This window comes from Mus musculus, chromosome 17, assembly GCF_000001635.26.
Source record: "Mus musculus strain C57BL/6J chromosome 17, GRCm38.p6 C57BL/6J".
NCBI classification, from domain to species: domain Eukaryota; kingdom Metazoa; phylum Chordata; class Mammalia; order Rodentia; family Muridae; genus Mus; species Mus musculus.
This window is the reverse complement of record NC_000083.6, coordinates 45,868,576-45,930,142: the sequence shown is the minus strand read 5'-3', so window position 1 is coordinate 45,930,142 and position 61,567 is coordinate 45,868,576. Positions and strand designations below refer to the sequence as shown.

The window sequence follows — 61,567 nt, the reverse complement described above, 5'->3', positions numbered from 1 at the left end:
GAGGAGAAAATGGGCTGTACATGTCTGCCCTGGCACATATGTGTTCTCACATACATCACCCATTCACACACGCACAACCAATTTCTTAAGTACATGAAACTGGGGACAATGTCACTTCTGCTACCGCTGCAAGGAACCTGGACTCCTTGAAGAAAGCTGAGAGGCCCCAGAGGCAGTCTTTGAAGAGTGGCCATTTTGGTGGAACGCAGGAGGGATAAGGCCAGAACCTCCTCAGCCAGGCTCACTTAACAATAAGCCCAGGACTGAACGCAGCCAGTAAATCCTTTCCCACCTCAGCTCCTCAGCACTTAGAGACAGGCTCATAACTCAGCTTTAAACAGGCCTAGGACATGGCTACAGCTGCAGTACAGGCATGTGCTCAGAGAGGGCACACGGGACCACACGCTGCCTCCCACACAGGGTGGGCCAGGGCGAGGGAGTCCGTGGGACCAAGGAGAAAGGGGGCTGAGGCCTTTTCAGAGGAGCCCTGTGGTCTTGGGGGCCAGCAGAGGTCGTGTAGAGGGGTGGCTGGGATCATGGAATCTCAGGGCTCAGAGATCAGTAAGTTTCTACCATGCAACCAGGCCCTAAGCCATCCATAATAGGTCATTTTGGAAAGGGGGAGGAAAGGGGAGGCCTTGGTTAGGGTCTCAGATTTTACATATTGAATTTATTTGAGGCAGCCTGTTTCTGAATTCCCACGAGCCCTTTCCTCACATTTGAACTTTCTGCAGAACCCGAGGGCTAAGAAGAGGAGATGGAGAGAGGCTGCAGACACTCTCCCATTCCCCCCACCCACCCCCCAGCTACTCTGCTCAGGATGAGGGCGATGAGAGGGGTGGGTGGTAAGAGAGCTACCTTCCAAGTCAGGAAGGGCCAGCAGTGCTGTAGAGCAGGGCCCTGGGACTGGGGGAGGGGATGAGCAGAACTCTCTCAAATTGCCTCAGCAGAAGGTTGTTCTGGGAAGGAGGCAGTGACAACCCCCCCACCCCACCCCAGACGGGAGCTGTGTGGTGTGCCTGGCCACAGCCAGATGCCAGAGAGGACTCGACGCCCCAGAGAGGTGGCCAATACCACAGTTCAGACCATACTGGCCTCATGCCACACTGCCTGCCTCAGATCCTAGCCTCTCCAGCCACCAGCTGGGTGGCCATACTTCTTAATCTTTCTGAGGCTCTTGATATGAAGACTAACTAAATTAATAATTCAGCAACGGAAAAAACATAGTCCGAGATTGCCTGCTGCACAGAAATGAGCCCTTTCTAATAGGCTAGTCTGAGCAGGGACACAATGGGTCCCTGTGATGTCAGGGACAGATACGACCGACTGAAATATCTGTTCCCAAGTCAAGGGATACTTGCCTCTGAACTTGGTGGCACCTTTGCCTCTGGGCATTGTAAGACATTGATCTCTGGGCACGGTTCCTCCAAGGTGCAAAATAAAAGTCCCGGAGTCAAGGTTTCTGCAGGCATCCTTGAAGGGAGTAGCTGAGGGCACTTGTCGAGAGCTGAGCTGTGAACAAAGGACAAGAGCTGACATGCATAGAGCAGTGCTGGCAAGAGCAATGGCAGTCTCAACAGATGTAGGTATTCCTGAAGCCTGCCACTTCAGGAGAAGAGTTACCTGGCAGGAACCAGGGCCATTGGTGGAGGGACATACCCAATATCAAATCATGGCTTATCAAGGTTTGGCACTTTGATAAGTACTGTACCCTTTGTTCCTCCTGAGGCCTCCATTGGCTGAAGTCAACCAGAAAGGAGAGGCAGGGGGAGCTGCAGTTAGTGTGGCTCATGAGCGACCATCCCTAGAACAGGGAAGAGGGAATATGAGCCTGTGGGAACAGCATGAATGATGCCCCTCTGTCTCTGACTGGTTATCTGGACACTCTGGCTCCAGCCCACTTTGTCAGCTGCATATCTCTGGCTAGCTAACACACCCTGAGCACACAGTCTGCACCTGCTTGTGTGGTAACTTTAGGATGTTGCTCGTTGGCTTTAAAACCCCTTTCCCAGCTTCCCGTCTTGATGGATGCCTGCCCACCCCTGGGCCTTGGCTAAGGCAGAATCTACTCTCGGTTCCCTGCCTATCTCCAGTAGTCACCCAGTGGCCCAAGTGGTCCTGGCATCTCTAGCAGTCACCCAGCTGCCCACGTGGGCCTGGCTCGTCACTTGCTTTGAGGAGTCAGGACTACTTTTTCTCTTGTTTTCTTTTCTTCAAGACAGGGTTTCTCTGTGTAGCCCTGGCTGTCCTAGGACTCGCCCCGCAGACCAGGCTGGCCTCTAATTCACAGAGACTCACCTGCCTCCACCTCTCGAGTGCCGAGGTTAAAAGCACATCCCACCATTGCCCTGTTTCAGGACTATTTTTCAAAAGCACCTATCTCAGGGTGGCAAGATGACTTAGCAGGTAAAGGCACTTGCCACCAAGTCTGACAGCCTGAGTTTGATCCATGGGACCCACATGCTGGAGAGATAGCTGACACTTGAAAGCTCTCCCGTGTCTTCATGCATACACCATGGCGTGTACACCTCCACAAACAAACAAACAAACACATTTGAAAAGTGCCTGTTTCCATACCTCTAATCTCAGCGCTCAAGAGGGTGAGGCAGGAAGATTGCCACAAGTTTGAAGGCAGTCTGGGCTACAGTGTGAGACCATTCTAAAAACAAAGACATCATCAACAACACCCTCCCCTTAAAAAAAAAAAAAAAGCCAATAAGAAAACAACAAATAAAATAGCCTGAAACGAAAGTGAGTGTTTCCCAGGCCTGGTGGAGTCCCCCGCACATAGTAGGTACACATGTAAATGTTTCTGGAGTTTCCCCAAGATCACCCTCAGCCTGAGAGCCCTGCCCTGCCCTGTGTCCCTGTGCCTGATGCACGCTATGTAGGCCACATTTGTGTGAGAAGCAAGGCAGACAGAACAAATGAGGTCCAGAGAGCACAGGAGACAGTTCATCTTGCCACAGCAGGAAAGACCTCCTGAAGGTCTATCTGCGGAGCAAGTCCAGATGGAGTTCTGGAGGAGGAGAACAGAATGAGCAAAGGTCCAGAGGCAGGAAGTCTGATGGGAAATAGGGAGGGTTGGGAGCAGAGAGGAAGGGAGGAGGAAGCGCTCACGTGGGCCACCTGGACCTGGCATCGCGTGTGAGTGTGTGTGTGCTTTCATGTATGTGTGTGTGTTTGTATGTGTGTTCATGTATGCACCTGTTTGCGGGTGGAGTGTCTGTGTGTTCATGGGTGTCCATGTGTGTGTGTGTTTGTATGTGTGTGCCAATGTGTGCATTTGTGTATGTGTCTGTATGTGTGTTCATGTATGTGTGTCTGTGTTTGTGGGTGGGGTGCCTATGTGTTCATGGGTGTCCATGTGTGTGTGTTTGTATATGTGTGTTTATGTGTGCATTCGTGTATGTGTCTGTATGTGTGTTTATGTATGTGTGTCTGTGTTTGTGGGTGGGGCATCTGTGCGTGTTTGTCTATGTGTGTGTGCATGTACACATGTACCTGTATACTTGTGTGGTAACCAAAGGTTGTCTTGATATGTAGGCAATGACCTTGCACTTCTGATCCTCCTGCCTCCGCCTCTGGGTGCAGGGATTGCCGGCTTGTACTACCAGGTCAGGTTTACGCAGGGATGCTGGGGACCAAACCCAGAGTTCTGTACGTGCTGGGCAAGCACGGAGCTATAAGCCCAGGGAAGTCTTTCCCCTCCCTCCTCTTCTTCCACATCTATTGCAGCTCCATTTCCCCCAAGCCTCCTGCAGGGTCAATCCTCTGAGCCCTGTCTGCGCTAGGTTAGCTCCCCAGGGCACCCAGTCCCCTATTCTTTGTCCCTCTCTTTAGGCTTTTGGTGACTGTGAGCTTGAGCCAGGAGCTCCAGTTTGGACAGGAGTCTGTCTGCCCCCAGCTGGGGCCATCTGAGCCGCAGGGAGCCAGACAAGAAAAACCACTGGTCAGCAGAGCAGGGTGGCCCGCCACAGAGTGCCAGCCTGAGTGTCCGCCCTGTCTCTTCCTCCCCTGAGGGATGTCCCCAGTGGACTGGCTAGTGGCCCACGACTCCAAAGAGAACAAGCTTTCTGTACACTGTGGCTAAAGAAGGACGAGCCAGCTGTCCTGCCAGCTTTGTGTGGAGATGAGGGAGGTACCCTGCCAGCCAGCACCTCATAGGACGCAGGCTCCAGCCAGAGTGACCAAGGTCATTGACTGCTGGTCATTTTCCCCTTGGGCCCTTTATGGGAAGTGAGAGCTTCCAGTTCTGGGTGGGAAGGAGGGAGGGCTAGACCCCAAGGTAAGCTGAGGGATGAGGGCTCTGGGGAAAGCCCACACTGGTGGCATTTGATTACCTGGCCCAGAACTATGGACTCTGGGGAGACAAGATTCTCTTTGGCTTCTGGCTTGCTGTGGGGTAGAGGGAGCAATTCTGTCTTGGCTCCAGAAAGCTTAGGCAGCTCAGGGGAAATGAAGGCTAAGGCCATTCCTCACCCTTTACCCAAGGCTAGCACATCACAATGGGCCTCCTTCCAGTGTCTCCTCGCAGGCATGAGGGGCACAGTGCTTATAGAGAGGATGCTCAGCCCCGCTCCAGTGGTGTAGAAAAGGGCCTCTCCCCTGAGAGGCGCCAGCAGGGAGGAGAGGCCTAGGAGACTAAACTGGGTGGGGCAACTCCTCTTGAAGCAAGGGAAATCTAAGCAGAGGTTATGCGCACCACCCAGCACCCTCCACAAGTCAGGTTCACACAGGCAGGTCATTTCTGGATTTATTCCTCTCAGTAGGTTTGACCATTCGATAAACCCAATGAGTACCCAGCAGGCCTCTGGAGTGAAGGCAAGGCACACACACACACACACACACACACACACACACACACACACACACACAAGGAAGGAAGGAAGGAAGGAAGGAAGGAAGGAAGGAAGGAAGGAAGGAAGGAAGGAAGGAAGGAAGGAAGGAGATGATTCTCAACCTCATGGGTAGCAAAGTCTTGAAGTCTACAAGCAGCTTGTACCCAGGTTTCATGGTGCAGCCATACTGATGCTAGGCAGGATGCAACCAAAGCCACACAGCTGGCAGGTCTTCTTGGCGCCTCACCCCTCTGAGCCTCTGCTTTACCTTTAAGAGGGTACAATCAGAGCTGCGTGCCTTTTGTTCCCATGCCAGGACCTCACATGTACTCCGGGGCACAGGCAGGTGGCTCAGCAGGGACCAGGACACTTTAAGTTCAAGCCAACAAGCTGCCAAGCTCTCCTCTGAAGACATCAGCCCTCTCCACACTCACCCTCCATCCTGATTTGTTGGTTTTGTTTCGAGACAAGGTCTCAGATAGCCCAGGCTGCCCTCTAAGTCATTACATAACCAAGGATGACCTTGAACTCGCAGCTCCTGTGTTAGCATTTTATCTGTTAAACTACCGCTTCCATTCTTGCAGCTTGTCAAGCGCCCGCCTGTGATTGCCTGAGTCTGCTGGTGCCTAGCACAGAGCCTGATGGAGCAGGGCCCAACCAGTCACTTCTGGGAGCCCAGCTGGCATGTCTAAGGTGAACCTCACTCCTTGCTGAGAAGCGAGACGCAAAGCCTAAGTTCTCCAGGTTCTCTGTGCTAACCTGCAGACCCAGGACAGCACTGGGTGCAGCCGAGGAAGAGCCCAGCAGGCTGGGCATAGGGTGGGGGTGTGAAGTGGGCCTGGGCCCCAATCTTCAGTGATGTTATACAAACCTGGAGGAGATCGGAGGTGGAGGAACCCTGTGGCGGGGGCAATGGCTTTCTTACAATATTCTCTCAGCTAGTTATTAAATAGACACTGTGTGACAGGTGCCGTTCCAGGCTCTGGGTATACAGCCGAAATTCCTGCCCCCAGGGAGCTCACATCTGGAAGACAGTGATACACCAGGTTACTGGGGCTGGAGAGATGGTTCCACAGTTAAGGAGACTGATCCCTTTAGGTGAGGATCTAAGATCAGTTCCCGTCACCCAAGTCAGGCAACCTGGAACCCTGGGATGTGACGGCCTCTTCTGGCTTCTGAGAACACCCATGTGTGTACATGTGCACACTTACACAGGGGTCCTCAGGTACATATGGAAGTGAGGCCAGCCCAAGGTATACTAGATCCTGTTCCCACAAAGCCTAAAAAGGAAGCCAGCGTGACCATTCAGTGGACAAAGGTGTTTGCCACCAGACTTGAGTGTCAGCCTTTGCTTGACTCACATGGTGGATGGAGAGTGAAGACACCATGTGTCCTTTGACTCTGTGTGTACGCTGTATACACACACACACACACACACACACACACACACACACAAAATGTAAAAAAAGGTTTGTAATCCTAAGAAGAGGTTTGGTTTAAAGGGGAAAACACCAGGAGGTACAGTTGCTCTAGAGAAATTGACATGGGAGATCTGAGGATGCTTTCTCCTGGAAGAGCAGAGCAGGCTGCTCTGAAGAGGGAATCTTTGAGCAGGAGCCCAGGGAAAGCCAACCGTTTGTCTGCATAAGGAAAACCTTCCAGCCAGGAGCAGCAGCAGGTGCAAAGGCCCTGGGGCCTGTCTGTACTTTGTATGTGGAAGGATGAAAAACCAGTATGTCTAGAGCTGAGTGGGGGATGGGCAAACAGCGGGCCTGAGGACAGGAAGGTTGCAAGGGTCACGCGCTCTGCACTTGAAACTGGTTCCCTCTGACTTCAGCCTAGGCAAGGGGAGGGTGGGGCTGGGTGCCCAGGGAAAGCTGACCAGCTGGCTACGTGTTTGTGGCTTGAGCAGGACTGTAACAGATGAGAGCATTCAGGTTTCTGCTCTGCCTCAAGCTGGCTGTGAGACTCCATGTACGTTACGCAGTCTCTCTGCACCTCAGCTTTATCACCTGAAAAGCAGATTAATCGTCATACTTAGATAGTGTGTTGATGATAATATTCCAAGAGAGAGGAGTATGTTCCCAGGCCCACACTTACTGCTCCCTGAGGGACAGCCCTTGGTCATGACTAACCACTAGGAACTTCGGCACTGGGACATCATATTCAAGGGGGATAAACAGACCCCAGGAAAACTGAGACTTAAGAGGTGTGACCTAGGAAAGAGATTTTTTGACATATTAAAACACCCCCAATATCCATCTACTGTTCCCCCACTTTCCACTCACTGTGACCCTGGGCAGAAGAGCCCTTTGCCTTGCTGTTTATTTAAAAGCTTGTTTTTTGTTTTGTTTTGGTTTTGTTTTGTTTCATGTGTCCTGAAGTTTCAGCCTAGAAACCTGCCATGCCAGTTCAGTGACCAAGCTCCAACCCCATGAGCTTTTGGGTATATGTTTAAAGACTCATAACCGGTCTGGAGACAGCATGGAAGGTAGCCTGTGACCCTCGGGCTGGGATGAGTAACCCCAGGGAGGAGGTTCCCCAGGAAGAAACATCAGTGTCCAGGGCATCACTGGTGGTAGGAGCTGGGATCTGTAGGCTGATGCTGTTGGATGTGAATGGGCTATGGTAGACCTGGAGACACTGGTGGCTCTGGGGACAGCTGGGGATGTTTGTCTCCATTGGCGACCTCAGCTTAAAAGCCTGTTTAGCCAGAGAGATAGGAAAGCAGCCCCCCCCCCACTGTGCCCACTAATAACCTTATCACTTCTGTTTATCTATTATACACACCAGGCTGCTGGGTACAGGGCCTTGAGGTTTAAAACATTTCACGCATCAAGCTGGTGAGATGACTCAGAGGCTAAGAGCACCTGCAGCCCTTGCAGAGGACCTGGGTTCTGTCCCCAGCACTCTTGTCACACCAGCTCCAGGGGGGAGGGTCCCATGCCCTCCTTCGATCCCTGTGGATACTCGTGTGCCTTCTCACACAGCACACACAGACATCACATGCACCCATACAACCAAAATGAATTCTTTAAAATGCTGTCACCAGGAGAAAGTGCTGGAGAAAAAGACCAGAGAGGATGTGACCTTAAGGTCACACAAAGCCCCTAAGACCCTTGTTTCCCTGTCCAGTGTCTTGACCAGCAGGCGTTCTGACCACCTTTGAGGTGGCAGAGGCCAGCTTGTGCCTGTCACTGAAGTTCCCTCCCAAGAGCATCTGTTGCCGGGTGACCTCATGGAGACTAGAGGACCTTGCTCAGCTCAGGGCCACAGGCAGGTGCTACAGGTCAGGTGCCTCTCTAGGTGGCTTGGCCTGGCAGAGGTGCCTCAGCCTGTCACTCAGGGTCATCTCCCTGGATCAGGCTCCTCACCTTTGAAATAGGAAAGCATTGCCCTGCCAACCTAGCCCCATCATTCTGAGGCTGTGGCCCTGGTTTCTAGGATCCCCACCATGGAGAAGAAAGCAAGGCCACCGGGAGGCAGAAGCAGGGATGCAGTGTAGGGGGATCCTCAGAGAATTTGTACACATCCAGGCATGGGAAACAGGCTCTGTCCCCAGGGACCCGTGCTTGATGGCTTCAGTTGTGATTTCCCCAATCTAGTGGTCCTGAAGGTTCTGAGGGAGCCCCTGCACCACACAGTAAACGCTATAGAAGTTGGCCCAGGAGCTACATACCTGCCCCAGTCCTCAGTGCTAAGGGCTAGAATGGGAGACCGCTGATTCAGGGCATGGAGGCTGACCCAGCTACTCCATGCTTAGAGCCAACCTCTCCCTCTGCCCATCCCCCCACCCCCCACCCCCCCACCCCCCCCCGTGAGCGGCGCTGGACTAGGGTAAAGCAGTGTTCTCCATCTGTGAGTCTTGAGCCCTTTGGAGATTCAAACTACCCTCCCTGTCCTAGGGGTCAGGGTCGCATATCAGATATCCTATCTATCAGACATTTACATTATAATTTTTTATTTTTATTTTTTTATTTTTTTTTTTTTTGGTTTTTGAGACAGGGTTTCTCTGTAAAGCCTTGGCTGTCCTGGAACTCACTCTGTAGACCAGGCTGGCCTGGAACTCAGAAATCCACCTGCCTCTGGTTCCCAAGTGCTGGGATTAAAGGCGTGCGCCACCACTGCCAGGCTTACATTATAATTCTTAACAATATCGAAATAGCAGTTATGAAGTAACAACAAAAATAATTTTATGGTTAGGGTCACCACATAAGGAACTGTATTAAAGGGTTGAGGCATAAGGAAGGTTGAGAACCACTGGTCTAAGTACTGATTCTGGCATGCTCTCTCTCTCTCTCTCTCTCTTCCCCTCTTTCTCTCTCTCTTCCTCCTTCCTCTTCCTTCCTTCCTTCCTTCCTTCCTTCCTTCCTTCCTTCCTTCCTTCCTTCCTTTCTTCCTTTCTTCCTTCCTTCCTCCCTCCCTCCCTCCCTCCCTCCCTCCCTCCCTCCCTCCCTCCCTCCCTCCCTCCCCTCCCTCTCTCTCTTTCTTCTCCCTCCCTCCCTCCCTTCCTTCCCTTCTGTCTGTCTCTTATTTTCCTTTATGTGTCCTTTTCTGAGACGGAGTCTCTTGTCTACCAGGCAGGTCTCAAACTGGTTAAGTAGCTTCTATGAACTTTTGATCTTCCCTGCCTCAACTTCCAACTAGGCAGGATCGAAGGTGTGCAATGTTTATATAGTTATGGGCATAGAACCCAGGGCTTCCTTTATGCCTTGCACAAACTCCTTCAAATGAGCTAAATCCTAGTCCCTGGGTATCCCCTTTCTAAGTGCTGATTTCGTCACTGGATGTAGTCACAGGAGAATCCTGAAAGGCTGTGGACCTCAAGGCTGGGCATCCCATTCCACAATGTTGAGCACAGCCATTGTTCCTATGTAACAGGACTGACATCAGAGCTGGCTACCTGCTGACAGGTGTCTCCTATACTATGCCTGTCACATGCCTTGGGCAGCCTGGCCCTTCCTCCTCCTTCAGTTTTTGCTTCTGAGGGGATCAAGTGTCCCTTAGCAGTGCGGGTATATCATCTTCCTATCAGATCCCTCCTCCTGCTAAAACCTCAGGATGAGCAGCCTCTTTCCTGGGTTTGGGGAGTGTGTGGTGGGAGGGGAGGGAGGGATCTGGGGTGAATAGGCTGAAGGTCAGAACAGGGGCCAGTGGGGCCTGGGAAACTGTGAGGCCCACAACAGGTCAGGGGCTTCAGCTTCTGTTTGCTGACCCTGACCTGTGGACCCAGGGTAGCATCACCCTCCTTTCCTGGTCTTCTGTGGACTGGGCCTCCCCAACCTATGTGGCCTCGGCACCAGTCCTCTTGCCCAGTTCTTATCCCCATTCACCCCGCTGCAATGCCTGCCAAGTGGGGCCTCCATGTAAAAATAGCCCAGCTTGATTTTATTTTATTTTTGAGCTGGCTATCTACTATTTTTATCAAATGGTCCTAGCAAAGCAGGGCAGAAAAAAGGGGAAAAATCACACAGCTTTGTTTGCCAGGCTCAGTAGAAATAGCAACAGGGTGGGCTATTTTTAACAAGATGAATACCCCTGTATTCTGAGGTCTCCCCCCAGCCCCATACCAGCCTCCTTTGTCTCTCTGCCCGGACAGCAGATTTTAAAATAAGCCCACAGTGGCCAAACCACTAAGTGCCCCAAGACAGTGACTGAGACAGCCGAGCCAAAAAGGGCGGTCCGTGGGGCGGGGGTGGGGGGTGGGGGGGGAGGTAGGTAACATTTTTCCCCATTTCCCTTCCCCAAAGGAGTCACACTCCTATTTAGAAAACCATCCAGGTTGGGTTTTCCAGGCCTTTCCTGGTGGTTGTCCTCCCACGGGAACAGTAGAGGTTGTCCTGAGACATGCCGTGGTGGTTAGGCAGAGTCACCCCAGAGGCCTGGTGTGGCCTGTTGTGGCCCGTGGCACTTCCTGTGCCAGGCTGTGGGAGAGCAGGAAGACAGAATGAGCCTAAGAAGCTAGGACTAGGGGAGCAGAGGTGAAGAGGGGAGGCAGGGAGCGAGGGCTTTGAGGTGAAGACACTAAGGGGGGTGAGGGGCTCCCTTCAGCCGTGCTCAATGCTGAGAGAGCAGCAGAGAGCAGCGCTCAGGTCGCCTGAGTGTTGCTCTCTGCCTCAGTCACTGAGCACTCAAGGATCCTCAGAGTCACAGTTTATATAAGAAATAGTCTTTGGGCATGAAAAACCTTCGTCACCATAGAGAAGGCCCAGGGTGGGAGTTGGGGGTCTGGGGTGAGTGGATGTGTACCAAGTCCAGAAGTCAAAACAAGGAGGGCAGTCAGGCGCAATAGTTCCCACCCAGAATTTGTTGTGTCTCCCAGTGCATGTGAGACTGAGGCAGGAGGATTGTTTTCAGTTCCAAGCTAGGCCGAGCTATAGAGTAAGACCTTGTCTCAAAACATTAAAAAATAGGAGTGTGGGGGGGGAGTGTGGTTCTAGAGATGTGCTTCTGTCAGTGGTGTGCTTGCTTAGCACGCACAAAGCCCTGGGTTGAATCCTTATCTGAGTAAATGGGGGAGGGGAAAATGCACTTCTGGGACCCTTGAGCTTAGTGTGGGGTGGAAGGGGGAGGGTCAGAAGTTCAAGGTCATCCTTGGTAGCAGCTAATCCAAGGTCACCTTGGGCTACAGGAAACTCCATCTCCAGGACGATGATGGGGGGTGGGTGGGGGGAGAATAGTCCCTGACTCCATTTCTAATATCTCTTAGACATGAAGGGCCTGGCATTCCTAACGTGTATTTGCAGGTTAAACCCTTCATTTTTGGCCCTGGGGTGGTGGCACACACCTTTGATCCCAGCACTCTGGAGGCAGAGCCAGGTGTGTCAGAGACCAGACCACCACTACCACCAACACCACCACTACCACCAACACCAACACCAACACCAGCACCAGCACCAGCACCAGTACCAGCACCAGCACCAGCACCAGCACCAGCACCAACAACAGCATTACTTTTGACAGGTTTTCTTCGGCATCAGCAATGGAAAGACAATAGATACAAAAGCTAACATTAGCTGGGCACTTACAGGAAGGAGTACCAAATGAAACATTTTATATCACATGTATAACATCAGTGTGGCAGGGCCCTCCCTCCTCTGCTGGGATTTACAAGGTAGCTTTTCCTTAGTGGGAGTTCAAACCACAGGGCAGAGACACCTGTGGTGCTTCAAGATTCACCTCCATGGCCTTCCCAGGCAGGTCCTGGGAGTTGCGGAGGTCCTAGCAACTCACAGGAAGGTTCCTTGCTTGTCCGGGGAAGGGATAATATCACTGGTTCTGTTCTTAAGAGGCTGGCACTGGAAATGAGGGTAGACAACACTGAATAAATGGGAGAAGAGGCAAAAAGAATGGGGAATGAGAAAGAAAATTGAGCAATGTGGGGGGTGGGGGCAGGGGTTGAGAAAAGTGGAGCCTCAGAGGCTCAGGCACCATTGGGAAGAAAATCAATGAGGGCCAGAGAGGAAAGGGCAGAGGACCGGACCACAGATTCTCTGACCCTGGGGCCTCTGGATCCAGGCATTCTCTGGGGGAAGGGCTGTTACCCTGAGTGAAGATGGGGTACCTTGAATGGTTTATTCAGTATGGTGCTGGGCCCAGGACTCCTCACTTTGCTAGCTACCCTGACAGCTGGGGACATAGCGATGGGCATCTAGATTGACTACATCATCTCCAGCTTGGAGGAAATGGGCATTGGGTGTCCTCAGCCTTATTTGGCTTCCTTCTTGGGGTTTGTAAACAGAAGTGAGGCCATTTCAGCTCCACCTTGCTTGATTCTTACCCCTACAGAGGCTCTAAAAAGGGGAAAGCAGGGGCTTACTTGGTCTCCTTCGGGCTGCAGCTCCTGGCTTGTATCCAAACTGGCTGTCTGCATGCCACCCCTGCCCCAGAGGACTGATAGAGTCAGCAGGCCTCTGTCTGGCCTGGTCATGACTTAGCCCCAAGTTGCCACCCGATCTGAAAAGCTTTGCTTCTCTCAAAGGGGCTTGTGACAAAGGCTAGTTTGACATCTTCCACCAGACGTGGAGAGCTGGAGTCTGTCTGCATAGGAGAAAGCCCTTCTGGATGGATGGGAAAGGCCTAGAGGAAGTCTCCCTGACTCTGCCTGGGAGGCAGGGCTGGCTTTGCAGCAGTCTCAACTAAGGGTTTTAAAGGAGTCCGTGGGCAGAGTCTGAGCTGACAGGATCTGCAAAGAAAAATCTGTGGACCAGAGTATCTGGCTAAGTCCGGGCAGGCGCTGGTGTGGGGGTTGTGGTGCATCAGAGCTGGCTCACATAGGACCTTTGGCTCTTCCATTGAAAACTTAAAATACAACTAGCCTTTACCAGACACACCCTTCTCTGGGGTCCCAGTGGCCAAGATGGTCCCCAGGCCTCCCTTCATACAGCCCTGTCCCAGGCTAAATGGTACATTTATTTCTGAAAGCCAAGGTTTCTGGCCTACATGTCTAGGGTGTTTCTGACATCTGGTATGGCCTGGGGCAGAAGTCTTCATGCTAGCTGTGGTTCTGGGTTTGATTAGAATTTTGTTTGTTCAGAAGTTATTGGGAACAGTGTTTTTTTTTTTGGGTCGGCTCAATTTGATGTGCATATGCATGTGTGTCTGGGTGTTTTCTTTACTCGAAATCTGGTTGTGTGGAGCCTAATGGTTTGTAGCCCCACCTTTAGGACTGAAGTCATTTGTGTGTGTTTATTCAGTAGACTTTTTATAAGCTTGAAAACAAAGGCCAAGTATCCAGGGGCCCGAGGCAGACTGTTCTTGCCAGGGCCCCTGGTATCCAGTCTACTTGACTTTGAAGATAGGACAAGGCTAGAAATCTCCTCTGGGGCTAACTTCAGCCGGATGGAGTGGAGAGGCTAAAGGAGCCTGGTTTGGTGTGGCTGGCCATCTAAATGATGTCAGGAACAGACTGCTCCTCCTCTCCCCCTGCTCTTCCCCCCTCCCCCTTTACCTCAATCTGTTAGCATCTCACTGAGCTTCTGGGATGTTTAAAAAAAATGGATAGCCTAAGCTACTTCATACAACATTTCCCATGTTAAGTAGACTCATTAACCCAACACAATTTCTTCCTCACTGCTTGACCAAATTACCAGGCATGGTTAGCTTAAAGGAGCAACACTTTTGGCTCACGGTGTTCCATCATGGCGGGGAGGGCACAGTGGGACAGAACAGTTTACAACATGGTGAGAGGAAACAGAATGGGGTGGGAGGTGGGAGAAGGAGGGATGGGGCTGGCACTCGGCTGCTTTTCTTTTTTCCTCCTTAATTCCTTTCGGGCCCCAGATAATAGGATGGTGCTCCACACACTCAGAGTGGATCTTCTTTCTCTATTAACCCTCTGAAAACGCCTTTCTACACACGTTCTCTCTCCATCAGTCCAGTCACAGTAGGAGACATGACCTAGGGTCCATGAAGAGGAGTAAGGGTAGTGACATCTCTCCTGGGAAGGATTACTGGGCAAAGCACCTGCCAAAGAGGAATCCCCCTTGTCTCCATATCAGTCACTGAGGCCCCTGGCTAAATAAAGGCAGGGCTCGCTCTGGCGGGAAGTGAGGCCCTTGCCAGTGAGTCGAATATCCTTTCACAAGAGATGTGAATGTTCTCTCTAGAGTCGCATGTGTCTGAAACTTCATCCCCAGAGTAGCCATGTTGGGAGGCAGGGCCTGGCTGGGAGGTGGGGCCAGGTGGAAGAGGTTCATCTCTTCTCATATCTGTTCTCTTAAACAGATTCCTCTTGTTGTCTTGGGCACGAACCTGTTATACAAGTGCACTTGGAGCCAGGCGGTGGTGGCGCACGCCTTTGATCCCAGCACTTGGGAGGCAGAGGCAGACGGATTTCTGAGTTCGAGGCCAGCCTGGTCTACAAAGTGAGTTCCAGGACAGCCAGAGCTACACAGAGAAACCCTGTCTCAAAAAACTGAAAAAAAAGTGCACTTGGCCCCATCTTGTGCTCTCTCTCCTCTCTCTCTCTCTCTCTCTCTCTCTCTCTCTCTCTCTCTCTCTCCCTCTCCCTCTCCCTCTCCCTCTCCCTCTCCCTCTCCCTCTCCCTCTCCCTCTCCCTCCCCCCCCTCTCTCTCTCTCCCTCCCTCTTTCTCCCAACCCCATACCCTCACCCCCTCTTGCCCTACTGCCTTCCACTGTGGGATGACACCATAGGAAGACCTTCACCGGATATTATCGCCACGCCCTTAGACTTTCCAGCTTCCAGAGTCGTGATCCAACACATTTCTGCTTTGTTTTGCTCTGCTGAGGCACAATTGTGTGCAGCTCAGGCCGGTCTCAGACTCCTTCTGTTGTTGAAGGTGACCTTGGTCTTGCTTCTACCTCCCATGGACTGAGACATAAAGGCATGTACCACGCACGCAGTTCCAAAGTCTGCTCTTTATGAACACTTTGTCACGGCAGCACAGATGGACTATGGACTGTGTCCATCGTCTGAGAAACAGTGGGAAGAGCCACCACCTGAACCTGGGGGTGGACAGCAGCCCCAGCCAGGTCCCTACATTTGCCCCAGGCCCCTCTGCCCTAATGTCATCCCCAGAACCACTCAGCAATCTGCTTTCCTTTACTTATTTAAGTTGTGTTATGTGCACAGAGGTGTGTGTGCATATGTGTATGCATGTGTGCACGTGTACATGTGCACATTCCTGTGCATTTCCTTTATTAAGTGTAAACCCTGCCAGGGCAGTGACTTCACAAGAAGTTCTTGGCTGGGTCAGACCCTAGAGCAGTGTGTCACACATGTGCTGAATAGTAGTAGTACAATACTAAGAAAAACACCAAAGCCACTACCTATCACACACATTAGCCTAGGACATGACTGGCGAGATCCCACCAGCCCTGGGCTCTACCATCTGTGCATTCTGGCCTTTTCTCTCAGCCCATTGGAGCACAGCCCTACCTCTCTTCCTGTGTCCCCATTCAGTTCTAGGTGGCTCTGAGAAGACTCCTCCAGCATGGTGCAACCTTCATTTCTGGAACATTCTTCAATGGCCTGCCTTTACTTCTGCTTGATGCTGGAGTCTGGAGTCTTGACACTCTCTTTCTCTCCTGTTTGGCCTGTGTTTTAAGATCAGGGAAGCTGAGCCAACTCTAGACTCCGTGCCTCCTGGATCTCTCTGAATACTCAGGTATTCAAAATACTGTATTGGGCATTTTCCATGTGCCAGGCAGAGGGAATGGGGACAGAACATGATTTCTAGCTCTCTGTGTCACTAGAAGGCTGGACAAGGGACAACTAACTGAAGCTCAAGGGGCTTGAGGTGCCCTGCAAGGCTCAGACCTTCTGTTCTCCCAGCCCTTTCCTTGAGCAAAGAATTTATTGGTCCAGGGGCAGAGAGTTAGCCCAAGAAGGGAGCAAACCTGGCATTTGGTGATGTAATGCCTGCCAGGCTCATCTTCCTCCAGGCCAGTTCTGAGAAAGGCTTTTCCCTGCCAGCTAAACTACCTGGTACCTAGACTACCAGGCCATTTCAATGCCTCCCTGGCCCTCCTCCAGGAATACTTGAGGGTCATGATAGCGAATTCTTCCCACCCATGTCCTCCCAGGACATCGTGGAAACCCTTTACTAGCGCTCTCCGCATCCATGCCCCCAGCTGTCACTGAGTCTTGTCTTTCCAAGAACTGAGAGACAGTAGGTGGTTAGCCAGGTTTGGCCACTGGTGATATATCCTGGAAGGAGAAGGCCAGCAAAACTGTGCTCATAAATGCCCCGGGGATAGTCACCATGAACAGACAAACCCATAAATTGAGTTTGGGGAGGTCCACATGGAAAGAGATGGCATCTAAGCCCGGTAAGATCTCAGGAAGTAACAGCTGATCACAAGCTTCCTCTCTGGGCCTTAGAATCCTAGGAAAGCCTTGGAATAAGGAGGTAGAGTGCTGTTTTTGAGTCCCTCTGTGACCTCTTTCAATGTCTCTGGGGATCCCCCCACACCTCCATGTCCTACCAGACTCCCTGAAGAACCAAGGGTGCTCAGGAACAGAGATATCACTTTTGAGGTGCCAAACTGGCTGTCAGCAGATAATCCCTGGTGGGGCTCTGGGGCTCCTTGCCGCCCAGGGTTCTATCCTGAGGGAGGAACAGCTCCAAGTTCTACATGGTCTCCAAAGCCTGAGCCTTCCACACTTGAGATGTTACTGTCTTTTCCTTGGATCTTAGGCCTCCCTCAAATTTAAGACAACCACAAGGGCAGGACTTGGGGTGATTGGTACATCATAGACCCAGGAAAGGGTGACATGCTTAGCAGCCAGGTCTGGCAAATCTTCTTACTTCTTTTCCTCTTCTTCTTCTTCTTCTTCTTCCTCTTCTTCTTCTTCTTCTTCTTCTTCTTCTTCTTCTTCTTCTTCTTCTTCTTCTTCTTCTTCTTCTTCTTCTTTCTCTTCTTCTTCTCCTCTCTTCTTCTCCTCCTCCTCCTCCTCCTCCTCCTCCTCCTCCTCCTTCTTCCTCCTCCCCTTCCTCCTCCTCTTCTTTTTTTCTTCCTGTGTAATCTCAGTTTCATTACTTTATCTTCCCAAGCCTTGACTTTCCCCTCTGTAAAATGGACAGGGCTACAGGCTTAGCTCATCAAACTGTGGTAAAGTTCACTGATATAATCCATGTAATGTACCCAGTCCAGTATGGGGCGCCTAATATGTGTTCAGTATACACCACCTGTTTTTTCCTGTCTACTCTGGTGTTCTTGTGTTGTGAAGGCTTCTGGATTGGGGCCAGGTGAGATTTCTCTGCAGATGACCTGAGGTGGGAGTACAGGAAGAGAAGGGGGCCCTCAAGTGCCTCCAGGCCCCTGGGGGTTGTGGCTGGTCTGGAAAGCCCCAAGTCACCACACTGTTTGGATTGGGTTTCTATTCCCAACACCAGTGAGAGGCCTGCTATTTATGGGTGCCCCATCCCACCCCCTGGACAGCCAGACAGCGCGTGGGCTGAGGACCACATTGCTGGCAGCCTGCTGCCCCTATACCACCCAGTGCTGTGACCAGGGCACACTTCACACATCAGTTACCCCGTGGGCTGGACTGTGGCTTTCCCAGCTCTCCTGGCTTCCCTGGGGAGGGATAGACACAGAGGGGACAGAAGGGACTGCCCCCTTCACCCTGACCTATGGCTTTCAGTAGAATATCTTTAAGGAGTGGCAGGTTCTTGGGAGGTGGGGGGCGTGCAGGAATGACACATACCACCCCTTTCCACTTTCACGTTGTGTGGTGTCTGCTGTGGTTAGAGTTCTGGAGTCAGACTGATGGCGTCCAAGTCCTACTTCAACCACTCATTAGGTGTGACTTTGGGCAGACACCCAAACCCTGTGTTGCCTCAGTTTCCAAAACTCTAAGATGGAGTTTGTGCTGCGAACTGCTTCATTGTCTCACCGTGAGGCCTAACGAATTGGTGAAGAGCTGGGTCCACTGGACTCACTGGGGCCTCTGTCCTTGGCATCCACATATGCTCCCACAATCTGCTAAGACAGGGTGCTAACCCAATCGTGCAAAGGGAGGAACTGACCCTGAGAGAAGGAGAGTGACCTTTTCAAGGTGACACAGCAGGGGATGGAAGGGCAGGGCCTCCCAGGCCCAGCTTCTGTCTGGTGCTGACCTTGTTGGAGCCTTCTCCTCACCTTAGCTCCTTACCACGTGATAAGGCAAGGCACGCTGACAGGTGTCCGTGTGGCAGGGGATGGGCTGAGCCCACACTCTGGGCCACCTGCCCCTGCCAGTGATTCGAGTCAACCTGCTGAGGACAGGGGCTATTTTAGTACTCAGTGTTTGCCTAGTGGCTGGGGATATTTGTGAAGGGTCAGGGCGGTGGTATGCCTTGGCTTCCAACTGGAAACTGCTCTTGGACATGTGGCTGCTTGGCCGATCGTGGAAGGCTCTGGCGAGCCCTTCACCTTCCTTACAAAGTGTGGCGGCTGCTGCTTCCCGGCTGCCCTCTGGCCAAGCCCACAGCTTCTGTTCCTGCCTCCCCACTGCCAACGTGGTGACAGCCTTCCCAGGTTTGGTGAGATGAGCAAACTGGGCAGAGTGTGGTTTCCTGGCCCTGGCCTGGCATCGTCCCTCTTGTGGCTAACCATCTGTGGCCTTCTGCTCTCCGTTAGAGCACTACACCAGTAAGCTAAGGTCAGGGTCCTCTCTATCGGACCTCTTTACTTGGACCTATGCTCTGTCCCAGGACCTGGGCCTGTGTGGCCTGGTCTGGATAAGGGTGTACAGACAGGCCTGGGAAACTGGGTGCCAGGTAAGGGTTTGGACATCTTCTTGTCTCCAGTCTGAGCTGGCCTACCTGCCTGATGCTGCTCAAGGAGTGGAGCTGAGATGTCCTTACATGAAGGCTGGCACGTACTCTGGTGGGAAAACACTGGAGACTGACCAAATACCAGACAGGCAAGCATGAGGCTGTGAACGAGTCTTTTGGTTGGAGAAACCATGGAGAGGCGGCCTTGTGTTGGCAGACAGGAGAACCGTGGCTTTACGGCCGTGATGGGACTTTGGCATTAGTCTTATCTGTATCCTGCACCTCAGCATTCCTACCTGTACAGAGGAAGGGAAGATGGAGTAGGTTACAGGACAGAACACTTAGATGAACAACTAGCTTCATGCTTCCCTCCTGTCAGGTACCTCAAGAGCAACAACACGCGTGTGTGGACGAAAGCTTCTTGTACCGATATCAGACACTACCTCTACTCCTCTTAAGTATCTTTTCTGAACCAAGTTAAACAGTCATTGACCGCCCCCCTCCCCCCGCCCAGACCCTTAAGCAGCTTAAGTGTGGCCACATGGGTGGTTCCCAACATGGCCTTAGGGACACCAAGTGTTGGAGGTGACTAGGCCTTAGAACCATGCCCCCACCTCTACTGGGAAGAAAGCCATGTCCTTGGAACAGGCTGGTGAGGCAGGTGCCCAGGAGGGTGTGGCTACTGAGCTCAGGTCTATAAATAAGGGACCTGGGAGAAAAGACTTTAATTTGCACATTACCTATTGGTGTTTACTTTGCTATTTCCAATATGGTCATTTAATTCTGCAGGGGGCCTGGCTGGCGGCAGCAGGCCTGGGAAGAGGGGGAAGGGGGGGGGGGGGGACCTGGGTCATGTGGTTACCTGACCACACCAGGAATGACTCCTCTGTCCCTGTGAAACTCTGACAGAGATGTCCCAGGGATAGCCACAGTATAGGGGAGCCAGGTATGAGCTCGATGCCTAGAGACCAACTAGATCATCTGAGATCTTGCCATGCCGAAGCCACCAATCCTCTCTGTCCATCAGGCCTTCTCTGATAGCAGTGCTAGAGTCTTTCCACTCTGGTACCCAGCTCCACCCCTCCCCTGTCTTCTAGGGGGGAGATGTCTTCACTGCTGAGATGTCTTCCTCCTTCTACCAGCTAAGAGCATCTTTGGTTCCTCTATAGCCATACAGCAAACTACCTGGCCACTTGTGGGACACAAGGAGGTATTCCCTTTAAGTTGTTATACTTTTGTGGTATCTGAACTCCACGAGGTGGCTGTGTCTCCCCCAGGCTAGGGCTTCCTGGGGACAGGCATGTCTTTCAGAGCAAGGCCCGCTGTGGTGAGTAGAGGTCTTTAGGGTGCACACTGTTTGGCTAGAGGACCGCAGTAGCTCCAGCTCTCCTGCTGTATCTTCTCCTGCTTGTATCTCCACTGTATCCCTTCTCTTGACTCTCTTCTCCATAGAGACATAGATGGGATTTGTCCCATCTGTCCTGGACCAAACCTATTACAGCCACCACCAGTTCATGTCATCTGTCCTCACCGGTGATCGAGAATGGCTGGTGAGAACATGAGTTATCCCAAAACCTGTTCTGGAACTCTACTCGTGGTTTTGATTGGTTTGTTTGTTTTAATTAATTAATAAAAAGTATATATATATATATATCCAAAATAACATTTTGCAACTGCATTGGAATAAGGACAAATATATCTATACTTTATATAAAAACACTTATTTGACTTGACCAATCAGCTTTTCCTTCTGACTCCAAAATAAGTTGAAATGTTTCATGGGCCTCTGAGAGTGTTGTGAGCCAGTGCTATGCCTGTCAGACCTGGTAGACTACCTGCTGGTCAGGGTCTTGCTGGATGTGGGCGGAGTAGGTCATGGTGGGCCAGGCATCCTCTCACTTTCGTAAGTGTGACCAAGTCCCTATAAATCATCTCAGGCCAGAATTCTTACTCCACTGTCCCTGCCCTGGCCACAGCTACAGTAAGGACTGTCACCGCCTCTCCTTTGTCCTGTGCTTCTGTTGTGCTGGGAACATAGGCAGGACTATATGAGCCTATGCTCACAGCCATCCTCCAAGGCTTTAGGAGAGACAGTTTCCCAGAAGAGGAGGCTCAGAGGGGGGAAAGCATCAATCGCTTATGACACTTTGCCATGTAGTGACAGGGCAGAGCAGGATCTAACTCCTTTCAATCCACGGTGGTGAAAGATATGTTGGGGGGGGTTGAAGTGGGTAGGGGTAGGGGTCAGGGAGTCTGGGGACCAACAGCAGTGATTGGTCATGCCCTGAGGGGGGCGGGGGGAGGACTGGCATAGAAAACGCATCTTGGAAGCAACCCACTGCCTGCCAGGCTCCCCTCAGGCTCTCAGCCCCAGGCTGTGTCACAGACTTCACAGTCAGCCGAAGTCTAGGGGCTGCAGGTAGAGGTACCCCAAGACTTCCTTACTTCGGGTCTTCTAGCTCTTGGTCTTTGTCCCAGATGAAGCTGGGTACCCCTTCCGGCCTGAGGGTTGTGAGACCCAAAAGGGTAGGACCGAACCTAGAAAGGAAACATTATCTGAGGAGAACCAGAAGCCTGGCCGTGTGGTGGGAAGACTCAGGTGTGTTAGCAGGCCTCTTCCCAAAGCCTTGGGCAGGCAGCAAGCTCAGAAAAGCCCTCTGCCGCTGTGTGGTCCGTTTCCACAGCACTCAAATGTCCCTCTTCTTTCTGCTCCCTCATTCTCTTTGTGTTTCCAGTCCTTTCAACATTTTATGTACAGAGGCTGGTATGGTGGTACACGCCTTTAATTCCAGCACTCAGGAGGCAGAGGCAAGGGATCTTTGTGAGTTCGAAGCCAAGCCTGGTCTACACAGTGAGTTCCAGGACAGCCAGGGCTCTGGTACACAGAGAAACCCTGTCTCGAAAAACAAAAGCAATCTGCTGTCATGCCTCATCAACCTCCTCATTGTCTCTCTGCTTCTCTCCAGCCTCTGGCTGTTTTTGTTTCCCTCGTGGTCAGCCATGTCTCCCTGTCTGTCTGTCCCCTATCTGCCTGCCTTTCTCCTGGTGTCCGACCTTTCCTCTGCCTCAAGTACTATCTGTTTCCCTGCCATTCTCTCTCTGAGTCTTTGTCTTTTTCCTCTTATTATTCTGAGACATGACGGTGTCTTAACCCAGCGGGGACAACACGTTCCACAGACAAATTACTTAACCAAAGTGAAGAGGAACGTGCTTCAAGCAGGGCTTCAAGCTCCTGTGTCTTGCCCTGTAATGTGCACTCACGTGGTGGTAGGGGATGCTGGGGGGGGGGGGGATCGTGGGAGGCGTGGCAGGAGGCCAACCAGTGCGCATGCGCGTCCTGGTGGGAGGGGCTCCAGGCTGGCTGCAGAGGGCAAGCGTGGAAGTGCTTTGTGCCCACCTGCTCAGGTGGCTTTCAGGAGCATGTCTTTCTTCCCAAGCTACAGCCAACCCTTTGATCCCCTGGGACATGAAAGCAGCCATCTGTATTGGCCATTCCTATAGGTAGAGGAGCGTGGAGGGACAGGGAGAGAAGCTGAAGGTTGGCCAGCATCTACAGCTTGTACGAACAGTGTGGCCTCCTAAAGTCCATCCTTTATCCCGCAGGGAACGGCCCTGGACGTAAGCCCTTCCACTGAGCTTGTAGGTTGGGGCAGTACTACCACTTTGTGTGGGCAGTAGCCATAACTGACTGACTAGCTGACTGTTCTCAAGATCAAATGGGGAGGAAGTGTTGTAATGCAGAAGCCTGCAACGGGGCTTGTTAGAACAGAAGGTCGCTGTGAACAAGCAGAGACACCCGAGTCCACGTGGCTTTGTAAGTCTTCAACCTCGCGCTCCCTGCCCCCCCCCCCCAACCCCTTCCCCACCTCGGGGAGTACACCTGCTGTCCTCATAACAGGCCTTTCGTGCCTTTCTGTGATCTAATTTTCAACTCGCTTTGGCAGACTTCAGAACCTTGGTCTTCTCCAAGCCTAGAGATGCAGAAGAGATGGTGATCTACTTGACCGTCTCATGAGCAAAGAGACTGAGTTTCAGGGAAGCCGAGGTCAGTCAGTTAAGTGGGCCTAGAAAGGGCAATGAGTGGTTCATTTTGCAGATGGGGAAGTAGAGGCAGGCAGCAAATGAAGGCAGGACCTGAGCTTCTACTCTAAGCTGTTTCTTCTAACCCACAGCACAGGATAACTTTCTCTGCTTACACACTGTATAAATGTAGTTTTAGAGCCACCTGCCTTTCACGGGGGACTCAGAGAGGCCTGGGGGGCAGCTCTGGGGAGCTGAGCCTGTATTAGTTGTCACAGTGCTTCATCTGGCAACCATGGCTTCAGAGTTTATTTGGCCCACAGTTGACAGTGTGGCCTGTCACAGCAGGGACAGCACGGCAGCAGGAGCTTGAGAACTCTGGTCACCTCGCACACACACGTTCAGGAAACAGAAACAAATACTGGCCCTCACCCCATTTTCTTTTTTCTTTAGTCTAGGACCCCAACCCCCAGGGTGGTACCTGCCGTCCATGTTCATGGATCTTCCTACCTCAGTGAACCCCATCAAAAACCCCCGTACTGACAACACCCAGTGGCTTGTCTCCTGGGTGATTTTAGATCCTGGTTAAGATGGCAATCAGTGTGAACTGTCACAGAGCTCAGGTTACAGGGAAGCCCAGGAAACAGCTCTGGCTGTCCTAGAGTTGCTTTATAGACAAGGTTGACCTTGAACTCACAGAGATAAGCCTGCTTCTGCCTCCCAAATGCTGGGATTAAAGGTGTGTGACACCACACCCAGCCTCCCTCATGCATTTTTTTAAAAAGAGATTTTTAAAGTTGTGTGTGTGTGTGTGTGTGTGTGTGTGTGTGTGTGTATGAGTGTGCTCACACACTGGCACGTATGTGCGTACATGCACATTTGTCTTTCTGTGGATATGTGCTTTTGAGCACAGATGTAGGAGAAGACCAAAGGCATCAGCTTCCTTGGGGCTGGAGGTCCAGACAGTCACAGCCCCCATGTGAGTGTTGGGAGCTGGCTTCTGGTCCTCGGCAAGGGCAACAGTGCCCTTAACCACTGAAAGATCAGTGTAGTCCTCCTGCACCTTTGTGCCAGGTCAAGTGGACAGCTGTGCCTCTGGCTTCCAGAAGTGGGAACAACAAGAGAAGACACTCTCCTGGGAGTTCCCTGGACCCACCCTCCTCCCCGAGGGGAGTGAGTAGTTCTTAGCATCACATGGGGAGCAACACCATCTCACAGTGCACTCTCCTTCCATGGTCTCTCTGCTGCTCCCGAGCCTGCCTAGCTCTGACTCACAGCTCTCTGAGTCCTTGATCCGGGCCTACCATTCCCATGGCCCCGGGGACTTCCAGGATTAGTGTCCCTGCCTGGGATCTGTGTTTTGTCTATCAAATATGCTGCCTTTATTTAGTGCTGATCCGTTTGCCCATTTTACTAATGAGGAGCTGTCCGTGGCCGAGATAATGTGTGTTTCCAAGCACTTTTGAGAAAGTGCCAGCTAAGGGCAGAGATCTGACACTTGAGTCGGAGGCTGTGACTCAACATGGGACCAGGTGAGATCTGCAGAAGCATGTTTGTAGTATTGGGAAGAGCTGGGTGGGACGCCCTTAACATTGCAGGCTCATCAGGGCTAGGAACCCATGCTGGAGGTGCCCAGAGAAACCACATGATACAAGTATGCCAGACACATATGTCTGCCTGCATGCATGGATACATGCACACACTTAATATTTGTGTTCCAGAAGACTGGACAGGCGAGGGAGATGAGAGTCACTGGTTGAACATCTTAACTGGTTCTGGGGTTGTGGCCTCCCAACCCAGGCCTTTGCTCTGAGAGTTGGGAGCTTATAACCCTCAGATAATTCTGGTTGAGTTTAAGGGTTGAACTCTTAGGTCCAAGGAAGGCCATGCCTGACATGTGTTACAAGCAGGTGATTTGCAGTGACCAAAGTAGTTGGGGGCTGCTGTTGCTTAAGCATCCACGCCAAACTCATGTTGAAATTTAGTCCCCACAGGGAGGCATTTAGAGGTGAGGCTGGAGGCACAGGAGAGGTAGTGGGCCTGGGTTTAGGGCCTTAGCACCCACGTAAAAAGCTGTGTGTGGCTGTATGTTCCTATAATCCCAGCATGGAGGGGAACAGAGACAGGAGGAGACCTGGAGCTTGCAGCCAGCCAGTCTAGCTAATCAGAGAACTCCAAGTTCAGTGAGAGACCTTGACTCAATACTATAAAGTATAGAGTGATTGGGGAAGACACTTGATATGAACTTCTGGTCTCCACATGCACATACGCTCACGTGCATGTATGTGCATGCACATGTGCATGTGTGAGTACACACACACACACACACACACACACACACACACACACACACACGAGGTAGAGCAGGCTGGGCTTTAAGAGGTTACTGGCCAGAGGGTGCATTCAGGGACTTCCATGCAGGGTAACTTCACACAGTCAGAGTAGCAGGGAGCGACAGGCTTCAGGCAGCCTCGAGCCTAGTACATTTTGCCTTCAACTCACTTGTAGGATTTATTTTTGCTAGCATATTTACTTAAATCTGGCTTCAGCTAGTGTTAAAATTAGCAAGCATTCCTTAAGAAGGTGCCCCAGCAGATGGGAGACACTTAGAAGCGAGCCTGGAACTGGAGGAAGTTTGCCTGAGAGGCAGCACCAGTCACAGATTATCCCTAATGGGTGTCCCCATGGAGTCTGAGAACCCAGAGTCTCTCTGGCAGGTTCCAAGGAAGGTGGCAGGGCTGATGTAATAGATAAAGATGAGGAAAGCTTCCAGGATCCAGTTCATTGATTCAGAAAGACGGTGGGGGCGGGGGCTGGCTGGGTGGTAGAGCTCTCGCTGCTCAGTTGAGAGATCTCTTTCTTATTCAGTGTGCAAGAAGGCCTGGGTTGGATCCTCAGCGCTAAGCAAACTGGGTGTGGGAACACGAGTCTTTAATCCCAGCACTGGAGATAGACGTAAGACAATCAGAGGTTCAGAGTATTGAGAAAAAGAAAAAAAGAAAAGAAGAAGAAGAAAAAAAAAACAGGCAAAAACTCACAAGAGCTGGTCTTGGCCAGCTCCTTGGTTTTATAGACAAATTGCAGCTCGGAGCAGAAGGTGACTTGTCCCAATCCCACAGCCAACAAACCACAGACCAAGAGCTGAGTGTACATTGCACGATTTCCAGTCCTTGGTCCCCTTCTGCCTCTGTGCTTATGAGAGCGGGCATCCCTTGGGACTCTTCCCGCTATGAGTGAGAGGCATCGGCTGAGAAGGCAGGGATAAACGGGCCTGGAGAGGGTGGGGTTGAGTGGACACGGGATTCTTTGGCCCTCTGCTTCCTAGCAGGCTTCTTCTAGCTGGTCTCAGTATATTTATCTGTAAAATGGAGAGCTTGGCTCTCGTGGGCTGGCCAAGGCAAGACATATCAGACCAGAGCATTCTTTCTTGGCCACTGAGACCTCAGAGATGGGGTAGAGCCAGGGTCAGGCAGTGGAAAGCCGTGGCTCCAAGACCGGGAGGCGCCTGGTCCAGGGTGGAGGTGGGGGCAGAGAGCGGCAGAGTTAGCGCAGTGCCTTCCACCCCAGCTATTTTTACCCCCAGAGCACTGGACTGCAAGAGGCCTGACTAAAAATACCAGCAGCCTGTCCTGAACATCCTTTCCCCAGAGAGGCGGGTGAAGGCTGGCAAGAAGAGGCTGTGGCACTCAGCTTTCTCCGTCCTTAGATTGGGATGCCTTGGGGGCATTCGGGAAATGGACCCTTCCCTCTGAAGAGCTTCAGAGTGGAGAGAGCCAAAGAAAAAGGTTGCTTTTGTCCAGCAATCCCCTTCAGCCCTGTTTGCGCACATCCACATTTTAAAAACCCAGTGTAATTAGTCTGCTGCAGTTTCGTATTTTGCTTCCACCACCGGTTATTTCATAAATATTTGATGTTACCGTGTAGCCTCGCATTTGCCATTTTAATGGCTGCGTAATATTCCATCTCAGACCCTTTCTGTTCCCTAATTGCTGGACCTTTGAGGGCTTCCAATTTGCCCTTCTTTTAAATAAGGCTTCCATGGACATCTTCGGGCATGTGGCTTTTTCCTTCTTATTAATTATTTCTGTAAGATAAGTGCTTGGGCTGGCGGGTTAGGCTGTGTCGGTGCTATTTGATGTGGCTTGCCAAATTGCTTCAGAAGTTCGCAAGGGAGGGTGTAATATAAAGATACAGCTCATGCCTGAGCCAAACAGGCTTCAGGGAAATCAGAGCAGGGCGCCAACAGGCGCTGCCTCCAGCCCCGGGCCTTCCTTTTCTCTTCTGCTTCCCCTCCTCCCCTCTCCTGGCTCTCTTATTTTTCCTTTTGAGACTTAGTTCTCATGCATCCCAGACTGGGTGGTACTCACTTTATACCTAAAGATGACCTTGAACCTCTGGTCCTCTTCCTCTGCCCTCAGCCTCAGCCTCAGCCTCAGCCTCTGCCTCTGCCTCTGCCTCTGCCTCTGCCTCTGCCTCTGCCTCTGCCTCTGCCTCTGCCTCTGCCTCTGCCTCTGCCTCTGCCTCTGCCTCTGCCTCTGCCTCTGCCTCTGCCTCTGCCTCTGCCTCTGCCTCTGCCTCTGCCTCTGCCTCTGCCTCTGCCTCTGCCTCTGCCTCTGCCCTCAGCCTCTGCCCTCAGCCTCTGCCTCTGCCCTCCTCTGCCTCCCACGGGCTGAAATCACAGGCTCGCACCTCTGCAGCACTGGGAATTGAGCTGAGTTACAGCCCAGACTCTTCCCACTCCCTTTTCGCCCACCCCCATCCTGTCTGCTCACCGTTTCTGAGGCCTTACTTTGTTCCAGGTCCTCGACCAGGTAATTTTTCCACCCACGCCATGAAACCAAAGTCATCATTATCCCTATTTTGCAGATGAAAAGAATGAGACACAAAAGACTAAATGAGATCAAAGGTACAGACAGTAACTGGTAGGTGCCGGCTGCCATTTCACACAGATTTTCCTGATGGATACCAGTGCTCCTAGGGAGGGATATCTCAGACTCACAACAACTGCTCTAGTCCCTCCTTTCTGTGTCTTTGTTTTTGTTTTTTTCGTTTTTTGGTTTTTTGTTGTTTGTTTGGTTGGTTGGTTGGGTTTTGGTTTTTCGAGACAGGGTTTCTCTGTAGCCCTGGCTGTCCTGGAACTCACTTTGTAGACCAGGCTGGCCTCAAACTCAGAAATAAACCTGTCTCTGCCTCCCAAGTGCTGGGATTAAAGGCGTGCACCACATCCGGCCTTTCTGTGTCTTTGGATTCAAATAATGCAGAGGGAAATCTGACTGGAGCATCTGAATAAGGAGTAGGTACCCTACAAATAAGGGCCAACTGAACCAAAAAGCCATAATGGGGCAGGCACAGGTAGGAGAGCCAAGAGGTACAGAGTCATAAGGGCTGAGGAGCCAACTATCGTGGTGTCCCAGCATGCACTTTGCTAGAAAAAAAAATATTTTGAGGGCCAGTTAGATTACTCAAGAGGTAAAGGCACTTGCCACCAAGACTGAAAAATCTGAGTTCAATCCTAGTGGCAGAAAGGGAGAACTCACTCTTGCAATTTGTCCTCTGATTTCCATATGTACACATGCACACACACACACACACACACACACACGCACGCACGCACGCACGCACGCACGCACGCGCACATACTTTCTACTACATTTATCTATCTACCTACCTATCTATTTATTTATTTGTTGTGTGTATGCATGCATGTATGTATGTATGTATGTATGTATGTATGTATGTACACATATACCATGGCCCCCATGTGGAAGTCAGAGGTCAACTCCCAGGAGACAGTTTCCTCTTTCCTTCATGTGGGTTCCAGGGATTGAACTCTGACTGTCAGACTTGGAAGCAACCTAACCCCTGAGCTATCTTGCCAGTTCTTTTAAGATAAAGTAATTGATATAGATGTTATATGTGTGTGTGTGTGTTTCTTTGATTATTGGTAGGAATGAAAATGTCTTTATATGTTGTTTTTAACTTTGTTTATCTGTGCGTGTTTTTGCATGTGCATGTGTTTGTGTGTGCAGATGCACACGAGCCACGTTCTGCGTGTGGAGGTCAGAGGACAACGTTCAGGGGTCAGTTTTCTCACCCCACTGGGGCAGAGTCTCTCTTGTTTCTGCTACTGTGTGGCTTACTCCAGGCTAGCTGACCCACTGTATCTGACCCAGTATGTGACTCCGGGAATTGAACTCAGGTCTTGCGGCTTGTTGGGCTAGCACTCTCACCAGCTGAGCCACCCGCCCCCCCCCCAACCCTGTTCCTTTTTTTTCTGTGTCCTTCTTCTCTCCAAGACAAGCTTCATCACTGATCAAGCCTTACATGCCCCGGGCGTCCGTGTCGTGTGGAGGAATGGGATTCTGAGGGGCCTGCAGGTGAAGGAAGGATGGAGGCTCCCTATTTGTCCTTTGTCCTTTCAGCCTGTGGGGAGGGGTAGTTAACCGGCTTCCTACCAGTGCTTCTGACATAATACTTGGACTTACATGCAGTTCAGCAGGGCCCTGTCTATGCAGGAGAATCTGAGCTTGCTCCCTCCTCTGAAGCTCCTCATTAGGAACGGACCAACCAGTCATTTTCAGGAGTTTGAGTACGCAGCTTACATTGTGGACCTGATGTTATAGCCCCTGCCTTCTCTTTGTTGTTTGGTGGCTTTACCTTATCCCAGCTCTGGAATGACTGTGCCCACACCTTTTTACTTCAAAGACCCTGGGACAGAGCTTTCGTGTCTGCACCTCTTACAACTTTAACACTAAACGGGATACCTTCCATTAAAGACAGTAAAACTGGGGGTGGAGGAGTAGCAAGCTACAAAGTAATTGTACATCTGACAGAGACACTGAGGGCTCCAGACCAGGACAGACATGTGTCTTGGGCAGTCAGCATTGGCATAGATGTGTCAGGCAGCCAGCTGATCCACTTTTGTTTGACAGGCAGATAGCTTTGCACTGAGCCTAGTCTTCCTGCCAGCTGTTGACAGCTGTAGAAGTGGGTGGATGGGAGTGGTTGGAGGTGCTCTCTGAAACCAGGTTTCAGGTTTATGCCACTTCTGATTTTGGCCTCTGCAATCCACAGCTAGGTCCCAGCCCCTTGGAGGCTTTGGCTATAGAACTCTGGCTAAGAACTGGACTCTTAGATTCTTCTTTGGAACTGTGATAGCCTCTTATGGTACCCTCTTCCACCAGACCCTGGAGACGCTCAGGACTGCCCATGGCCAAGGAAGCTGATAAAGCCAGGAGTGGTAGATTGTACTTCCTCCCTGTGAACCAGCTAGCTCCTCACAAAGCTCAGTAGCAGGTTGGATGCAAAGCTCTCCACCAAAACCTTCGTTTTCCTGCGGGTCATGTAGATGTAGCTGTTTAGGTCCCATCAATGGCATAGCCTTTTCTTACTGGCAAGAATGCAAAGGCCAGGGTAGAGTAGAGACTGACACCGTCATTCTGGACTGCATGATAAAAGCTGAACACAAAATGCTAACAAGAGCAGAGAGTCACAAGACTGAAGGGGCCTGGGCTCCTGAGATCCTTAAACCACTGCATCACCTCATGATGTCACCTACTTGTATTATTTGTGCGAAAGAGAGAGCATCTATCCTGTCTTGCTCTGTATTTTAGAGTTTCTTTGCTACAGTGTTGCAAGACTCTCAATGGAATGGTTATCCTGGGACCTCCATAGATATATCTGGTTATAGGTTGGGCCCGGGATCCCATGTTTTGATGAGCTTTGGTGGTCTCCATCCGTCATCTATCAGAGTATCCATACCCTTGTAAGGTTGCCCCATCCTACACAATGACCCTAGATTTGTCTATGACTTGCCAAAGCTAATGGAACATAATAAGTATGGTGAAATCAAGGCCTCAGGAAGTCCTTGAGTAAATGGGTCCTGTCCTCTTGGAATTCACTTGGTTTTGCTGAGACAGGATCTCAAGTTGTTCAGGCTGGCCTTGAACTCACTAATAGTTAAAGATGGCCTCGAACTCCTGATCCTCCTGCCTCTGCCTCCCAGGTGCTGGCATTGTAGGTATGTGCTACCACAATGTGTTCTATGTGGTGTTGGGAATCGAATTTCCAGCTTTGTGAGTGGCAAGCAAGCACCCTTCTAACCGAACTATGCCCTAGCTTGTCTCCTTGAGTTTTTACTCTGAGATGTTTAGTCTCTGAAACCAAGGGTCAATCTCGAGCATCCTGGCCACAAGGAGAGGCCATATCAGACGAGACAGAGACTCCGCTCCAGCCTGTACCACCTTGGCAGCCCAAGAGTGAAGCAATTTACCAATGTAACTTTCCAGGATAAGGTCTTACAGAGCAAAGCCAGGCTGTCCTTGCTACACCCTGTCCAAATTACAGACTTATGATCAAATAAATAATGATTGTTTAAAGCTACTAGTTTTAAGGGGTGGCTTGTTATGCAGCATCAGCAACTGAAGCAAACCCATGCGAACAGCTCAGGCCCTTGGCGTTGACCGGAAAACCTCCATGTGCTTTTCTTTTTCTACATCAAGAGGCAGATGTGTTGCCTGCCCTTACTCCTTGACACTCAAACACTACGCAGGAACTTGGGGATGCTCTGGGAGGTCTTGGGGGGAACCATAGCCTCTCCTCCAGAACCAAATGATCCTCTCACCCCTTGCCTGGTGGTTGTGGTGAAATTTATTGCTTGAAGTTGTAGCTTCACGTGAGGCTGCATACAGCTGAGACTCTATGTCCTTTCTATGGGGTTTGAGGGATGTGATGAGTCCCACAACTCACATGAGTGTGTTATGTGGGCAAATGAATAAATCAACACAGAAGCAAATGTGTAGTAGACCAAGAACAATCCCCTGGATCTGAGCAGGAGTCAACGTGAGGCCTAGTCACAAATCCAAGGTCTAATGAAACATTGCTTTGGGAATATTTTAACCCATTTAAAATATAATTATAGCAGGTAACATTTACTGAGGTCTTACCATGTGCCAGGAATGGTGTGAAACACTTCGTGTAAATTACCACCTTAATCGTCCCAGAGACTCTGGGAAGTAGGTATTAGAACTTTCATCGGGTTTTATGAATGTGTAAATCAAGGCCCAGAGAGGTTAGGAAACTTGCCTGAGTGGGCACAGGAAGATTTGAATCTGGATAGTTGGGTGTTGGCACCCAAAGGGCACAAGTGCTGTGTTCAGGCAGGTCACAGGAGTCATGTTTCCCACCCTTGAGACAGCCAAGGCCTGACATGCTTTAGGGCACGATACTTACCCTGCGTTTACACATAGTCCTAGGGCCGGGGAAAGAGAAGGGAGGTAGGAGAAAGGAGAGGGACTGGGATCTGAGGTAGCTGGCCTTACAGATGAGACTGATGTGCCTGCCTGAGCACCCTCGCCGGCTTCTCCCACTCTCTCCTCAGGAATGAGCCTGGCACACTCACACGTGTCCCTAATGCCAGGTTCCAAGAAAGCCACCTAAATACCTGGTATTTGAGATGTAAAGAGACCGGCTCCCTGTACTTAAGGCTGCACTAACTTTTCCAATTATAGCGCCCTATTTTCCAAAGTCTAAAATGGACATATGTTATAACTGTCTTGGGCCCCAAGGTTTCAGAAACACCCTTAAGGCTCCTGAAATACAATCGTGTATTTTAGACTAATTCCTAAAGGGCCAAGCCAGCTTATCCTTGGCATCTGCCAGCAGGATGCAGATCTGTTGTTTGTTTGTGAATGAGTCCGGTGCCTGGGTCCTCTGTTGGGGTCAGCTCTGAACCCTGCTGTGCAGACAGGCTCACACTGAGGTGGGAGTGGAGAAGGAGTTAGCCTGTCTTCAGGGAGACCCGGTCTATAGGAGACATGACCAGGCCTCATGATGCCCTAGGTAGCTGGCGAAGGACAGTGCACACAAAAATCCAGCAGAAGGCTTGGCTCTCATAGGATCCCTTGGGTGGGCAGGTGTATAGATGGAAGTCACCTGCAGGGCTAGAGTGTCACCTGCAGGCAGGGTCGGTTGGTGGAGACACTGGAGCTGAGCTGGGAAGGCTTACTGGAACCATTGTGATTCCGTGCTGGCTGGCCAGGGCATGAAACCCAACTGAGGTTATTAACCATTGATCATGCAGGGTGATGGGCTTTTCTGGTTGTAGCATTTGGCCAGTAGACTTGTGAGTAAATGAACTAGAACTAATCCTGTAGCTAAACTGTGAGGCTTTTCAAAAAAGCACATGCCTGACTTGCCTAATAGCTCCGTGGGGGAGATGAGTTATAAAGTGTCAGCCCTTAAACGGCCCTTTCCCTGTGATGGGGAAGCAGCTGTCTTGGAAGCCTTGCTTCCTGACACTTGTGAAAAACAGCAGAGCCAACCGCCAAGCTCATAGACCCACAGGGATTATGGGGAGAGGGAGGGTGTTGCACGTCAAAAAGGGTTTCGGGCTTCACCCCAAGAGCTGGGTTTAATTCTGCTTAGTCCTTAATTAGCTGGCCATCACCTCAGAAGTGGAGTAACACATCCCATCTCCATAGAGACAGCCTGGAAGAAAAGACAAGAAACGGAGCCTTGGTTGACAGAGACACGGCCTCTCCTTAGAAAGCCCCAATCTGAGGGAGACATAGCCTATCCACAAAAGGGCCCTAGTCTGAGGGGAGACACGGCCTGTTCTCAGAGGGCTGGCGCTGAAGGGGGCATGTCCTGTCCTCAGAGGGCTGGCGCTGAAGGGGGCATGTCCTGTCCTCAGAGGGCCCAATCCAAGGGAGACATGGCCTATCTTCTAAAGAGTCCTAGTCTGAAGGAGGCATGTCCTGTCCTCAGAGAGCCCCAGTCTGAGGGGCACATGGCCTGTCCTCGGGGACTTTGAACGCCTGGTCAGCAGTGCCAGTCACTCATCTTATGGGGGACTTTCAGGTCAGAACCAGACTGGGGCTCATAGGCTCAGGGGAGAGGGAGTCCTGGTGTCAGACAGGCTGCGCTTTTCTGAGGACTGGGATATCATGGCCTGTCTTATAAAGTACGGCTAGCAAAGGGGCCTGTTTGGGTGTCCAAAGTTGGCTTCTCAGACCAAAGGGTTTACTTCTAGAACAATATACCAGAATTCCCACTACTTGGGAGCAGGGACTCTGGCCTGCCTTCTTGCTGATTCCACCCCAGGGCCCAAGGCCAGACCTGGTAATCTCATAGAAGCTAAAAAAAAATTTTTTTTTTTTGCTCAGTTAGTTAGTGTCCAATTTTATTCTCAACACACACACACACACACACACACACACACACACACACACACACAATCTTAACAAACCACTCCTACTTCAGGCAACCCCTGAAAAGCAAGGACTATAAATTCATTTGCTAATAGAGTGAAAACCCTTACCCACTATTTGGTGGAGGTGGGGAAAAAAAAACAATGAACTTAGAGGGTGATTACTATGTGACAAATCTTTCCCATGATGCTTTTTGTCGACTCGGTCTCTCAGGCTAGTGAACTCCTGCCTCTGTCTTCTCAGGGCTGGGATTACAACCAGGGGCCACCACGCATCTTCCTGGGCTGGTTTCCTAACGGACATATGGCTTCCTTTCAGGCATAGGAAACCACACATGCCTAGAGTCATTGAGATGGGACATAAGCTCGTGTCCAATGCAAATCTCCCTCAACTATTTTTGGGGGTGGGGTGGTGGTATTCCATTCAATTTTTTTCTCTAGCTAGTTTTAGTACTAAAAAGGTAATTCCCCCAAATCTGTTTAGGGGGTGTGTGCCCCAGGGAGCCCCAGTTCCCATCAAGCGGAAACATCAAACCTGATAGCAGCCTTGATGACCCCAGCCTTCCCGACAAGCAGTAAGTTACCCTGCAAAGCCAGTGTCTGCCATATTGGCCCAACTCCCTGGACTATCCCCTGTCGGCATTCAGTATACATAGCCATGCACAATTTCCCAGAGCTCGAAAGTTCCAGAAGGCATTGCATCAGGCTGTCACTTCTGCTATGGAGCTCTCCTGCTGTGGGGTTGGGGGAGGGGGGGCAGCTCCAGTGGTTTTTCTCAGTGCTGAGCTGGCAGAGGTTAGCCTCCAGCAGTGCTGTCTGTGGGTGCTGTAACAGCCTTTCCCATAGTTCCCGAGTTCCAGCGCTCTGTTGTGTCCTACCCTCTCTTCGTTATTATCCTCTCTGAGGAGGCACAGAGCGGCAGTCACTTCTTGGATGTGTTCATGTCCCTGTGTGTGCGCACGCGCATGCATGCTTGCATGTGGACACTTTATTGCTCTCCACCTACTTCTTGAGACAGAGTCTTTCCCTGACCCTGGAGCCCACTGATTTGGCTTCCCTTGTTGCTGACTGGCAGGCAAGCTCTAGGGGTCTTCCTGTCTCACGATGCCCAGCAGTCACTGTGCTAGGCCTTTCATTTAGAGTGCTGTGGGCGGGGGAGGGGTGGGTGTCCAGACTCAGGTTTTGGTGTTTGCCGTTCATATCTGCCTCTCTGTGTAAGAAAGCTGAGGGTTGGAGCCTGGGGAAGTCATGGGATCTTGACCAAGGTCATTCAGACCCTCCAAAGTCAGCTAAGATCTGAATCTAGAGCTTCCATCTCGGAAGAAGGTGCAGATATGCTGAGTTGCTTAAAAACAATGCTGGCTGGGCTAAAAAGTCAGGGGAAACAACATAGGCCGGCCCGTCAGGCTAGAGCTCTATCCAGAGCATCTCCAAGAGGAAGGCAAGAGGCTCTACCCTTGGGAGGGACTCCAGGAGGGATCCAGGCCAAGAGGGAGGCATGTTGTACACTGTGGTCTCCAACCACAAGCTGGCCTTCTTTTTAAACTTTACTTCTTTTACAAAAAACATATAAAAACTAATCTGTATTGGATGGTGCTTATTGTGTTCCAGGCAGATGCCACAGCATGGACGTGTAGAGGTCACACAACCTTAGGGGCTCAGTTCTTCCTTCCACCTTATCGGGTCAGGAGTTCTCTTGTAATTATTGTCTGTACTGTGTACATCAGGCAATTCTCCTGTCTCTCACCATAGCTCCCCCGCAACACACACACACACACACCTGGTTTGGCTTGAGTGCTGGGATTATAGATGGGAGCTGATTCATTTGGCTTTTCGCTTGGTTTCTGGGGACTGAACTCAGGTTTTCAGGCCTGTGAAAATAGTGCTGAGCCATCTCTCCAGCCCTAAAAATACATTTTAAATTAACAGAAGTATAGTTTCCAGGAGCCCGTGCCAAACTTCCTATGAGTCAGCATCCAACAGTCAATCAAGCCTGGGAGATTGTGTTAGCAGGGATCCCAGGAGGAGACCAGAGTCCCTGATTCGTAGCTTCCTGGAACCAGGACCCACTCTGGTCTCGTTTGGATTGATTCTGCAGCTAGTACAGGTCTCAGTTCTGGCGGCTGGATCAGTGTGGGATGCCCCTTTTTAATTCTCCCCAAGGATCTAAATGTCTTGAGTGCTAGCCCTGGTGCTAGCTAGCAGTACAAGAGGGCTCAGGCCTGTGCTGAGACCCATGGCAGCTACAGGTCACACCCACTCTAGGCTCTCTTCACTGACACCAGGATCTGCTTCTTGCTTTCCTCCATTCAGGCCCCAGCACCTGTGTCCTCTAAGGTCAGCCAGGTCTCCGTTGCTATTGCTCCTTAGACATCAGGGTGGCCTCCAACATTTTCCGAGCTTGTTTTCAGTTTGGCTGTAGCTCCGGGCTCTGCTTTACTTTTGCAGAAGTGCAGAGGGTTTCTCTGTGTGAAACCTTAGCATTGGCTCTTTGGGAGCTGGCCAGCATGAGGAAATCTGTCTATAGCCACACCGCCTGGGTTCTGGGCCTGGCTCCATTACACTTAGCTGTGTGGCCTGGGGCAAGCTGGTATGCTCCATCGTGAGGACGGAAGGAGTTGGGATGCGTGAAGCTCTGAAAGTGATGTCTGGCCCTTGGGGAGTGCACAGTGAATGTTCTGGCTAATGTCAGTCTCATTAGCAACGCAGCAGGGAGAGTGGAAGAGAAATTAGCCAATGTCCTAGGTTCTGGAGTTGTACAATTTGGCTTCTAGTTTCTAATTCTAGCTTTTAGGTCTTTCATTAACCTCTCAAACCCTGTTCCCTTCTTTCCGTCCTTATTAGTGTGTGTGTGTGTGTGTGTGTGTGTGTGTGTGTGTGTGTGTGTGTGTATGTGTGTGTGTTGTGTATCTGTGTGGTATATGCATTTGTACATGAGTGTATGAGGAGTCCAGAGGCTGATGATGGGAGGCTGTACCTACTAGGTTTGTGTCAACTTAACACATGCTGGAGTCATTTTGCAAAAGAGACCCTCGATAGAGAAAATGCCCCCACCAGGTTGGCCAATGGGCAAGCTTATAGGACCCTTTTCTTGATTGATGATTGATAGGGAGGGGCCCGGCTCACTGCAGACAGCACCACCCCTGGGCCAGTGGTTCTGGTGCTGTACGAAAGCAGGCTCAGCAAACCATGAGGAGCAAGCCAGTGAGCTGCACCCCTCTCTCCAAGGCTCTTGCTTCAATCTGCGGCTCCAGTCCCTGGGCTGACTTCTCTCAGTGATGGAATGACCTGAAAGTTTTCATCCTGGAATAAACCTTTCCTTCCACAAGTTGCTATTGGGCGTGGCGTTTTTTCACAGTCATAGAAACCTTAACTAAGATAGACGTCTCCCACCATAGCTTTCCTTGAAGCAAGGTCTCTCACTGAACCAGAAACTCACCAGTTTAGCAAGGCTAGATGTCTAGTGAGTTCTACAAATCAACTCCCCCAGGACTGGGGTTACAGATGTGTGCCTCGGTCCCGAGCTTATCACATGGTGCTAGGGCATCTGCGCTCAGATCCCCACGTTTTCACAGCAAACTCCAACATCAGCTTCTTGGTTGCCTAAGATTACAGTGATGTGCCACCATGCCTGGGTCATCTGTACAGGAGAACTTCTCCTATCGCACAGGAAGGTCGAGGATGGTGCCTGGTATCAAATAGATGTTCAGTAAATTTCCACAGCATGAATAAAGGCACGGGGGTGGTGTGAGAGACACACTTTGGATTATGGAAAAGGTCAGATGGTATACCTGACCATATGTAGGTCAAGAGGACAGGGCAAGAATCTCCCCAGTGACAAGGAGGTCACGGCCTGAGGAAGATCCTAGACTACTCAGGGATTCATGAGACAGACATATATATATATCATTGCTGTCATCAGCAATACTGTCACCCATGCCATCAAGGAGTCAAGTCACAGAAAGCCATGTGTGATGGCTAATTTAAGTGTTACCTTAATAGGCTCCATGGCAGTGATTCTCAACTTATCTAAGTCTGGGACCCTTTAAGACAGTTCCTCATGTTGGGGTGAGCCCTCCCCCAACCATCAAATTATTTTTATGGCTACTTCATAACAGTAACTTTACTACTGTTGTGAATCATAATGTAAGCATCTGTTTTCCAATAGCCTTAGGCGACCCCTGTGGGAGGGTTGTTCTATACCCCTACCCCAGAGAGGTTGTGACCCATGGGGTGAGAACCACTACACTAGAAGCATTGAAAAGACAAGTCACTGGCTCCATCTATACTGTAGGTGGTACCAGCCCATGGACTGAGAGGTCTCTGAATAGAGGGAGTCAGAGAGCTGAGCACCGGCTTTCACGTTCATGTCATTCCCTGCTTCCCGACTATAGATACATTGTAGCAGCTGCCTCACCAGGCACTACGCTCTCCCCACATTGGTAAACTAAGCTCCCCACCCCCCTACTAAGTTGCTTTCGTCAGGGTATTCTGACCTAGCAATGAGACAAGTAACTGATGTAGCATACCACTACAGGCTAGAAAGTGCATCTGGCAATGAGGTTAGTAAAACGGCAGGGTGTCTAAATCAGTTTGAAGGATGACAAAAAAGCAAAGGACCTCCCTGTGTGGCTTTACATGAAGACATGGCTCACACTCTCACAGTCCCTGTCCTGGAGGGGGTTGCCTCCACACTGCCCTGGTTCCTCCTTCTCTCCCAGTCCCCATGTTCTAGCCCTTACTTGGGGTTGTCAATGCTCTCCCTTACTGAAGGGAAAGTAGAAGGCACATCAGCCCCCACTGTCTAAGGCCATCACCAAAGGTCTAGCTTTCTGTTTAACCAGTGGTCATTATTGGGTACTCAAGGTCATAATGATGTCTTGTTCAGTAGTAATTTCTTTGCATCCCTTCTATAAACTGACAACCACATGAGGTTCAATAGGCAGCTCTCACTCCTCTTGATACCACTGCTGGAGACCAGTAAGGGGTACATACTTCAGTGTCGTATCTCTAGTGTCCCCAGTGATACAACCCAGAGACAGACAGATGAACTAAGCATATAAATCAGACCAAGCACTGTTCTAGCCTACTCTCTGCTGCTATGACAAATACTAGGACCTTAAGAGAGAAGAGAATGGGTTTGGCTTATATGCCCAGGTTACACCCATCATTGAGGGGAGTTAGAGCTGAATTCGAGCAGAAACTCAAAGGCAGAAACCACAGAGGATGGCTGCTTGTGGGCCTGTTTACTCACAGGTTCACGCTTAGCTAGCTAGCTTGCTTGCTTGTTTGCTTATCCTTTCGTTTTTTCTTTTTCTCTTCTCTGTTGACATCATCTTCTTCTTATCTTCTTCCTCCCCCTTCTCTTCCTCTTCTGCTTTTCTCCTCCTCTTCCTCCTCTTCTTCTTCTTCTTCCTCCTCTTCTTCCTCCTCTCTTCCTCCTCTTCTCCCTCCTCTCTTCTTCTTCCTCCTCTTCCTCCCCATCTCTCTCCCCCTCCCCACCCCTCCTCCTGTGTACCCCTGGTGATCCTGGAACCCACTCTGTAGACCAAGTTGTCCTCAGAGATCTACCTGCTTCTGCCTTCCTAGTGCTGGGATTAAAGGCATGGGGAACCACAGTAGTTTTCTTATATTCAGCCCAGGACTAATTGCATAAGGATGGTGCCACCCATGGTGGGCCAGGCTCCAGTGCTTTGACTAACAATCTGATCTAGGTTATTATTTAATCAACACTTTTCTCTCAGGAGACTCTAGGCTGTGTCAAGCTGACCAGGACAGGTACTTTATAGATATGAAGTCACTCAATCCTCACAACCCTGATAATCGTGCTGTTATAACCTTCATTCACAAAGAGGAAACTGAGTCGCGGAGCTGTTGAGCCATTCATATAAGGTCACACCACTGAGAGATGACAGGATTCCAACCTCAATATCCTGGACACAGACCCAGTTTTTACCTCCCTCTGAGCTCTCAGGAACGCTTCTGGAGTGACAGACATGATTCAGAACGGTGACAGGCAGGCAGGCAGGTATGCTCCTGCTGGGAACTGGGGAGCAGGCTTGGCTTCAGACTGATTTGAGAACTGAAGTCAGCAGTTCGGCATCTCAAGGCCTTGTGGCCCTGGCTCCGCCTCTGCCTTGCCCTACCAACCACCTGGCCAGGCACAGGCACGGGCAGCCAAAACAGAGCTTGGTTGCTAGGGCACTGGCAGGGATGCCTTGCCCGATAATCCCGGCCTCTCTGGGAACCCAGTCTCCCCCTGGCCATGTCTGTCAAGGCCATCTAGCTTGGCCTAGATGCCAGCTGCTTCCTCTGTCGTTTGTCCCCTTCCTGTAGCCCCTCTAAAGCCAGGAATGTCGGCTCCTTTCCCACTCTGCTTCTGTGGCCTCCCTGAGAGATCAGCAATCGGGACAGAACTGTAAGGGTCAGGCTGCCCGGGTCCAGCTCTGGACCTGCTGTGTGACTTTGGGCAGTTTTGCTTAACTTCTATGAGCTCCGATTAACTTACTATGGACATCAAAATAGGCTGCTGTGAGAGTTAGACTGGAGAGGAGTTAGAACATGGGAAGATTTTTTAACAGCGATGCATTTGAGTTCCATGTGCATTTGGTTAACAACATTCAGATGTCTTCTCAGCCGTTCCTTTAAACTGATGAGCACAGAGCCGATTCTCTGGGGGGGGGGGGGTTGGGGGGAGGGAGGGAACTAGTAGGGCAGTTACAACCACCATGATCCCCAGCCCTGCTCCTCTAAAACCCAGAGCGGGCTGTCAGGTCTTGCTCCAACCCTTCCTTCAAACCATCCCTGGGCTAAGCAGGAGTTGGAAGAAGCCCCTCTCCTCATTCTAGGATCCCGTAGAATGTGTGGTCTCTGAGAAAGAGCCTGAAGCTGCCGGCTCCAGCCTTGAAGCTCACTGAAAAAGCTCGTTGGTATCTGGGCGCTGAGGCTCAATTCTCTCCCTGATACACCGAATGACTGTGTTGTTTCTCTTAGTCTTTATCATTCCGTTATCCTTAGTAGGGTCCAGAAGGTTCCTTGCAAACACATCAGTGTCGATTAAGCAATTAAGCAGCAGAAACAGACTTCCTTATGCTGTTCTGACAACCCCCCACCCACACACACACGATGTTCCTGCCCATAGCTTACATGCACTGCATTCCTTCAGCCCCCTCCCCAGGTCATCCTAGGGAGAGAGGAATGACAGGTGACCAGGGAATGCCGGTAGCCAGGCTCCTTCTTTTTATTTCCTTTGCATACCTTTCATTCTCCCTGGAGTTGCTGATCATAATTTTCCGTGTATTTAAAGGTATCTCGGTGACTCTCGCTTTATGAAAACAGTAGCAGCTAACATCTGTGGAGCGCTTTGTAGTTTGAAGCACAAAGCCTTTTCTCGGTAACGATGTGTTTCAAACTTTACAGTAGCCTTCTGAGGTGTGTGATGGTATGATCCCATTTTCCAGATGAGGAGCCGAGGCACAAGCAAGGGAAGTGACTTACAGTTCAGGAACAAGTTTTGCCCTAGGTAGACGGTCTGTACTCATCTGACCTCTCCTGGTCCCTGGACCATCTCCTCTTGGTCGGTCTTCATCTTCTCTGTGTTCCTGGTTCTACTTTGTCTTTTTGTAGAGATTGCTTAGGGAAGGCTGACCTGGGCCATGTTCCTCTGCAATTCTAGAAGCAAATGGAACTCACCAGGCCTCCTGTGAGGCAGCCTGCTCACTCTCAGACTTCCCAGGCTTCCAGGCCTTATGTGGCAGGTAACACATAGCTCAGCAGGTGCGGGTCCGGCTGGGCCCATGGAGGCTCAGAAAGGCCAAGTCAGCGGGTCAGAGTGCTTGCTTCTTTTGCACAGGACCCAAGTTCCACATCAAGTTGTTCACAACCATCTGTAGTTTCAGCTCGAAGGGGCTGGACGTCTCTGGCCTCTTCAGGTATCCACAGACCCCTTCACACATATATCTACATGCAGTTAAAGATAGATTTTAAAAAGCATGGATATGTACATAAATCTATACGTATACATACATAGCTATGCAAGTCATATTTGCATACTACTTGCAAATACAATCACACATGTGCACGTATATTTCACACAAGAAATTTCATTTCAAAATTTTCATTCACGAACACACTTGCACAGACATAAACCATGCAAATGAACACACGCTAACCTACATAAACAAACATACATGTATACATCCATGTAGCACACACAGACACCTACATCTTTGCACACATGTGCCCATACTGCAGGGTACCTACCTGGCTTGGACTGTGGGGAGGTGATGGGAAAGTCAGTATGTCTGGATTCTGCAGGTCTCTGGTGACCTTGGGGTGAGTATGTCCTGTCTCCTCTCTTGAGGTGTTAAAAGCAAGGGCTAGGTCAGTAACTGCTTGCTATAGGCCAAGAAGGTATGGTCCCCAGACCACAAAGATTTGAGGGTCTCCTACAAGCCATTGCCTTGCCCCAAGTTTGACACTGGCCATGAGTGCTTCCAGGGGCTCCAAGAGGCTGCAAGATTACAGTTCAAAGATACAAGAATGGGTGGTCCAAGCAAGCTGGCCTTCGGGAATGCCCCTTTTGGACAAAATAAGGAATCAAACCCAGTCTGTCAGACTCCGGACTACCCACACGGGTTGGACCACATGAGTCTCTGGGATTATCACACCACAGGTGTTCTGTCAGGGTGAACAGCCATTGACCTGAAGACCAGCAGCCCTAAAGGGGCCAGCGTCTGACAAAGGGTTCAGATACCCAAAATTCTTTGGCAAAGCAGACTCTCTACATGTTTGGGACACCCCCTCCCCTGTTCTTCACCCCCTCCTGAGGGGTGTGTCTACAGAGTTGGGGAGGGCCCTAGGCTTCCCCTCCCTGTCCTCTTCCCAGCTGTGGTTCCCCACCCCCACACATTCCTCCTCCTCAGACATTCAGACATTCGATTCAAGGGCTTGGTGGTGATTTCAGGCAGGGTTTGATTTGCTCTCAAGCGTTTCCCTGAGTGGCCCCTGGGTGTTTGCTCTGATCCAGATGGCATCCAGATGCAAGCCTCCCTCCTCCCTGCCCCCGCAGCTGGAGGAGCCCTGTCCTGACCTCCACCTCACACCCACCTCCCTGCCCCGGCAGCTTTGTCCCTCCGGCCTGAGGTCAGGGCACGGACCAACACCTCTGCCTGCGGCTCTCTCCACAGCTGGGCTCCTGGCCATCCTATTCTTGGTCTTCCCTCCTCAGCCTTTGTTCGTTTCAACAGGTCATTGCTGCGAGAGCCAAAACAAATGTCAGTGTGATAATGAGGGAAGCCGGGATGTGGCTCTGCCCGTTGGGGCGGGGAGGGGAAGACCCGTACGTGTTGAAGCCGAGGGAAGCAACACATGCCTGGAGCCTTGAACCTCCAGCTCAGATCCCTAGGGACCAAATCCAAACGCGGAAATGGGCATCGATGACTGCTGCGCTACAAAGTGACGAGGCCAGCAAGCCCCAAGCAACAGCTCCTTAAAGAGTACCCCATCCTGTACTGTGCGAGCACTTCCATTTACAGATAGGGAAACGACAAAAGGTCAGAATTTGACTTTAAACAGGGGACTCCCAGAACGCACGGGGTTCTCTGGGTAGCCTGCCTGAACCAGGCCTTTGGGCGCTGCCTCCAGATGTCCTTCCTGGTGCGGTGAGAAACGGCCTCGGGAGCCCCGATGGAAGACCAGGGTGGGAGTTCCTGTGTATAAGATGGTCTCACTGCTTCTGAGATTCTGGGTTCCCGGCTTCTCTGCTCCGTCCAGCGCTGGACTCTAAACCCAGGAGCCAGCCCAACACTTGGCAGCCCGGGAGCCAGGTGGCCCTTGATGACCTGCTCTTAAGCCGTCCACTTCCCATTAGAAGTTAATGTTTAGACCTCTAGCAGACCCTGGGTGGCTGCTGTAGGCATCACAGAGGTCAGGAGGTCTCCCCTGGCCCTGGAGACACTTCGGGGCTTCAGGTATCTGTCACCCCCCACCCCCACCCCTCTCACACACACCGGCAAGAGGAACAGGCAGGTGTGTGTCCACATGGACCTTCTTCTTTGTGAGGTGTACAGTCAAACTTCCTTGATGGAAGACGGAGCATTTGGCCCCGGCTCAAATGTACAGGGCAGACATTTCCTAGAATTGTTAAGCCCTGGCCCTCGCAGGTGTGGGAAGAGGAGGCGGGGCCGGGCCTCCCAGCCAATAACTGTTGGGGAGCCGTAGGGAACTAGGTCCTGAGGGCCCACGGGAGCAGTACTCACCCTCTGGCCTCCCTAGTCCTGGACAATACCAGAGACAGGCATGCAGGGCAAACTGCTGGTCCCAGGTTTGCACCTCTTGTCTCTGTCTTCCCGGTAGCTCTTTTGGGTGGCCATCTAGCAAGTGAGAGCCTGTCCTCTCTCCTGCCTTTTGCCTGCCATCCCTCTCTCCATCAGCCCTTCCTTCTTCCTTCACCCCTTCCTTCCAGTCTTCCTTCCCTCCAGATTCTAAGTGAGCTCAGCTCTGCAGCCACAGAGAAGCTGTGGGCCAGGATTCTCCCCTGAGGGAGCTGGGGAATCTGGCCCCGTGGAAGTATTATTATGGGTAGGTCTGAGAATGTAACTCAGTTAGCACAGGGTTTGCCTAGTATACCCAAACCCCTGGGCTCGACCCCTGGCATTGAATAAACCAGGCAAGGTGGAACACACTTGTAATCTCACCGTTCTCGAGGTGGAGGCAGGAGGGTCACAAGTTCAAGGCCACTCTTGGCTGTATAGCAGCTTGAAGGCTAGCCTGAGCTACATGAGACTCTGTCTCTTGGGGAAAGGGGATGGAAGGGGAGATTGTCCCAAGTCTGAAAAGAGAGAGGAGAGTCTCTCTCTGTCTGTCTCTCTCTGTTTCTCTCTGTCTCTCTCTGTGTCTCTCTCTCTCTCTCATGGTTTTAGAGCTTTATTGTAGAAAGGCAGGGAGAAGAAGAGAAGGTAGAAAGAGAGAGGCCCACCATGGCCATGTGGGGGGGGGAGGAGATAAGGAGAGAGGGAGAGAAGGAGGGCTAGAGAGTAAGAAAGGTGAGGGTTTAAAGAGTGAGAGTCTCTTTTTCCACCAAACTCTGTGGGCTGGTGGTACCCACCCGCACCAGGAGTGGGACTGGGGTGGGGGTGGGGTGTCGCCTAAGGAATCAGCTATCTCTAAACTCCTCGAGTCAGAAACAGGTGGTGTGTACCTGAGGATTTCGGTGATGGCTAGAGGGAGGGACATTTCTGCCAGCTGTGTGTTGGTAGTCAGGTAGCCTGAGAGGGGACCTGGGGCTGGCACACCAGTCCCCACAGGTTAATGTTTGACCCGGAGCCATGTATTTTTCCACTGGGTATTTTTATCCTCTGTGCCTGACAGTGGGCAGCTGGGTGCTGTCCTCTGTGGGCATGAAGGAGGGGAGCAATCACTGGGGTGGCTTTGGGAGGGGTAAGACTGCAGGGAGGGGGGGGGGAGGGCTAGAGGAGAGAGGCACATGTCCCCATGGCTTTTCTCATCAATGGGACCAAATACAAAAAGCAGTGTATGGGAAGAAAGGTTCGTGTTTTGGTTTGTTTGTTTTGTTTTTCCCCCTTCGTGGTTTGATGGGGCGGAGTCTATCCTAAGGGGGCGTGGCTGAAGTCAAGGCAGCAGGAACAAGTCACCAGGTTCCTCAAGTCTAGGCAGACTAAGAAGTGGAGGGAAGAACATGCTGAGGCTCAGTTTGATTTTTCCTTTGTCCTTTTATTTCAATCCAAGGGTCCCAGCCCACCTGATGGTGCCACCCACTTTCAGGAAGGGTCTTCTACCTCACGTGAACCTCCCTGGGAACAGCCTCACAGACACCTAGGTGATTCCACATCTAGTCAAGTGGACAATGAAAAGGAGCCTTTGAATGCCCACGCCCTGTCCATTGACATCCAAATACTCATCTCATGTGTGAGCGGTATATGATGTGTGTGTGTGTGTGTGTGTGTGTGTGTGTGTGTGGTGTGTGAGCAGTGTATGGTGTGTGTGTATGTGTGTGTGTGTGCGAGTGGTGTGTGAGCAGTGTATGGTGTGTGTGTGTGTGTGTGTATGTGTGTGTGAGTGGTGTGTGAGCAGTGTATGGTGTGTGTGTGTGTGTGTGTGTGTGTGTGTGTGTGTGTAGGCACGCAAACATACGGTGGTTTTTAAGAACAACCACATGGAAAAGAAACAAATGGAAGAGCCCAGAGACAAGCTGGCTTTTGATCACAGCCCCAGCCCTGGGCCTGCCCTGGGACTACCCCATCCCTAGTTGAGTAAGGACTGGCAGAGATGCAGGGAAGAGGATAACTTGGTGTCCCTGACCCAGCTTCTCAGGAGAGTCAGGATGTTCCTCTAAGATGCTAACAGCACAGACAGAAATTGTTCTTTTCTATGGCTGGAGCTGGTGATGGTGGTGACAACGGTTCCAGTCTTGCTCCTGGGCCAGTGTGGCAGGGAGAACACAGCTTGCTCCCAGGGAACCACCATCTAAGGGAAAGGGGGATGAGGTCTCATGAAGAGAGTTCTGTGTCCAAAACGAAACTATACATACTGGGTGCTTCTAGTTCTGGGTCCTCCTAGTTCTGGGTCCTCCCTCCTAGCTCTGGATCCTCCTAGATCTGGGTGCTCCCTCCTAGCTCTGGATCCTCCTAGCTCTGGATCCTCCTAGCTCTGGGTGCTCCCTCTTAGCTCTGGTCCTCCTAGCTCTGGGTGCTCCCTCCTAGCTCTGATCCTCCTAGCTCTGGGTGCTCCCTCTTAGCTCTGGTCCTCCTAGCTCTGGGTGCTCCCTCCTAGCTCTGATCCTCCTAGCTCTGGGTGCTTCCTCCTAGCTCTGGTCCTTCTAGCTCTGGCGTCCAGCCCTCTCTGGTTTGGTTTCTTCCTCACAGAAAGGTCTGGCCTGAGCTGACTGACTGCTGGGCTGTGCACAGCCTAGTATCCAGAGTCATTCCCACACACAATGAGAGTCCAAGGGCGGGAAGGCCTCAAAAGCTACTCAGCCAGGATCAGCTGGTGCCAGGTGTCAGCCAGAGCAAAGACAGCTTCCTTCCTGTCCCTTCCAAAAGTTCTAGAGATGGGCCTGTAATCTCAAGTGCAACAGTGTGGTATCTTTTCATCAATGTCAACCTGACTGACATTAGAATTACCCAGCGGTGTGTCTGTGTGGGAGTATCTGGGCCAAATTAGTTGCCGTAGAAAGTCCCACCCTGTGCTCAGCACCATCCGTGGACCTTGGTCCTAGACTGAATAGAAACCAAAGGAGAGGGACGTCTGAGTACCAGCATCTCTCTCTCTCTCTCTCTCTCTCTCTCTCTCTCTCTCTCTCTCTCTCTCTCTGCTTCCTAACTGTTGCTGCAATGTGGACCAGCCACCTCATGTTTCTGGCCTCCCTGCCAAGATGGATCATATCCTCCAATAGGAGACAGGGAGATGGTTTGATAGGTCAAACCTGAGGTCAGTCCCCAGAACCCATATCAAAAGCCAGCTGAGGGGCATGCATCTGTAACCCTGGCACTCTCAGAGCGGGATGGGAGACACAGGAACCGTCCAGAAGTTCAGCGGCCAGTTAGCCTGCGGTACACAGGATGGCAGAACCAATGAGAGACAGCGTCTCCATACAGAGAGAAGGAGAGAACTGACTCCCAAGTTGTCCCCTGGCCTCTTTACAGTGTATGCACTATGGTACATCAGCCTGCCTGCACAGGCTGTGGTATGTGGGAGCTTACACACACACACACACACACACACACACACACACACACACACACACACTAAATAATAAGAAAATGATGAGCAGAAATAAGCCCTTCCTTTCTTAAGCTGTTTCCGTTAGGTACTTTGTCACAGGAGTGAGGTAAGCAGTTAATATGGTGGAGGGTGGGGTGGGGGGCAGTGGATCCCAGGGTCAACCTACTTCCCAGCTGAGTAGGTACAGGTGATCTCCACCTACCCCAGACCCAGAACTGGATGGTTGGGTAGGCTGGCCTGAAGCTGGGCTTTTTCAAAAGCTGAAATTCTGCTGTGGAAGCCAGGGACTTTGTGGGACTGGGAAAAGGTTCCCCGGGCAAGGACACAGGGCCCTGTCAGAACAGAGTTGACCTCTGTCCCAAGGTGCTCTACAGTAGAGTGTAGTGTAGACCAAGCAGAAGCAGGAAGACCCTATCTGAACCTGTTAACCAGGTGGCCACATGTCTAGCTGACAGTCAGTCATCTCGTCTGGCTTTACCACCCACTGTACTTAGTCATCCCAAATCCAGTTAAGAAATATACTGTGTGCCCTTGGCTCTGGTTGGTGTCTTGTTGCTCCTGGCTACAGACGCGGGAATCTCCAACAGTAGGCCAGGAGATTCTAGAACAGTGGTTCTCAACCTATGGGTCGGGACCCCATTGGGGTTGCATATCAGATATCCTGTAGATCAGAGATTTACGGTGTGATTCATAACAGTGGCTAAATGTCAGCTATGAAGTAGCAATGAAAAATGTTAAGGTTGGGGGTCACCGCACGTGAGGAACTGTATTAAAGAGTCGCAGCATTAGGAAGGTTGAGAACCGCTGTTCTACAAAGAGACACAATTTATAGAGGCTCCTTAACCCTACCTTGTCCTATGAGAACCCAGAAGGCAGTGAGCCAGGATGAAGGTAAGGATTTTGGGGACTCTCAGAGGATCCTATTCTTTGGGAGGAATTTGAGGTTTTGCCTCTGGAGACACTGAGGAGTCCTAGAGTTGGGAAACCTCCACCCCGTGGCTCAAGCTTTTGCTGTGCAAGAAGCAAAGGTTACAAGCTTGCACCAATTCTCTGAAATGGAGGAACTGTTTTCTCATTTGGTTGTCAGAAAGGGGAATTCCGAAGACTAGCTTTGGGCCCTGGCTTTGCATCCAGCCCAACCATTTCTTAGAAGCCGGTTGCTTTCTGGTAGTACCCTCCCACCTCCAGCTATTGGCCCGTTGTTTTCTGGTCATACCTCCCACCTCCAGCTATTGGCCCGTTGTTTTCTGGTCATACCTCCCACCTCCAGCTATTGGACCGAGCCTGGCAGATAGATGGATCTATGGAAACTTAGTGTTCAGAAAAGACACAGACTTTAACAACTCCCTGTTTGGAGTTGGAGAACTGGAATGAAGAAAGGTCACACCCCACCATCAGATAGATGCTCACCAAACCTCCTCTCTGTGCAGTACCCTGGCTGCCTCTCCCGGGAGCATTCTGTATGACCAGATGAGGCAGTTATCTTTATCCTCATGGTCCTCATGTTCCCCTTGTCCCTGAGCAGTGGAAACGGCTCTTTTTTCTTGAGCTGTGGCTCAGGAGATATTCAGAATGGTGCAGACAAACCTGTTATCCAGAGGCACTGATTTATATTCTCAGCTATTCCAGAGGCGGGGGCAGGAGGATTTTGTATATGTCATAACTTTTCTCACTGTTTGTGGCTGCTAATATTACTTAAGTACTTTCTCAGTAGATGGCCTGCATCTGTACTCATGGCCCGGTCTCCACAGGACCCAGGTGACTCTTCTGAATCTCTTTGGCACATGGCTGCCATTCAGTGCCTCAGCTGCTCAAAGCACAGGGGCAAACGGCCACCATGTTGAACAGCGCAGATACTGAAGCCCTCTATTCATTGCAGGAAATTCTACTGGATTCCTTGTCCAGGACAGACATGGAGCGAAGGAGATGATCTTTCCGTCGAGAGACTAAAATAATAATGAACAATAATGATAACAGAGGCAGAGATCTACTGAGAGCTTCCCTTCAGGGCAGGCCCAGCGCCAAACTCATAATCCTTACCCAATCCTGGGCTCAAGGAGGTTACTCAGGGTCACTGGAGCTAGCAAATGACTCTAGTTTTTTGTGACCTCTGAGTCCAGCCCACTATCTTTGCTGCTGGCAGCCCCAGCCCCTGCCATGCCCCCAGGAATTTAGAAGCCCCTGGGGAAAGGAAGGAAGGCAAGCAGCACTCATTTTACAAGAGCAGGAATTAAATAAATCAGTACATAATTAACATCATCACATCTCCCTAAGACCGCTGACTAGAACATTGCACTAATGAGGGCAAGGTGTTGGTTTTGAGTCCCAGGAGCATAGTACAGCAGCCACTGTAAAGGAGCCAGCCCACCACCCTGGAAGAAGCCCTAGACACTAGAGGGGGTGTGTCTTCTGAATACTCAGGCAGGGATCCAGATAATCTGTCTCAGACCTAAACTGGCTGCTGCCTTCCGGACCATGACAACCCTGGGGACATATGGGAGGGGCTTACAGGGCTTTTTGAGGGTTTGGCTTGGCTCAGAAGGTCCATCTTTAGCATCTGCTAAGAATGTCAAGATTGCTGGGAGAGTTGTTGGTCATCTTCCCTCAGGGAGTGGTGAGAGCAGACAGTTCATCAGACATGAGGATCTCGCTGGGGACAGGCAGGGGTGTGAGATCATCCCCACACAGGGACTAGGGCATGAAAGGGCTCATTAGGTATTCGTTTATGTAAATTCCCCCTCTCTGGGCCTACAGGATGGCCAGTGGGTAAAGATGCCTGTCATCAAGGCTTAATGTAATGACCTGAATTCAGTGTCTGGGACCCACATGGTAGAAGAACCGATTCCCCAAAATCATCCTCTGACTTTCACGTGTGTACCACACTACATATATGCACCCACTCCTCCCTTAACACACACACGAAAGAAAGAGAGAGAGAAAGAAAGAAAGAAAGAAAGAAAGAAAGAAAGAAAGAAAGAAATGCAAAGACAAAACAAAAACAAACCCAGCAAAATATGTAGACAGGTGTGGTGGCTCTTAACTCCAGTATTCAGGAGGCAGAAGCAGGTGGGCATCTTTTGAGTTCAAGGCCAACCTGATCTATATATAGCAAATTCCAGGCCAGCTAGGGGTACAGAGTAAGACCCTGTCCTAGGAACAAACAAGCAAACAAAAAAAAAAAAACCAAAAACAAACAAACAAGCAAACAAAAATAAAAATAAAATCTCTTTCCATCATTGTCGAAAGGATGGTAAATGCTCCAGCCACTTAAGACTACCTGGCAATCAGTCTACAGTGCTAACTATGGGGATCGTATAGGATTCTGGGCTGTATTTCTATGAATTTTCTGAGATGATCTCAAGGCTTATGTCAGGGCTAGAGAGACAGTTTGGCATTTAAGAGTACATACTGCTCTGGCAGAGGACTCTGGTTCAATTCCCAGCACCCACATCAGGCCATTTAAACCCCTTGGAACTCCAGTTCCAGGGAATCCATCGCCCTCTACTGGCCAACAAGGGCACCTGCATGCACGAGGCGCACATGAGCTCACAACATCAATCAATGTAATAAACTGAACAAAACCGGACTGAATCTGACACTTTTCTAACCCAGTATGATGGAGGACACACCTTGTTCCTCAGGGTCTATGGTCACATGGGCAGAGCAGTGCAGTAATCAGAAAACGGGTATCAGAATATGTCCCACCAGCCATGTCACCAGCTATGCAACCCTGGGAGCTAACCTACTCTCCAGCCTCAATTTCCCAACCAGAGTATGAGAGCCAAAATTCCTACTCTTAGTAGTGGGAAGTTAGAAGAAATATGTTTGGGCCACCAAACCAAGAGCAAGTATGGTGAAGGTCTTCAGAGATAACTATCAGCTAAGTACTTAGGGGCGTAAGTCAGTCAGTCAGGGCAGTCACATTGGGCTGGCAGGCGTTCTAGAAGGGGAAAAGGAGGGCTAAAAAGGCTTGGGTACGGGTGCTCAGGCAGCGGGTAAGTACCAGAGGATGAGGCATCACCCTGACCCCAGGGCTTGCAGAAGCAAACCCGGGAGGCTACACTAAGCACAGTGTTGGGGCTGGAGGAGAGGCAGGCAGCAGCAGGCAGTCAGGCAGAGGGAGCCTGGAAGGGCCAGGAAGGTAACTCGGAGAACAGTCGTGCCTTCACTCATTCATAAGCAACCCCTCTAGCATGAATCAGCTTCGGACTCTTTGGGAAGCTGGCCAGCTTTTCGAATTTAGCCCGCAGGTGATAACTTCTGGGAGAAGACACTAAGACAAGCCTGACATCTGTCCTGGGCACAGAGAAGGGTCCAGGGTATGAACCTGCAGTTGCCCACGCAGCTCAATCACCCTCGGAGGCTTTACGCTCCGAGGCAGCTCATATCTGGATGTTGGAGCCTTCAGGAGTAGCCCTGCGTCTTAGATTGGGTGTGATGGGGACATGAGCTCAGGCAGAAACTATCTCCCTCTTTAGACCTGAGGCTCTGAGGGGTGGGGACTGACTCTTCCCTCTAGAATGGGGCTCCTTTGGGCAGCATGAGGCTTCTGCCTCAGTTTCTTGCTTTGCATTCCACATGGAGATCTCTCCTAAGGCCTCCTTGGAGTGTGGGGCAAAGCACTTCCTTACAAAGTATCTTCTGCAAACTGCTCCAAAACAAGACAGTGGGAGGATTGTGTTGTCCTGCCTACCTAGTCTGTGAACAGACAGTGCAGCGGGCCAATGGACAGCCAGTAAGGGGGCTCTGGGTGGGCTGGCTGACAAGAAAGGCCAAGAATCATCATCTTCACCTTTGTGGCCAGCAGAGCTCGGAAGAGGGATAGGTCCCACACCCCACATGGCAGGGGCTTCCTGGGGCTCCCAGGCCTAGGCCTGTCTTGTAAATAGTTTAACTATGTTTACATAGCAGTAATATGCGTGATACCTTCCCCAGCCACCACATTCCAGAGAGCAATCTTGGGTGGTTTACCTTGCCCTGTTTGGTTGCCAGTCCCTGCAGTGGGTGGGTGGCCTCTGGGGCCAGCTCCATGGTCCTGGAGAACTGGAGGTGCCCTACCCCACCAGGCCCGACCATGTGTGTGTTCCAAATGGGGATTCATCATCAGGCTTGAGGGAGGCTCTACAGAGTCTGGGGGGATTCAGAGAGGGGGGCGCATGGTACCTTACTCCAATCTTGCTCTCCTCTGCTCCAGGCGGCTGAGTTAGAACCTTGCCTATCACATTTATGGTGATGAATGGCCGTGGCCTTTAGCTCTCCTTTCGGTGTTAGCTCTGGTGTCTGGTGTGGCAGCCACAGAGATAAAAACAACAGTGTGCTCTTGCTAGGCTCCTCCTAGGTATTTAGGAACTGTGGCCCTGAACCCGTCTTATAGACAAAGCTAAGAGAGGACACTATACGCGTTGTCCAAGGACACATTGACTGAGGAACAGAGGAGTCTAATGTCAACAAAGCCACCAGTCGTTGTCTACCTCAGTCCTGCAGCTCTGACTCCGGGAATGGACAGGGTGACCAGATGGAGACATGAGGACCAAGGATTTGGCAGATGCCTATGGCACAGTCCATGTATATGAGCACACTGTATGTGCAAACACATAGGGTACACTAGGTGGGAAATGGGTGCTTGCCACACAAATCTGCATGTGTGCACATAGCTGCTGAGTGAACACACACACACACACACACACACACACCCTGCACCACCCATCCTCTTAAGGGCACAGACTACAGTGCAAAGAACAGTAAGTCTCAGGCAATATGGTCCTCTTTGTTGCTAAGAGCCAGCCTCCATCTTCTGGAGACGTTAAGACTCACCTCTGGAGACCGTGCTCCCTGCTCAGTTCTACAAAGCTAGGAGCTCTTGGGATCTCCTGCAATGACCAAACCAGGGGCTCTGGGTGCCTTTGGTGGAGCTCAGACCCCCTTTCTCCACATATAGTGGGATCAGTAACAGTCGCAGAGAGGCCAGGCAGGTTCAACTCCCAACTCGTGCCTGACCTTCCTATAGCTGTCTCCACAGCTGCTAACAGCAAGTCCAGAGCAGGAGACTTTAGATGCCTAGTCTTTCTGCTAGCCTGTCCTATCTCACACTGAGTTACATGGGCCCTACCAGGCAATGAGGGACCAGGTCTTTACAAGGTAGCATCTGCCATAGACTCCTGAGATAAGAGGAGGGCAAATGACCCACTGGCCAGGACTGGCTTCTTAGACGAGGTCTGAAAGGCCCATATTTGACTTAAGGTCCAGCTGCTTTAAAATTCTTAATAGTTGCTTGGTTTGGATTTAAAACAAACAAATAAACAAACAAACAAACAGGGTCCCTATAAATTACACAGTTCTGCTGCTGGCTGAGTCTTTTTAGGGGTGAGATTGGTACAGACCTTCCCCCAGCCCTGGCTTCCTGCATACTCCAGCATGCCCCCTCAGCCTGCCTGCTAACCCAGCATCCTACTCAGGGCTGGTTCAGACCACCCAGATGTGGGTAGCTGTGGTTTCCAGGTGCCCACAGCCCCACCACAACGTTTGAAGGTGCTCTTCAGTGGTGCCTTCCAGTGGTTGTTCCTTCTGTCGCCCAGCCTGCGGTCGCCTGCCTACTGCAGCCAGGGCACGAGAAGCCTGGGCAAAGCTCTCAACCTGCTTCAGCTGTTGGTCGAGAGCCCATGGGTAGACATCTTGGTCCAGCTCCAACACTAACAGGCTTTAGCTCTAAGCTCTTGGAACCCCAGTTTAAACCTCTGCTTTAAAACGGAGTTTAAAAAGGCCTCCCCGGCAACATTAATGGGAAGATGTCTGGTGCTATAGTTTGAAGGTAGTCACTAGTGCCAGAAGGGATTGATGCTGGTCTCAAGGAGCAAGTAAGTTCACACCAAGAAGAGGCTGTTGAAAAGAGCTAGCCTGGTCCCCGGGTCTCTCGACTTCTGTATAATCTCTTCTACACACATCACTGCATATCAATGGGATACCATCTCCAATGAGCTCCTAACAAAAGCCAATCTGAGTCTCTAGAGCTGCAAGCTTCTATAATAAACTTCTTTTCTATATGAAATACCTTTGTACCCAGTCTTAGGTATTTTGTGATAGCAACAGAAGATGGATAAATATATCAAGTATCATATGGGAGGCACCTAGAAATAAGCCCAATATCCCAGGTCACCTGGAGAAAATTTAATTCCAGCTACTCTTTTTAAATACAGTGTCTCAGGTGGCTCAGACTAACAGCCACTAGGTCACTGAGGGTGACTGAGAACCTAGGGTCCTCCTGTTCCCAGCTCCCTAGTGCTGGGGTTAGCAGAGGCTTATGTGGTGCTGATGGCTAAGGCTGGCCTTTGTATGTGCTGGGGAGTCTACCCATCGAGCTACCTCCCCAGCCTAGTCTCAGCCACTTACTCATGGAACATGGATTGAGCACCTACTGAAAGCAATGCCAACCATGAGTGGCACAGCCTTGGCGCTGTGGAGCGGGGAAGGCAACCGCAGTGCACGTGGGACGCCAGTATGAGAAGGGGAAACCTAGGCCCAAGGAGCGTATAACTTGCCTACATCAGAACCCAAGAGTTTCATTTTTAAATGGTGGAAGTTAGGGGACAACCCTCAGATGTCAGTTTTGTCCTTCTGCTATGGGAGTTGGGGATCCAGCTCAAGTCCTCGGGGCTTCAGGAGCCGACGCCATCTTGCCATCCCATGGAGTTCCTTCTCCTTGCCCTCACATCCTGCTGCGTGGGGTATGGGTGGTAAAGAGAGATCTGAGCCACCACAGAAAGGACAACAGTGGTGTGACGCCCCTCCCCCATGTGCCGGTACAAGCCCGCTCTGCCTCACTGTGGAGAGGGGCTTAGGGCAATGACAGACTCAGAGGGACAACCACAACAAACCAGACACCTGCCTGTAGGAACCTGGATTCCTTCATGGGGGTTGGGGGGGAGGGTGCTCCAGAAGTTTAGAGGTAACACCATTGCTCTCCTGCCTGCCATGCTCTTAACAGGCCCGGAGCGGCCATCCTCCCCTCCTTCCCCCAGGCTTTGATGGCCTGTCCAGCCTGTGGTTCCCCCAAGGCTCTGAATTATTCAGCCCGGGGAACCAGGCAGTGAGTCGCATGTCTACCCCCAGGCCACAAAATAGATTATCTTTTTTCTTTATTATTATTATCATTAGCTGTCCCTTGTTAGCTTATAATTGCGATCGTGTAACATTTAATAGAGGCACAAAGCAATGCTCACGGCTGGCCCACAGTCATTCATTAGCTAACAAGATGGAGCGGCTCATAAAAAAAGAGCCGTTAAAAAAAAAAATTCCGGAGAAATGGAAAGCGGGAGGTGATGCAAGCTCTGGCTAACAAAGACAGGAGGCTGGGGGAGGCGGGTCGGGTGTGAGCTGAATAACCCGGTCCTGATAAGCCACAAAGCAGAGCCGGCTGCTCCTCCTGCCCCGCCGCCTGAGTCAGAGAAACAGGGATGTGTTGGAAATCCAGCAATGTAATTAGCAGGTTGCATCATCATGCCTCCATTATAAATTACAATGGGCAGAAAGAGGGTGGATGGAGGGGCAGGGATTAAATGGGGTAACCTGATCCCCATGCCGGTGGGGGCAGAGAACTCAGGACCTGTCACACTCCCGGACACTCTGCGACCTGAGTAGCCTCTGCCTACCCGCGGCACAGGACTCTGGGGTGGGATGGGGTGCAGGGACTAGACCTACTCTCAAAGACGGCTTTGTGTGGGCTGGGAGAATGATTTACTAGCTGGAGGAATCAAAGGTGTGAAAGAGGATGGCCCTGTTAACCCCCGCCATTGTCTCCTGGCTCCTGGAATGTCCTCTGGCCCCACCCACCTATGCACCTGTGCACACGGTGGGGATTTGGGATGGACCAGGTGAAAATCTGTCTCTGGGAGCTGGAGTGATAAGATCTAAATTACACACACACACACACACACACACACACACACACACACATCCCCAGCAGAGAGGCAGGAGCCACCAGTCGGGGGCGGGAGGGGGGCAGGTATTGAGACTCAGCAAACAGGGGGTGATCCACGGTAGCTTCTAAGAAGAGATGGGGGATGGTGGTTGGTGGGGGGACCTCAGATTTAATGAGAGATGAGACCTCTCCTGGGGCCCATCTTAAATTTTTACCACCTCTGGACTGTTGGTGCTTAGGCAAACCCTTTCATTTCTTCAAACCTCAGTTTCCCCACTTCAGACTACTAGCTAGCTAAATAACCACGGCCAGTAATTTCCTATTTCCCATGCCCCATTCTCCGAGCCAGGTCTTATCGCAACTGGCCGTGTGACCCCAAGACAAGCTACCCACTCATCTATAGCCCCTTGCTGAATCTCTGACCCCATTTACAAGGACATGTGTCCCACGAGCTCTTGGACATCCCTCTGCACCCGGGCGGCCGCTGGCTAACCTGGCACCTGAGAGGTCAGGGAACTGGGCCGGTAGCCCTGAGAAATCTGTGAATCACAGACTAGTGAGGCAGAGGGCAAGGCATATGGAAGGCAAGGCAAACGGAGGTGGATGGCATCGCTCCACCTGAGCCCGTGTGGAATCCCGCCCCGTTCTTCCTCCTGCCGTGAGCTTGCCTTTCAGCCTGGCCTCTGCAAACAGCCCTCGCCGTGTTTTCTTAGCAGCCCTGATCTTGTGTGCAGGAAATAATCCCATTAACTGTATTATTGCTGTGGAGAGAAGACCAGGGAACAGCTGCCCTAAAGTTCAATGAACTCGGCTCTCTCTTGAACGGAAAACCACAGAGCTGAAGCAATTGCCCAGTAGCAAACTTTCTTTGAACACCGTTTGGCTATGCAGAGTGGCGTTCTGAGTGCAGGAGAGAGAAGGCAGCTGCCTCTGAGCCACCAAACACCCTCAGTCACTCCGGGGTCTCTAACTCTGTGGACCCCGTCTCCTCAACAAACTAAGGAAACAGGACACCTAGTAAGGGTCAGGGAGTGTGTTGCCATTTCAGTTGGCACTACCCTCTCTTGGCCCCCAGCCCTGTCTGTCCTCTGCCTGACTACAGAGGCCTCCTATCTCCTTATCAGACACCTTGCTAAATGTTGACCACGCTCTCTCCTGCTTAAACGCGGTAGGTAGAAAGACCCAGCTCGAAGTGCCAAGGCTTAGCAGGTTTTCCAACCCATCTTAGCCCAACCACTTCCCTTCCCAACCAATTATCTATGTCGCCCGGTTACCCGGAGTCAGTTGGACTAGTCCCAGCACACCCCAGGCTAGGCTGCATTTCTGTGCCTTGGCACAAGCTGTTCCAAATGTCCATTCCCTGGCTCTGTGGGCAATTGATAAATTCAGGTTTGGCTTTTAGAACCTCGAGCCAGTGACACCTCCTTCTAGAAGCCCTCCAGGGTTCTATTCCCACTCCTACACAGACTTGGAGCCAGTTCTGTCTTTCCACTCTGCCCATGCTGTGTCCCCAGGAGCCCCCCTGAACTCCCTGGGGGAGGAGCCAGTGCCCATTCTTGTCTTCCCTGGTTCTTCCTCTCCTCACAGTGGGGAAGAGACAGATGTGCCCTGAGGCCAGAGGCTGGGGGAGAAGGATAAAGTATAGATTGGTTTTTCACTCATCTATTTATTTGTTTATTTGTGTCCCCATTGAGGGAAGGGGTGGGTCTGGGACGGACGCACCCTGGACACTTACAAGGTACTCTAGGATCTCCAGAGGGATGGATGTGACGGAAGCTGGCTTCAGTATAGGTTAACCTTCACGTGGGCAGAACCCTAGGACCTAACGAGGCAGAGGACTGCCCTGTTTGCTAGACTTGGAAGGTCAGCAAGCTCTCTGTGGGGAGCAAGCTCCATCAACCTTGGTCAGCAAAAGTACAGAGGGAGGAGGAAGTACAGAGGGCGGGGGCCAGGTGGGGGTGGCGTCTGGAGGTGTCACTGTACCTGTGAGGAGCTCTCACCACGTCTCTCCTACCCCTGCCATCATTAATGAGGTGGCTGTCCTTGGGCCCACATCACGGAGCAGGTGACCACTTTTCTGCTGGGTCAGGATGACATGAGATCCTTACTTTGTGACGTCACTCGGGCATCTGGCCTTGGGTCTGTCTGTCTGCTTTGGAGTGGAGAACCACAATAACAGCAGATCTGATCCCGGGCTTCCTTCTCAGCAAGCAGGGTACACACCAGGTGTGGGCCCTTCTGTTGGGTGGGGCAGGAAACCAGAGAGCAAGGAGCTTGGCTGCAAGCCCCTTAACCTGATGATCCATCTCGCCAGCCCTCCATGTTTGATCCACAGATCCATATGTATTCACAGAAACTTGTGGGACAACAGCAAATAGCTATTGGTGGCTACTGTGCATTGAGAACAGTTTTTAGTGCCTTATTTCCATCCAACCAATTTTATATATTGAGGGCCTGGCACTTTCATAGGAGCTGAGGTCATGGTAGTCTCTTCCTCAGGAAGAGAGTGGTACAAGCAAACTTGGGCCAGGGGTGACGGTAAAGGCCTTTGACCAGAGAGTAGGGAGAGTGACAGAGACAGGGCTCAGACTTTCTCCAGGCCTTGTGACTGTCAGCAGGAGAGAAGCCGCCCTCCCTACCTAGTGGATAAGGAAACAAAAGACTGGAGGGTAGAGTCCCCCAAGCTCAAGTCACCTCCATTGCTTTCTACTGCCACCTCTTTGTCACTCGAAGTCCCCTTTGTTTCCTTTTATTGTTAATGCTAAACCCTATTGGGCCACACAGCAAGACTGAAGCTCGTTAGGTTCCCCAGGGCCAAGATCCAGGTTTGAATTCTGGGCGCAAGGGTTCTGTTCTGGATGTGGGTGTGGGGTTTATAGAGCTCCTTCCCCCACCCACCCACCTCCCAGATACTGACTGTAAGCTGTGTGCATATTCGGGGCTGCGGGGGGGGGGGGCGGGGGGAGTGCATGTGTGCATGTGTGAGTACTTATGTGTCTGAATATACGTGAAAGGCAGAGAACAACCTTGAGGGTCAGTCATTGCCTTGTATTTTAAGATGTAGTCTCTCACTAGTTACCTGGACCACATCAAGTCAGCTAGGCTAGCTGCTTGTGCCCCCAGCCACCTGCCTATCCCTACCACCTCTGTGCTGAGACTACAAACGTGTCCCCCCATGACTGGCTCTTCCGGGTGGGTTCTGGAGCTCAGATTCAGACCCTGGCACTTGCTCAGCAGGCACACTACCTGCCAAGCCACCTCTCCAGCCTGCTGACGGCTCACGAAGGCTCCGTGGGGTCAGATTCCATGAGGACTGGTTAGCTAGGCTTGAGTTTGAATGCTGGCCTTGTCCCCACAAGCCTGGCGTGACCTGTGGCTGCTCTGGCCACCCACGAGGGTTGCAGCCTGGGCAGACAGAAGTCCAAAAGTCAAGAGGCCAGGCTTGACCCTGGGGAGGACAGCTGGCTCCCGGGGAGGGACCTTCCCTGGACCCCGGAGGAAGTCAGCTCAGGCCTGCAAGCAAGCAGGCAAGCAGCCCAAGGGTACCTCGGGTTTCTCGGTGTCTGCAGCTGCTCCTGGGACCACCCCATGAGACAGAGCTACTGAGTCCCCCAGAGATCCTTAAGGAACCAAGACTGTGGGAGGTGGTGATGGCTTTTTCTCAGCAGGATTTGTGTGTGTGTGTGTGTGTGTATGTGTGTGTGTGTGTGTGTGTGTGTTCAGCAGGGAGGGGGCTTGCTCCACTTCTGAGCCTGGAATTTATACAGCCCCTCGTTGGCGGCTGTAGTTTATCTTGAGTGAAAGAATAATAAACTTGTTTGACAGGATGATGTATTCAAAGCATCCGCCATCAGAGCGCAGAGCACAGCCTGCTGTCAGGATGTCTGGTGTGGTGGGGACCATCTTATCAAGTGTTTGGCCCCTGAGGATTGTCAACAATATGTTGTTTGTGGGCTGGGAGTAAGGCAGAGATGGGCCTGGTTGGGGGAGACTAAGGAGAATCTGGCCATACTGAGACAGGGTGGCCGCCCAGATGGGGTCAGGAAGGCTGCAGCCTCTGATGGAAGGCAGCCCAGGAACAGTTCAGGCCCAGCCCCCTTCTGCCTGTCCATCGTGTCGTGTCTGGGAGAGAATCTGCTCCATGGACCTCCACATTTCTGCAGGGACAGATGCGGGCCGGCCACAGAGTTTCACAGGGTCCCCTTCCTCCATCTCCCGTAGTTTCCTTAACAGAGCAAAGAAGCTAGCATGAAACTGTAAAACTCTGCAGACACCGTGGGGAGGCAGAGACCGTTTACCTAGCATGAAGGAGGCAATGAATGAATGAATGAATGAATGAATGAATAAATAAATAAATGAAATATGCCAACTAGCTAGCCCTCAGCAGAGGGTAGGGAAAGTCTGGCTCCAGGCCCCACCTCCACCCCTCTACCAGGCAACCTTTGGCCATTCCCATGATCATTCAGAACTTTGTTTCCTCCTATGCTACAAAGGGACTTGACGGTGCTTGCCACCTAGGTTCTGAGCTCAGTGCTGTGGCCACACAACCAGGTGAACACTTTGAAACGCTCCAAGCAGATGAGCTCAAAAGACCTCTGGCAACCCAAGCCTTCCC

General features: G+C 51.3%; 2 long non-coding RNA genes across 5 annotated transcripts, besides 1 other annotated feature; one reads left to right on the top strand and one right to left on the bottom strand.

The window, feature by feature from the left end:
* Nucleotides 1-41,519: 41,519 nt before the first annotated feature.
* Nucleotides 41,520-44,833, bottom strand: Gm41584. Of its 4 annotated transcripts, XR_876837.1 has the most exons (4): nucleotides 43,890-44,132; nucleotides 43,404-43,550; nucleotides 42,558-42,651; nucleotides 41,520-42,254 (listed from the first exon to the last, which is right to left on the bottom strand). It is a non-coding gene; the product is annotated as a predicted gene, 41584 (long non-coding RNA). The 4 variants fall into 4 exon arrangements; XR_876836.1 differs by having other exon boundaries at nucleotides 43,404-44,132; XR_001782138.1 differs by lacking the exon at nucleotides 43,404-43,550.
* Nucleotides 42,411-44,451: an enhancer, noted in NCBI's record as "VISTA enhancer mm591". NCBI's record gives its function as "enhancer in: other[5/5]" and the evidence as "EXISTENCE:transgenic organism evidence [ECO:0001131][PMID:17130149]".
* Nucleotides 44,834-48,690: 3,857 nt separating the features above from the next.
* On the top strand, nucleotides 48,691-50,294 carry 4930542M03Rik (RIKEN cDNA 4930542M03 gene). The gene is made up of 2 exons (NR_152136.1): nucleotides 48,691-48,929; nucleotides 49,918-50,294. It is a non-coding gene; the product is annotated as an RIKEN cDNA 4930542M03 gene (long non-coding RNA).
* Nucleotides 50,295-61,567: the final 11,273 nt, after the last annotated feature.